At 44.7% G+C, this 72,089-nt stretch overlaps 1 protein-coding gene and 2 long non-coding RNA genes across 3 annotated transcripts in view; all 3 read left to right on the top strand.

Annotated features, from left to right (window-relative positions):
* The window catches only part of LOC309524125, a 6,680-nt gene extending 3,221 nt beyond the window's left edge, over nucleotides 1-3,459 (top strand). The window contains exon 3 of the long non-coding RNA XR_014215807.1: nucleotides 3,273-3,459. This is a non-coding gene — a long non-coding RNA (uncharacterized lncRNA). The remainder of the gene's footprint in view (nucleotides 1-3,272) is intronic.
* A 23,214-nt stretch (nucleotides 3,460-26,673) lies between these two features.
* Nucleotides 26,674-49,560, top strand: LOC309524102. The gene is made up of 4 exons (XR_014215790.1): nucleotides 26,674-26,778; nucleotides 29,951-30,122; nucleotides 47,530-47,751; nucleotides 48,521-49,560. It is a non-coding gene; the product is annotated as an uncharacterized lncRNA (long non-coding RNA).
* Nucleotides 49,561-57,013: 7,453 nt separating this feature from the next.
* LPAR4 (lysophosphatidic acid receptor 4) lies at nucleotides 57,014-68,369 on the top strand. Its single transcript, XM_082208474.1, has 2 exons — nucleotides 57,014-57,371; nucleotides 66,925-68,369. Exon 2 carries the CDS (start codon nucleotides 67,065-67,067, stop codon nucleotides 68,109-68,111), a length of 1,047 nt encoding a protein of 348 aa, XP_082064600.1. The 5' UTR covers nucleotides 57,014-57,371; nucleotides 66,925-67,064; the 3' UTR covers nucleotides 68,112-68,369.
* Nucleotides 68,370-72,089: the final 3,720 nt, after the last annotated feature.

Below are 72,089 nucleotides of genomic sequence, written 5' to 3'. Positions count from 1 at the left end.
TTTGCACTCACCTGAACCCTTGCAGGGAAAGGAGCAGGGGACAATGGGAAGGGGCGTGGTGACCAGGCTGTTTAAACCACACCCCTTTTCCAACAGAAGCGGCAAGGGGGGGTCAGTATCCAGCACCCCCTTCTCTGCTTCTCTTGAATTCTTTGACTTTATGGGGACAAGCACAATTACTGGAAAGAGATTGTTGGTAAGACATGGCTCAAAGTAAGGCAATGGGCTGGCACTGAAGCCAGTTAGGCTGCTTTACACTGACATAATGCACACTTTAGAGTGAGTTCCAACAACAGTTTCCCTATTCTCATGAAGAAAAGATGCCCAAAGAGTTCAAATGATGCTTCTCCATAACAGGGTTGCGCATTGTTGGTTACATTTTGACAGCAATAATATGAAGATTTACAAAACATAAGAAAAGATCCCTGCTTGATCAGACTAGAGACCGATCTGGTTCAGTGTTCTCTTTCAACAACGGCCACCTAGATGCCTCTGGGAAGCCCACAAGTTGGGCATGCGCACAATAGTGCTCATTTCAATGCAGCCACTACATATGACTCCTCCACAGTATGTTAAAATTGTTACTAAAATCACCCCCTTACTGTACCTAAAGCAAAGTTGTGGAGGTGCACTTGTAAGTTCTGTGGGAGCGATTCCATTATTAAAGGAATATGTGTTCCTGAGTATGTTTGCCTGACTGAAAGGTGTCCTGGAAGTCTGATTTAGGCCTCTTACTTGTCTGGATGGAGGACAGAGAAGGGTGAGTAAGCATGTGCAGAAATTAGCCTCCAATACACATTAAGATCTATGTTAGTAGTTCCACCCCCTTTTGCCTCGGCCCCACCCACTACTGTACAGGCATTTATTTTGTGTTTTTATCTCTTATTTATATGCTATGAACCACCCTGAGAACTACAGATGAATACAGGTACAGAAATTTGTTTGTTTGTTTGTTTGTTTGTTTGTTTGGTGGCTGTTTGAAGATTGCCTGAAAGGGAATGTGGACCTGGTTAAAAACCAAAATAATATCAGGAGCTGCAGTTAAAACAGAGGCAAATGTGGTCATTCGCTTGAGTGAAATAATCAAGAAACTTCAAATAATACCCCCTCCCTCTGACATATTTCCATCTGTGCGCTCTCTCTCTCTCTCATATGCACACACAAAGAGAGAGCGAGAGAGATGAAGGAAGGAAGGAAGGAAGGAAGGAAGGAAGGAAGGAAGGAAGGAAGGAAGGAAGGAAGGAAGGAACTACTCAGAAAGGTACCATCGAGCATATGAAAACTCTGAGTAACTTTCAGTTAATGGAGAAATAACATCTCCCAGGAAGCAAAAACTTCTTCGCTGCTCTTATCCAAAACTAGCCAAGCCTCCCAGCAGCTGTTCTTGCTGCATTTGCAGTTTGCACATCTGATTCACACTCCCAGAAGGCAAGATACACTATTGATTAAAGATTAAAACATGGTCTGGGGTTCTACTGGGCAAAAGATGCAGGGGGAAAGTAAAATGGCACAGTGCTGAAATGGTTTCAAAATTTCTGATTTTGGAGTGCATTATTTGACTTTCTGAAACTTGCAGCATTTCTTGGAGTGCTACATTAAAAGTATTCTCTTGGAAGTCTTCCTTTGTAACCTAAGAAAGCTGCCTGGATCAGGCCAGTGGCCCAAGTTCAGCATCCCATTCCCCCAGATGCCTGTGCAAAAACTGCAAGCAGAATCTGACCACAGCAGCCCTCGTGATTCTCAGGAACTGATATGCAGAAATATGCCGCCTCTGAACCTGGAGGTAGTATGTATCCATCACTTGACACATCGCTCATTTCACATGGCATCCACCTGGCTCCCCCCCCCCCCAAGAATGTGGGAGCCATAGTTTTCGTCATTGGGTTTGGTTCTTTTGTGACTGGATTCATAATGGGTTTTAGTCAAATACAATAAATGATTGATTGATTGATTGATTGATTGATTGACTGATGAAAAAGTGTTTTTTTCCTGAGATGCTAACTTTCTCTCTGCATGTCATTCCTTGAACAGCTTCCTGTGCAAAGATAAGGCTTGCTTTCATTGCTCTGTTCATTTGTGTATTGGACTAGTGTTGTGTGGAGGGAAATGTAACCACTGGGCCGAAAAATGTCCCCCTCCTGCCCCTTTGGGTTTCCGGTGTGGCCTTCACAGATATTGGCACAACTTGTGTGTGTGTGTGTTTTGGCTGCTGAGCTGTGCTCACCATTGTGAGGGCTGAGGGAGTGATGGTGATGCCTCCCCAGCTGCTGCCATTGTCCGTGGGTTGATTGTGATGTCACAAAAACATTTGGCTGCTGAGCGGGTATAAATGTGGGCCCAGGCGCAAGTCTCAGCAGTTGCCCTCCCCAGAGAGAAATGGGCAGATCGGTGGCACTCAGCCCAGGTGATCTGTCCCGTGGCAGCAAGCTGGCAAGCGGAAGGAGGCAATTGCCCGGTGCTGGGATGCTGTGGCCCTGGTGGTCTCCTGCCCCGTGGTGGCAAGCTGGCAAGCGGAAGGAGGCAATCACCCGGTGCTGGGATGCTGTGGAGCAAGGAGAAGGCAAGTACAAAGATCACTTGCTGGTGGGATCGCTACTTGAAGGTGACTCTCAGCTCTGAAGCTGGTTGATGTCTGGCAATGGACCTGATGAGGTTGCAGCTGGTGGATGGTTGTCGGAAGAATTTGCATTCAGGCTAGTGGATGTTGCGAGGCTACGCTGGCTGAGATGGTGCAAACTGGTTTGGAAGCCTTGTTTGTTAACAGGCAGCCAAACAGAGGAGGAATCTGGGGGGACGCTGTCGGGTGCTGGCCATCCCACTCACCTGTTTGCCTTTGCCTTACAGGGATGTCTGGAGCCGGTGGGTTTTCCCCAGGTCCAGTCTTAAAAGTCATCAAGAGAACCGCAGGACATCCCTATTTACATCGGAGAAGTTAACGTGAAATACTGGCAGTGAGGAATGGACAAGGCCGTGGCCATACTTGAGAGAAGGAGCCTTGAAGGGAGACTGCAGGCGGACATCTGCTGCATTGCAAGTGATGGGGCAGTGGGGAGAGAGAAGAAAATGAGGGAGGGAACATTAGGCCACATTAGGTGCACCACTGAACTGCTATGAAGTCACTTTAAACAGGCATGGCTTCCCCTCAGGGATTCTGGGAACTGTAGGTGGTTAAGGGGACGGAGACTTGTTACAGTGGTTAAGTATTAGGATTAGGATTAGGGGTAGGGGTGAGGGTAGGGTTCCCTTCTTGTAGCTCTAGTTAAGGGTTAGAGTTAGGGTTAGCGTCAGGGGCAGGGGTAGGGTTGGGGTTCCCTTGGCAGGGAACTCTGGGAATTGTAGCTCTAGTTAGGGGGCAGGGTTAGGGTTAGGGTTCCCTTTTTGCCAGGGAACTCTGGGAATTGTAGCTCTAGTTAGGGGGCAGGGTTAGGGTTCCCTTCTTGCCAGGGAACTCTGGGAATTGTAGCTCTAGTTAGGGGGCAGGGTTAGGGTTAGGGTTCCCTTTTTGCCAGGGAACTCTGGGAATTGTAGCACTAGTTAAGGCTTAAGGGTTAGCGTTAGAGTTAGGGTTATCGTCAGGGGTAGGGGTGGGGGTAGGGGTAGAGGTAGGGTTCCCTTCTTGGCAGGGAACGGGGTCCCCTAACAACTCTTGGCACCCTTTTCCAACTATACCTCCCAGAGTCTTTGGAGGTCTTTAAGCCATGAGTGTTTAAAGCAGCTTCATAGCGGATTAAATGGTGTGGATGTGGCCATGGCCTCCCCCACCCCACTGCCTCTTATTAATGAAGAATCGAAAGGATTTCCCAATTCAGATCTCTCGGAAACAGGAAACAGAAATGGAATGGACAAGGCTGTGGCCAAACTTGAGATAAGGAGCCTTGAAGGGAGACTGCAGGCGGACATCTGCTGCATTGCAAGTGATGGGGCAGTGGGGAGAGAGAAGAAAATGAGGGAGGGAACATTAGGCCACATTAGGTGCACCACTGAACTGCTATGAAGTCACTTTAAACAGGCATGGCTTCGCCTCAGGGATTCTGGGAACTGTAGGTGGTTAAGGGGACGGAGACTTGTTACGGTGGTTAAGTATTAGGATTAGGATTAGGGGTAGGGTGGGGTGGGGGTGGGGGTAGGGTTCCCTTCATGCCAGGGAACTCTGGGAATTGTAGCTCTAGTTAGGGGACAGGGTTAGGGTTCCCTTTTTGCCAGGGAACTCTGGGAATTGTAGCTCTAGTTAAGGCTTATGGGTTAGCGTTAGGGTTAGGGTTAGCGTCAGGGGTAGGGGTGGGGGTGGGGGTAGGGGTAGAGGTAGGGTTCCCTTCTTGGCAGGGAACGGGGCCCCCTAACAACTCTTGGCACCCTTTTCCAACTATAGCTCCCAGAGTCTTTGGGGGTGTTTAAGCCATGAGTGTTTAAAGCGGCTTCATAGCGCATTAAATGGTGTGGATGTGGCCATGGCCTCCCTCACCCCACTGCCTCTTATTAATGAAGAATCGAAAGGATTTCCCAATTCAAATCTCTCGGAAACAGGAAACAGAAAGAAGAAAGACTTTGTATCTCAAGCCATTTTGGAAGGTCTTAACTTGAAATGCCAATAAACGTATTTTTATTGTATCGTGTTGTATAGTGTTGTGATTAACATGGGAGGAGGGTGGTAAAATGCGTTTGTCTTTCTGCATGCGTTTATAGTAGGCATTTTGCACTCACCTGAACCCTTGCAGGGAAAGGGACAGGGCACAATGGGAAAGGGTAGGGCAACCGGGCTGCTTAAACCACACCCCTTTTCCAAGGGAAGCACCATGGGGGTGGACCGTCCGAGAGAGAACAACAGAACACAGAACAAAGAAGACGGAAGTGGCGCACAGTTCCTTCTGTTCCCTCTCTTCCAAAGAATGGAACGTCAACACACAGAGTATGTGATCCAGTAGTCACACACACTCTGCAGCACGGGAGAGAATGAAACTCTGGACATCCAGCACCCGCTTCTCTGCTTCTCTCGAACTCTTTGACTGTAACCCTGTCCAATCTTTTTTCAAAGAGGACATCTGCAAATTTAGAGGAGTGGGAAGGAGGAGCTGAAGTGTTGCAGGTGGAAAGGGACAACCAGAGGCCTACAAAAAAGAATTACAAGGAAAACAAGATTTGGACATTGAGAATTTGGACTGAAATTAAGAATGAAGAATGGAGTGATCTCTTCATGGGGAGATCGGAAGAAATATGGATTACAAATCTGACCAAGATAAAAGTTGGAGCTTTTGGGACATTTGGACTCAAAAGAAGCAAGAAACATGATTTGGGCTCCGCTTTTGAAAATGGAGGACTGGTTGGAAGTAACATGGAGTTTGCTGGGATAGAGCTCCTCCGAGACTTGATGACCAATATAAAGGGCTATCAACAAAACCGGCAGAGAGGGATTGAGAGAGATTTGAAGGCCTCGGACGTGAGGAATCCAGGCTAAGAACTGATATGATGGACATATTTTGGGGATTGAAACCGGGGAGGGGGGAGGGAGAGTTTTTGAATCCAAAGGGTGTACAATTTTATGTTGTTCTCTTATTTCTAAGTATGTTTAGTAATTACTATAAAAGTGGGAAATCTGTGGAAGGGAACTTGGGTCGACTTTAGGAAAAGACGTAAAAGATTAGTATTACGAATTAATTGAGGTTTAAGCTAAATCTGGTAAATAAGAACTTGCTGAGTTAACTATTGGAATTGGGATGTATGAGGGGGAGGTGCGGGGAAGTCAGGGGAAGTGGTTAAGAAAGTAAGATTCTGAAATTATGCATGTTTGCGTCTGTGTCTTTGTGTCTGTGTTGTGTTTTGTATAAAATTTGAAAACCCAATAATTTTTTTTTTTTAAAAAATCTTTTTTCAAAGAGGGCCAGATTTGATGAAGTGAAGGGCCGTGAGGGCCGCCAAAACAGCCCCTTTTTTAGGGTTTTACCCCAGGAAATAAACTGCCACAGGGGCCAGATTAAACTGACTGGTGGGCTGGATTAGGCCCCCAAAATGGACCTTGGACATGCCTGATAAGCGCACAAACAAGATGTAGCATGTGCACCATTTCATGTTTTACTGGAAAACTACAGGTCACTGTTAGCTGGTAGGCTTGGCCTTGGGGGGAAATCCCCCCCCCTTGAATCTGATTTAGGATTTCAGCACTGCCACTACAGAGTAACAGTGTCATCATAATTTCACCATGGCAACCAGCTCCTTCATTTCTACTTACTTGAAAGGCAGGTCATTGAGTATTTATTTTATTTATTTATTTTTGTATGAAATATTTATTAAGTTTTCCATAACTGAACACGTGGGCACTTTCTTTCCCTAGGAATTGCATCCCTAGCATTGCATCCTCCCCCCAGCCCCTCCCCAAAGCTTGCTGCACCCCAAGACGTTTTGCACTCACCTGAACCCTTGCAGGGAAAGGAGCAGGGGGCAATGGGAAGGGGCGTGGTGACCAGGCTGTTTAAACCACACCCCTTTTCCAACAGAAGCGGCAAGGGGGGGTCAGTATCCAGCACCCCCTTCTCTGCTTCTCTTGAATTCTTTGACTTTATGGGGACAAGCACAATTACTGGAAAGAGATTGTTGGTAAGACATGGCTCAAGGTAAGGCAATGGGCTGGCACTGAAGCCAGTTAAGCTGCTTTACACTGACATAATGCACACTTTAGAGTGAGTTCCAACAACAGTTTCCCTATTCTCATGAAGAAAAGATGCCCAAAGAGTTCAAATGATGCTTCTCCATAACAGGGTTGTGCATTGTTGGTTACATTTTGACAGCAATAATATGAAGATTTACAAAACATAAGAAAAGATCCCTGCTTGATCAGACTAGAGACCGATCTGGTTCAGTGTTCTGTTTCAACAACGGCCACCTAGATGCCTCAAGGTGCACTTGTAAGTTCTGTGGGAGCGATTCCATTATTAAAGGAATATGTGTTCCTGAGTATGTTTGCCTGACTGAACGGTGTCCTGGAAGTCTGATTTAGGCCTCTTACTTGTCTGGATGGAGGACAGAGAAGCGTGAGTAAGCATGTGCAGAAATTAGCCTCCAATACACATTAAGATCTATGTTAGTAGTTCCACCCCCTTTTGCCTCGGCCCCACCCACTACTGTACAGGCATTTATTTTGTGTTTTTATCTCTTATTTATATGCTATGAACCACCCTGAGAACTACAGATGAATACAGGTACAGAAATTTATTTGTTTGTTTGTTTGGTGGCTGTTTGAAGATTGCCTGAAAGGGAATGTGGCCCTGGTTAAAAACCAAAATAATATTAGGATCTGCAGTTAAAACAGAGGCAAATGTGGTCATTCGCTTGAGTGAAATAATCAAGAAACTTCAAACAATACCCCCTCCCTCTGACATATTTCCATCTGTGCACTCCCTCTCTCTCTCTCATATGCACACACAAAGAAAGAGAGAGCGAGAGAGATAGAAGGAAGGAAGGAAGGAAGGACGGACCTACTCAAAAAGGTACCATCAAGCATATGAAAGCATAGGTGCCGACTCCATGGAGCCTGAGGGGGCCCGAGCCCCCTCAAAAAATCGTTTGGGGGGGCTCTGCCCCCCAATAATCTCAGGCGCCCCTCCAGCAGAGCGCCGCTGCCGGTTTGGACCACACCATGTTTCAGTGAAGGGGAGGAGGAAGAGGAAAAAAAGAGCTTTAGAAGGAGATCGCTCTGCACTCCCCCCCCATCATCATCATCATCAAACCCCACGGCCATCCCCTTTTCTCCTCCTCCAGCCACTGTCTCTCCTCCCCTTCTGTTTCCATTCGAAACGTCAAAGAAGAAATTGCTAGGTGGAAAACACGCACCACCATCTGACCCGACCGTGCAGCCAATCAGGAAGCCGCTCGGCGTTTTTGTTTGTTTTAAACGGGGCTGCAGCTGAAGCCACTTCGCTTTCGGCCCGCTGCGCTGCCGGGGAACAGGCGCGCGTGGCGCAGAGGGAGCGGGCGGCTTCTTTTCGGCCCAAACCGGTCTCCGCCGGTGAAGGGCAGGGAAGGGAGGCGGGCCGAGAGCGGCCCTATCGGGGCAAGGCTGCGAGTAGCGGGCAGGCTGAACTGGAGAGCTCGCTTGCGCGTATCCGCTGCGCGCATTTCCGCGTTGAGGGCGGCGCTTGGAAGGGAGACGTTGCTGCTGTCAGGCGAGCGGCAGACGCGGCGCAACAGCCCCCCTTTCGCTTCCCCGGGTCGGATAAGAGTGAGATCTTCTCTTGGGGTGGGGGGCAGGGGTGCCAACTTGAATTAAACGTGGAGGGGGGGGAGAGCAGGAAAGTCCCGCTCCACATAACCGATCACAAGATGCAGTGCATGTACGCCATTTGAATGGCAATGCTCATCAACTTTGGGAGAGCCTCGCCACCTCAAATATGTTATGGGGACGCAACAGGACTTCGGCCCCTAGAAGTTGGCTCCTTTGGTGGTGGGTGTGGAGAGCAGGAGCTGCGGAGGCGCTTGCCAAGCTGGGCTTGTCTAGCTTTCCGTTGGAAGCCGGCCTCCCCAGCCGTGTTTTCGTCACGGGGCGTTGTCAGCTTCTGCCCGCAGAGCCCGGAGGACGTCAGCATCCCACTAGCCGAAACGGAAAGCAAGGGAAGCTGGCCACGCTTTTTTTCTGTTAAAAATAAACAAAAATAAAACGATTTTTAATTGGTGCTAAACTAGCAAGGAGCCTGAGAGAGATCTCTGGTCGCCTGAGGTTCAGCCTTCTTCACGGGAGACCTTACCTCGCCCGGGCTCCCCAAACCACACTGTCTCCTTGCACAGATCCGAAGGGGGACGCTGAAGGATCGCCAAGCCGTCTCGACTGCAATGTGAAGAAATCATTCCCCGCCTCCTCCCCACCTGCTCCCTCGCCAGCCAGCCAGCCAGCCGCGCGCCCTAGCCGGAGAGCCCCGGCCGTCCCCGTCGCGCAATCAGCTGGATCTCCCTTCAGCAGGCCGTGCTCACAACTCGGCCCAGGGACCCCCCAGCAGCGGATCTCCGGCCCAGCTGAAGAATCTGGCAACAAGCCCCCTCCTCCCCAATCGCTCCGCCGAAATACCCTCCAAAACCCCCCAGATAGGCCGCCGGCCGCCAACTCTCGTGGCGCCCTGAGCGAGGGTCTCTCCCCAACACCGCCACCTTGAACTGCGTTCTCCCGGCTACCCGAGCGAACCAGCGGCAGGACCCCGGTATGGGCCCCCCCAATATTTTTTTTAAGTCGGCGCCCCTGAGGAAAACCCAATCTTTACAGCTAAATCGGAGCATACAGCAATCTACGTTTTCTAAGGATTGCCCTTTGCTGCCATTCAACAGTAATCAAGTTTTTTATGGACAAAGCAGCAAGGCAAAACAAAACCAAAAAACCAAAACCACAAAGCCCAGACCTGTGCCTAGAAATGCGGAGCAAAGCTAAGTGTGTATGAGCCTTACTGTGGCCTCCCAGATGTTGCTGGACTACAGCTCCAGTAGCCCCAGGCCATTAGCAATGGTAGCTGAGGCTGATGAAAGCTGAGAATCTGGAGGACTACAGGTTCCCCATCCCTGGAATATATATCTGAAGTCTCCCACGGTAGACATAAGGACCATAAATGTGCTTTCACTTCCACAAAGCAGTTGAAAATTGAGTGTGTGCCCATAACCACACATTGTGGTTTTCCTGCAATGACCCTTGATCTTAAAATACACCTAGTCAACAGCAGTGCCTGACCAATCAGAAGTAAAGCCATGGCCAGTACTCCAGTGCTACAGAGCAGTGACCAGGGGATATTTTATATTTGAGCCCAAAGGGGACAGGCCTTGCGGAGGAAGGATCTAGCACTTGACACAGGGCAAGCACAGGGATGTATTACACAAAACTTGAAGCAATGGGGAAGACTCAGAGATTTCCTTTCCTCACCCTCAGGGGAGGGAGCAGAATCACAATCGTAATACCTACTTTCTTGCTTTATGGCTCTAGCAAGCCATTTGTAGCTTAATATACAAAACTGATGAAACTTACAGACCAATCTTAGGCATGTTTTCTCAGAAGTAACACATGCTCAGGGCTTGTCCACACTTTCCTTTGCCCTCCTGCTTTACCCCTGGGAAGACACTCCTCAATCAGTGCAAATAGCCATTTGGGTTTTCTCCAGGTTGATGCTTGCAAGCGGGGAAACCACTCAGCCCCTTGCTTTCTAGGTACAGGACAAACAGAAGTATGGATGAGCCCTCTGTTGGGGAACTTACTCCCAGCTAAGCGTGCAAAGGATTGCAGCCCCAAACAGTGCTGGACGTATAATTTTTGCTACAGGTGGCAAAAGTCTACACTGCCACTCCCCCTCTCCCTGGTTGTGAACTCCCCCTTTGTGAGCATTTCAGCCTCCAGTCTCCTGATTACCAAGACACCCCCTTCCCCAGTAATGGGCTTCCTTCCTAACGGGCACATGAAGACGTTTGCCTTCACCATGAGCCCCCCACCAACTTCAGGACAGGTGTTACTCCTTGCTGATCTGAACTGGATTCTCTTAAACATGGCCAAGCTGATGCGGCAGGAAAGAGGAAATGACACTGTAGGAAATGGGGCCAGGTAGTGATCCCCACTCCTGCAATTTTCTCAAGCTCTGTCTCCATAGCTCTGCTTCTTCCCCAAGCTCTGCCTCTTCAAGCTTGGTGCTAGAGCTGTTGGCATTAGTTAAATGCCCATCCACCCAGATGTTATATAGCAGCTGGAGGCTCTTCCTGGTCATGGCAGGTGATTCCATGCACTTCCCTCCTCCTCCTGGGTAACCTCATGATAGCTAGCTGGGCACCTTGGTGGCATCTCTGAAACTCTAGCCTGGCTTAGCATCTTCACAGCTATTGTGGTCCTGAGAGAGATAGGAGGGTTGTGTGTGAGAGCCCAAGAGGAGTCCAGGCAGCTGGTATGGGGACCTTCAGTTCTGGTGCAAAGATGTCTAGGTCTGATGACTTTTCAGGATCAGTGGGGATCTGTTGAAGGGACCTTCTGAAGAACCCTCAGGTTCAAAGTCTGGGCAGTACTGTATCCTGATGCAGAGTCAGGAGTCTTCAAGGGTTGGCCGTTGTCCTCCTGCAGGGGCGTGGGCCTTGGCAAGTGCCCAAGAAAACCTACCCCTGCTGTTAAATAATAAATAATCTGAAGGCACAGGGAGAGGAGATCATTTGGAAATCAGCTCACCAAGCTTGAAAAGCATGACAGAACAAGGAAGATGAAACACCAAGAGGGTAATATTTGTTATATCTCTGGGTGGATACAGTGAGGGGATGAGATGAAAAACAGATGCTGGGTGCAGCTGTGAAAAGCAAACACTGGTCAGGCCACGAGCAGAAAGAAGAGATGATAAAGTAATGCCATATGCTTTCTGTCTTCACAGGATTGTTTAAGGTGTTCCATCAAAGTGAAAATTATGGACAAGGCTATAGCATACTCTTGCTGGGGAAGAGGATGTAAAATAAACACAAACAGAAAAGAATTACACGTTAATTTAATAACTCCGCAACCACATAACCCAAATGGATCAAATTATGCATGAATGAATGCATCTGCTTATGTTGGATAGTTCAGTTTGCATCTGCTTATTATGAGAAAGAGATAAAGAGAAGAACTCATTTTATACTATTTGTCCTTTTCTGACTATAAGAGCTGAGCCTTGAAGACAGTATGCAAGCATAGGTTCCTTGCCCTACCCTCTACTCCGCAAACTCTTGATCCCAGGTTTTGGGTATGCATTTCTGAACACACTGTTCCTGGAGCCACCACTGGATGCCGAAAGACAGACATCTGTAGGTTGAATAGTAAGCCCACTGTGAATCCAAATATTAGCAGGGACAAACCTGCTAACTGAACCTGTCTGCAGAGCAACTCGTTTTCCTTGTCTCCCAGAGAAGTCTGCTATGCAGAGAACTGATTTTCTGGTCCATGTGATGTGTAGTGATTATAAAGCTAGGTCCCTCCTACTACCCTACCTGTCTGTTCAGTGCTGGTTAGCTGGCTGTTGTGGCAGCCCCAAAGCTCACCCAGAGCCATGCTGCAAGTTTATTTTCAAATGTATTGGCTTAAAAAGAAAAGCCACCAAACAGACATTTTAGATGAAAAGGGGTGACAAACTGGAGCATATCTAGAGGAAGATAATGAGAATGGCAGTGGAGTTTGGTAACCGAACCCTGTAAGGATTAACTGAACAAGCTGGGGTATGTTTAGCCTGAAAAAGAGTGGGGGGAGGGGAGATATGATAGTGACTGTCACTATCTAAAGAGATGTCATGGAGATGATGGAGACGAAGTTGTTCTCTGTTGCTCCAGGGGGAGAACTAGAACTGAATTTGTATAAATTGCGAACATGTTGTTGTTGTTTAGTCGTTTAGTCGTGTCCGACTCTTCGTGACCCCATGGACCAGAGCACGCCAGGCACTTCTGTCCTCCACTGCCTCCCGCAGTTTGATCAAACTCATGCTAGTAGCTTCAAGAACACCATCCAACCATCTCATTCTCTGTTGTCCCCTTCTCCTTGTGCCCTCCATCTTTCCCAACATCAGGGTCTTTTCCAGGGAGTCTTCTCTTCTCATGAGGTGGCCAAAGTATTGGAGCCTCAGCTTCACGATCTGTCCTTCCAGTGAGCGCTCAGGGCTGATTTCCTTCAGAATGGAGAGGTTTGATCTTCTTGCAGTCCATGGGACTCTCAAGAGTCTCCTCCAGCACCATAATTCAAAAGCATCAATTCTTCGGCGATCAGCCTTCTTTATGGTCCAGCTCTCACTTCCATACATCACTACTGGGAAAACCATGGCTTTTACTATACGGACCTTTGTTGGCAAGGTGATGTCTCTGCTTTTTAAGATGTTATCTAGGTTTGCCATCGCCTTTCTCCCAAGGAGCAGGCGTCTTTTAATTTCGTGACTGCTGTCACCATCTGCACTGATCATGGAGCCCAAGAAAGTAAAATCTCTCACTGCCTCCATTTCTTCCCCATCTATTTGCCAGGAGGTGATGGGCCCAGTGGCCATGATCTTCGTTTTTTTGATGTTGAGCTTCAGACCATATTTTGCGCTCTCCTCTTTCACCCTCATTAAAAGGTTCTTTAATTCCTCCTCACTTTCTGCCATCAAGGTTGTGTCATCTGCATATCTGAGGTTGTTGATGTTTCTTCCGGCAATCTTAATTCCGGCTTGGGATTCATCCAGCCCAGCCTTTCGCATGATGAATTCTGCATATAAGTTAAATAAGCAGGGAGACAATATACAGCCTTGCCGTACTCCTTTCCCAATTTGGAACCAATCAGTTGTTCCATATCCAGTTCTAACTGTAGCTTCTTGTCCCACATAGAGATTTCGCAGGAGGCAGATGAGGTGATCAGGCACTCCCATTTCTTTAAGAACTTGCCATAGTTTGCTGTGGTCAACACAGTCAAAGGCTTTTGCATAGTCAATGAAGCAGAAGTAGATGTCTTTCTGGAACTCTCTAGCTTTCTCCATAATCCAGCGCATGTTTGCAATTTGGTCTCTGGTTCCTCTGCCTCTTCTAAATCCAGCTTGCACTTCTGGGAGTTCTCGGTCCACATACTGCTTGAGCCTTCCTTGTATAATTTTAAGCATAACCTTGCTAGCATGTGAAATGAGTGAAATTGTGCGGTAGTTGGAGCATTCTTTGGCACCTCCCTTCTTTGGGATTGGGATGTAGACTGATCTTCTCCAATCCTCTGGCCACTGCTGAGTTTTCCAAACTTGCTGGCATATTGAGTGTAGCACCTTAATAGCATCATCTTTTAAAATTTTAAACAGTTCAGCTGGAATACCATCACTTCCACTGGCCTTGTTATTTGCAGTGCTTTCTAAGGCCCATTTGACTTCACTCTCCAGGATGTCTGGCTCAAGGTCAGCAACCACACTACCTGGGGTGTACGAGACATCCATATCTTTCTGGTATAATTCCTCTGTGTATTCTTGCCACCTCTTCTTGATGTCTTCTGCTTCAGTTAGATCTTTACCACTTTTGTCCTTTATTATGGTAATCTTTGTACGAAATGTTCCTTTCATATTTCCGATTTTCTTGAACAGATCTCTGGTTCTTCCCATTCTGTTGGTTTCCTCTATTTCTTTGCCTTGCTCGTTTAAGAAGGCCTTCTTGTCTCTTCTTGCTATTCTTTGGAAATCTGCATTCAATTTCCTGTATCTTTCACTATCTCCCTCGCATTTTGCTTGCCTTCTCTCCCCTGCTATTTGTAAGGCCTCGTTGGACAGCCACTTTGCTTTCTTGCATTTCTTTTTCATTGGGATGGTTTTAGTTGCTGCCTCCTGTATAATGTTGCGAGCCTCCATCCATAGTTCTTCAGGCACTCTGTCCAGCAAATCTAAATCCTTAAACCTGTTCCTCACTTCCACTGTGTATTCATAAGGGACTTGGTTTAGATTGTATCTTACCTGTCCAGTGGTTTTTCCTACTTTCTTCAGTTTAAGCTTGAATTTTGCTATAAGGAGCTGATGATCTGAGCCACAGTCAGCTCCAGGTCTTGTTTTTGCTGACTGTATAGAGCTTCTCCATCTTTGGCTGCAGAGAATATAATCAATCTGATTTCGATGTTGCCCATCTGGGGATGTCCATGTGTAGAGTCGTCTCTTGTGTTGTTGGAAAAGCGTGTTTGTGATGACCAGCTTGTTCTCTTGACAGAACTCTATTAGCCTTTGCCCTGCTTCGTTTTGATCTCCAAGGCCAAACTTGCCAGTTGTTCCTTTTATCTCTTGATTCCCTACTTTAGCATTCCAATCCCCTATAATGAGCAGAACATCCTTCTTTGGTGTCACTTCTATAAGGTCTTGTAAGTCTTCATAGAATTGGTCAATTTCAGTTTCTTCAGCACCAGTAGTTGGTGCATAAACTTGGATTACTGTGATGTTAAAAGGTCTGCCTTGGATTCGTATCGAGATCATTCTATCATTTGTGAGACTGCATCCCAGTACAGCTTTCGCCACTCTTTGTTGACTATGAGGGCCACTCCATTTCTCTTACGGGTTTCTTGCCCACAGTAGTAGATATGATAGTCATCCGAACTGAATTCGCCCATTCCCGTCCATTTTAGCTCACTGATGCCCAGGATGTCAATATTTATTCTTGCCATCTCATTTTTGACCACATCCAACTTACCCAGGTTCATGGTTCTTACATTCCAAGTTCCTATGCAATATTTTTCTTTACAGCATTGGACTTTCCTTTCGCTTCCATGCATATCCACAACTGAGCGTCCTTTCGGCTTTGGCCCAGCCGCTTCATCAGCTCTGGATCTACTTGTACTTGTCCTCCGCTCTTCCCCAGTAGCATGTTGGACACCTTCCGACCTGAGGGGCTCATCTTCCAGCGTCATAACTTTTATATGCCTGTTGTCTTTGTCCATGGAGTTTTCTTGGCAGGGATACTGGAGTGGCTTGCCGGTTCCTACTCCAGGTGGATCACGTTTGGTCAAAACTCTCCACTATGACCTGTTCATCTTGGGTGCCCTGCTCGGCGTAGTTCATAGCTTCTCTGAGTTCTTCAAGCCCCTTCACCACGGCAAGGCAGTGATCCATGAAGGGGTGCGAACATGTAGATTTTGGCTAATCCAGGGATGGAGCACCTCTAGCCTAGGGGGTGATTTTGGCCTTCCAAGCCCCTCTATCTGGCTCACAGGGCTCTCCCCACACCCTAACCACAGCCTCCCCAGCTCTACTTTACACCTCCCCAAGCAGTGGCATAGCGTGGGTTGTCAGCACCCGGGGCAAGGCCCCCTAACCCGTGGATTTGCGCCCCCTAACCCTAACCCTCAGATGTTGCGCCCGGTGCGGCCGGCCCCCCCTGCACCCCCCACACTACGCCACTGTCCCCAAGTGTTTATTTGCCTAGCTTGAACGCGTCCATGAAATCAACCTCTTGCTTGCCAGGATAGAGGATACAGAAGGGTGTTTGGAGATACTAGCATAATGTACAAAAGCTAGACAGCTAATGTACAGCCCCAGATTGCTCCAGGTTGGCCAGCACTCCCAGAGCGAATCCAGGATTGTCAAAATGTGGGGCAGTGTCAGGAGGGAAGGAAGAAGAAGAGGCAGGCAGGCAGGTAGGGCTTGCTTCTCCAGTGCTTCTCTACAGAAAATGTGCTGGGGACTGATCTCTCTGCCCATGCTGATGAGCTGATGTTTCAGAAAGGTGCTTGTTTCCACCTTTCTCTTGCCCTCACATTTTGTGAAGCAAAATATATCTTTCTGCTAACATCCCACAACTCTCTTTACCACAAACGTTCCAGTTTATTGCTTTATCCCATTTTTGTTGTGCTATAGTGCAACAGTGCCCCTCCTGACAACAATAATGTGGTAACATTGGGGGAGAATCACAGAACAACTAATAAAGCAGTATGATGTGTGGATGGCCCACCACTAAAGCACTATTACTGCATTAATGACACATTGCACAATACACTTGCAAAAACAAAGAAACAAACACCAGTCTAGAGGGGCCCCAATATTCCTCTGAACTTGCAGATTCCATTTAACTATCATGGTTCAAAGCCATGGACAAATCTGCAGTCCCTGTGGAACAGATTTATTTCCCCCTCTGAGCCAGCAGTACATGCAAACCTGTGCACAGAAACATTTTCCATCTAGTGAATTTCCATGCACCTATATTTGTGTGCATCCAGGGTAGGTCCAACATGTTGAGCAGTACAAAGAACAACCGTGCAGCTCTAAGTTCTGGTGAGTTCCTTTGCTCTCCTTTTAAAAAAACCCAAAAAGTAAAAGCTTAAGAAAGCCCATCTAGTCAAGTATCTTGTATCAAATAGCAGTCAGTCAGATGCTTCCAGGAAGTCCACAAACAGGGCATGAACACTAGAGCCCTCCCTTGCTAGTGTCTTCTAGCAACTGGTATTGTAGCAATATGCGGAATAAACCGCACTATCCAGGATTTGTGTGCATGTGTGTGCTTCAAAAGTATGGTATGTACACAGCCTTTTGATGGAAGTCTTGTTGAGCACATCGTGGGGTTCTTAAAGAAGAGTGGGAACTAGCGAAAGCTGCAGAATGCAGATCATCAGAGCAATACATTGTAAAATGGAAGCAAGGACACTTAAAAAATAAGGTAAGTACAACACACAAACTCTCTCTCTCTCTCTCTCTCTCTCTCTCTCTCTCTCTCACACACACACACACACACACCAATTAAAATTTCACCAAAGTTTTCTCTCCCCTTTGATAGTTTCTGAATTTCTTGGAAATATGTGGGAGGAATTTTCAGCATGACGTTAACTTAGATCTCTCATTTGCCATGAATTTGTCTACCAATGGTAAGCCGGTATTCCTCTTCATATCTTGCAGCAGTGAACCCCATAGATTACTTGCACACTTTGTAAAGTATACAGGTTTTTCCCCATTTTCTCAAGGTTTACATTCCAGGCCCCTGGGTGCAGAAGTAAAATTGCATAAAGTGGAGAGAACTCTCTAAAAAGCCTCTAAATGCCTACCCCCCCCCCCCGGTCTCCAGCCCTCTCTCCTGCTCTCTCTCCAGTCCAGACCAAAATGTCCAGAATTAAAGCTCTGGGGCCAGTTGAAGGCTGGAGGATATGCAGGAAAGCAGTTGCTGCTGCTGTGCTACCCCTCATGTCAGCTGTTAGGTGGGGAGGCTGAGCAGCCCAAACAAAGCTCTGCTGCACCTCAGTTCTCTTTGGGACTTCCTCCGCCCTCACTGACATCCTCTTTGGTCTCCAGGGAGGGTCTCTCCAGCTCTCTTCTGCCATTGCCTGATATGATTCTATTTATTTATTTCCTGGCACCATGCATACACACAGTCATGTGCTGGCAGAATTTATTTTATTTGGCTAAGTGACAAGAACCATACAACGCTTACAGTGACAAGCCGCCACTCAGCCCTGAAACTCACTGGGTGACCTTAGGCCAGTCACTGCATCTCAGCCTAACTTACCTCACAGAGTAGTTGTGGGGAATAATTGGGGGGAGGAGAGCTATGTACAGCACTTTGAGCTCCTTGGAGGAGAAGTGGGATATACACATACCACACTCACAACTTATGCACATTTAATTTATGTGATATCAACTTTATGCAGTTGATGGCTGGCTGGTTATTTCTATGCAGAGTCTTCCTGGCACAGAAAGAGCTTTTAAGTTCTTTGCCTTGCTTACTGGGCTCTGGGAAGCTCTAGCAAGATCTCAGATAGCTTCACAAGATGTCACGAGAGCCTTCCAATGCCCATGTGAAAGCCTCCCAGAGTTCTTTGCCTTGCAAGTAGAGGTAAGACCCATTCAGTGTGCGAGCTTGTGTAGGGGTGGTTCCAATGGGTCATTTTGACAACAGGCAACTCCCCATTTATGTGGGTGTTGTGTTCTGAGCATAGCTGTCAATGTTTCCCTTTTTTAAAGGGAAATTCCCTTATTCCAAATAGGATTCCTCGCAAGAAAAGGAAAAAGTTGACAGCTATGGTTCTGAGGCACCGCACATGTCAATGGGAAATGCATAAGCCCACCCTGTTCCACCCCCACCCTGCTTCCTTGCAGTGCAGAAAATGGCATGTATGTCAACAGTTGTGTTCCTGCCAATCACATACAAATGGGGAGTTCCCTGTACAGTCATACCTCAGGTTACAGATGCTTCAGGTTGCACGTTTTCGGGTTGTGTACTGCACCGAACCCAGAAGTACCAGAACGGTTTACTTCCAGGTTTCGGCACTTACACATGTGCAGAAGCACTAAATCATGCTTTGTGCATGTGCAGAAGTCCCGAATCGTGACCTGCGCGTGCGCAGACGTGGCGCTGCAGGTTGCAAATGCTGCGAGTTGCGAACGTGCCTCCCGCATGGAGCACGTTCGCAACCTAAGCGTCCACTGTATAAAGTATTTTGGCTTTACGCACTATCACCAGAATGTTACTCTTGCGTAAGGTGCAAGTGATCTATATTTTTTATTATAATAATAGTCTTCATCCAGATCACTCTGCCTCTTTGCAAATATGCCAAGGGGGATGGTGAAGCAGAGTGTTCAAGGGAAAACAAATAGAAGGATTAGTGCTTTGCCCCTTCAGACACTAGCACAACCGCAAGTTATTAAAGGGGAATGTATAAATCTATTACAAAGAATATGAAGCTCTTGCAGAAAAACGAAAACCCAGACATCCATCCTCCCAACCAACCAACCGCCCCCCCCCCCAATGATAACTTAAACTCGATTGTCACAGTGTTTCTGGAAACAATCCGGCATTTCACTCTGCCACAGATTGGAGACTTGTGGATGGCAGCCATTTGACCTATAAATGTTGGAGCCTTGACTTAGTGTGCACTTGTGTCTTGCTCATCAATCCTTTCCTCCAGGCTATAATGAAGTCTGGCAGCGACAGCTAACAGGTTTTGTTCTGTTGCTCAAGGAGGAGCTCAAGCAGATATGACAACACATCTGGATGCGCTCTGCTTCTAACAGCTCTCTGCGACACAGCACAGCATCCCGAGCAACCTTTGGCTAATGGCTCTGGAAGAGCGCATGGAGACGTCTGCAGATAATTTAATCGGAAATGACAAAGATCTTGAAATATGAGACAGCAGAGGTTAAGTAAAGCACCTTTCTAGGAGGGAGAACAAGGGATATTTCTGTAGCAGCATCAATCAGTTTAAAGGCCGTGACACCACCATGTAAAAACATATGCAGTGGTAAACACTGAGTCAGACCAAAGGCCCATCTCATTCAGCATATTGATTTGACAAGGGCTGGACAGGGGCTCAGCGGGGTATGAAGGCAAGGCTTTTGGGCAGACACCTAGAGCCCCATTCAGCAGGATGAGCAGGAGTCCTCCAAGCACAGCAATGCTGATTTATCACAGTTTGAAGCAAGTGACATAATACACATGGCCATAGGAGCCAAGGTCCCTTTGCCCTGCCCCATAAAACATGTGAGGGGGCTGCTCCCCACAGAGTTACTGAGCACTGCCACTCAAATGGAGTATGTGCACCGGTCATATGATCAGTTGTGCGGGGTGGGGCGTGCCTCGCTCCCCCAATGTTTTATTCAATTTGGTACCCCTGCACATTGTCATCTAAAGAGGACTCCCCCCCCAAAAAAAATCTGTTAAGTCCAGAGCAGGGCGGTCCAGCTTTTCATATCAATAGGGATGCAAGAGTACTTTGACATGGAACCTGTGGGACGCATACTGTCTTGGTGTATGTGTGTGTGGTGATGCCAAAATTTGACACACACCCCAGCCCTCTTAATGCCTTAATGCCTTCCTAACAACAACAACAACAACAACAACAACAACAACAACAACTCCCCATTTATTTATTTATTTATTTATAATTTATTTATACCCCACCCATCTGGCTGCGTTTCCCCAGCCACAGATATTAAAAACACAATACAGCATTAAACATTAAAAACTGCCCTAAACAGTGCTGCCTTCAGATGCCTTTTAAAAGTAAGAAGTGGCTTATTTCCCTGAAATCAGATGGGAGGGTGTTCCACAGGGCAGGCGCCACTACCAAGAAGGCCCTCTGCCTGGTTCCCTGTAACCAGATAAGTGAGGCAATGCCTTTGGAAAGGAGGTATGAGTCTGGCAGGGTCCAGAAGCTGGAGAAGTGCTAAATAGGCTTTGGAAAGGAGACAGGAGAACCCTGTCAAAGCCCTCACACTTCCTTCCTAAAGCCTAGCACCTTGCTTACCCGGTAGTGTGGTCACTGTGGGGAGGTGGGGGGGGTGTCACCAAGGGCTGTCCAAAAAGGCCAGAGTGCTGCATGTTGGACCACCCTGGTCCAGATTCTAAAATCACCTGACTGCACCTGGGGGAGTCTGATCCAGTAGGGCAGAGCTTTCCAAACTGTGTGTCATGATACGTTAGTGAGTTGGCTGCAGTGTGTAGGTGTGTCGCACGAACGCTCCCTGTGCTCCTCCTGGGGCTGGAAACAAGTTAGTTTAACCTCCAGTTTGCTAGTAAAACTGAATTATCATGTCGTGAAATGATGCATATCTAAAAAGTGTGCCACCAACAGGGAAGGTTTGGAAAGCTCTGCATTAGGGTCATTGGGGCACTGCTTCAGCAAGCTCAGTCTGCTCTCAGCCAGCTTCCCTGTCTGTCTTCTTTCTTGGGGCCAGACTAGAGAGTGGCACTGCCTGTCATGTCAGCTTCCTCTTCTTTAGTCTCAGTGTTGAATTTGTAGAACTCAGCAGAGAGGACAGGGAAAAAGCTAGAATTAGCTGACTCTTCCTGTTATTGGTGCTGACACCAGCAACCATTGGTCATTCTGCCTTCCACCCTACCACTCCCGATAGGCATCAGCTGTCGCAGACTGCACCACAGCAGATGCCATCAGAAAACAGATAAGCTAATAAATTCATGGCCAATTTTTCATCCCCAATATCAGGCGACTCATGTTCTATTCTTTTACTTGTATCCATTAAAAAAAAAAAAGATTTCATTTATGTGTAAAAGTTCTGTCTCACCTTTCAGTGTCAAGTGATCTCAGGGCAGATTGCAACAAGAAATGCACAAAACAATAAGAAAGCCTGAAAACAGCATTCTCATACCCTCCAACATTTCTCCAATGAAAATAGGGACATCCCATTCCATAACGATAATTTTACTATTTATACCCCACACATCTTGCTGGGTTGCCCCAGGCACTCTGCCAGCTTCCAACATATATAAAAACATAATAAAACATTAAACATTTTTAAAAATTCCCTATACAGGATTGCCTTCAGACGGCTCAGGGGTCAGATAACTCCATACCCTAAAGTATTTTTCCAATGAAAATAGGGACATCCTAAGGAAATTGGGAAATGGGACATTGGTGGCGCTGTGGATTAAACCACTGAGCCTAGGGCTTGCTGATCAGAAGGTTGGCGGTTCGAATCCCTGTGACGGGGTGAGAGCCCATTGCTCGGTCCCTGCTCCTACCAACCTAGCAGTTTGAAAGCACATCAAAGTGCAAGTAGATAAATAGGTACCGCTCCAGCGGAAAGGTAAAGGACGTTTCCGTGCGCTGCTCTGGTTCACCAGAAGTGGCTTAGTCGTGCTGGCCACATGACCCAGACGCTGTACGCCGGCTCCCTCAGCCAATAAAGCGAGATGAGCGCTGCAACCCCAGAGTCAGTCAGGACTGGACCTAATGGTCAGGGGTCCCTTTACCTTTACCCTTAAGGAAATTGGGACATTCCAGGATCAAATGGAGTATAGCATCTAGATCAAGGGAAGTAATAGTGCCACTGTATTCTGCTCTGGTCAGACCACACCTGGAGTACTGTGTCCAGTTCTGGGCACCACAATTCAAGAAGGACACTGACAAACTGGAACGTGTCCAGAGGAGGGCAACCAAAATGGTCAAAGGCTTGGAAACGATGCCTTATGAGGAACGGCTAAGGGAGCTGGGCATGTTTAGCCTGGAGAAGAGGAGGTTAAGGGGTGATATGATAGCCATGTTCAAATATATAAAAGGATGTCACATAGAGGAGGGAGAAAGGTTGTTTTCTGCTGCTCCAGAGAAGCGGACACGGAGCAATGGATCCAAACTACAAGAAAGAAGATTCCACCTAAACATTAGGAAGAACTTCCTGACAGTAAGAGCTGTTCGACAGTGGAATTTGCTGCCAAGGAGTGTGGTGGAGTCTCCTACTTTGGAGGTCTTTAAGCAGAGGCTTGACAACCATATGTCAGGAGTGCTCTGATGGTGTTTCCTGCTTGGCAGGGGGTTGGACTCGATGGCCCTTGTGGTCTCTTCCAACTGTATGATTCTATGATTCTATGATTCTATGAAATCAGAAACCAGGATGGCTTCTCTAAATTAGGGACATCCCTGGTAAACAGGAACACAAGAACTTAATTCGTACTGGTGGTCCATTCTTAACCTGAAATTGTTCTTAACCTGAGGTACCACTTTAGCTAATGGGGCCTCCCGCTGCTGGCACACCACCACTGCACAGTTTCTGTTCTCATCCTGAAGCAAAGTTCTTAACCCGAGGTACTATTTCTGGGTTAGCGGAGTCTGTAACCTGAAGCGTCTGTAACCTGAAGCATCTGTAACCTGAAGCGTCTGTAACCCGAGGTACCACTGTATCAATTCAAACCTACAACAGCATTCTTCTAACAGCAGGCCGTGTCTCTAGATAACTAAATCCACCCCCACCCCCCAAAAAAGCTGGCGGAAGAGCAGATTTTTCCATTGCTTCTAAGTTTTCTCCAATGTAATCAGTTTTATCTAAGAAACATTAACATGATATTTACTAGAGACTTGGTGAATAACTTTAACATCTCAAGCAGGCATGGCTGGAATGCTGAACAGGAACAACATTTTGTTGTGGGGGCACCTTACAATAAATGACATCACAACTATTCATGAATGTGGCCTAATATTAGACATATGACCTTCAAGAAAGAAGAAGGAGGAGGAGGTTTTCTGATTTTCTCATTGTGCAATCATGTATGCTTCCTCTTTGTTGGGGCAAATAAAGAAATGTAGCCAGACTGGCAGGGCCCCTAACCATTGTTTGGCATAATATTTTTATTTCAGGCTGGATGCTGTTTTTAGTAATCCAGAATTTCTTACAGAACAGATGACAATATGTGTAACATTGAATGTCCTCTTCTGTATTGCCTTTAAAAATGGTTCAGAAACTGCAGCTGGTATAGAATTCAGAGGCCAAGGTGCTCATTATTGTTAGGCACTGGGCAAAAACTTTCCTTTTTAATCTGGCCTTTGGCTGTTAACTACCTTTGGCCTTTTTACATGGGTGGGATGTTTTAACATAGGTTTCATTTTAATGCTGGTTTTAATGTATGTAATTATGTGTGTGTGTGTTTGTTTTTCAAATATTGTAAGTCACTTTGAGTTGCCATGGCAAAAAAATGTGACTACTACATTTTAGTAATAGTAATAGTAATAGTAATGACAACAACAACAACAACAACAACAACATTTTATTTTTGTATCCCGCCCTTCTGACTGGGTTGCCCCAGCCACTCTGGCATAGTAAAACATTAAACCTTAAAGAGCTTCCCTATACAGGGCTGCCTTCAAATGTCTCCTGAAGGTAATATAGCTACTCATCTCCTTGCTATCTGATGGGAGGGCATTGCACAGGGTGGGCACCACTACTGAGAAGGCCCTGTACCTGGTTTCCTGTAGTTTCACTTATTGCAGTGAGGGAACCGCCCAAAGGCCTTCAGTGCTGGATCTGTGTCCGGGCTGGGTGACGATGTATTTCTAATCCTCTTCCTAGAATTATAGAGCTGGAAGGGAACCCAAGGGCCATCATGTCCAAAACCCTGCAATGCAGGAATCCTGTCCATAGCCATCCCTAGTTGGGCTTGAAGTACCAACCTTCTGGTTAACAGCAGGAGGCATTGACCCATTGCACCACAGAGGGTCCCAGACACATCACCTATTCCCTCTCACATGATTGTAACTGCATGTGGGTAGAGAACAGGTGTGTATGTTCTGTATGGATGGATGAATCCGTCAATTTCAGCTGCAGTCTGTTTCTCATTCCTCCAGTCTTAAATTCAATTCTCCACATTTCCATATAAGTTTGCATTAAAAAAAAAAATCCTCCTGAAAATTAAGCAGAATTTTAGTGCAAATTTCTCCTAATATATGCATTGTTGCATGCAACATTGCTTTGCAAACTTGCATCATTGCTTTGCAAACATGCATATGCTAGGCAATTTCCCTTAATTTGATTAATTTCCCATAATTTCCATTTTTTATATGCTGCTTTCACTAATATATTGCTATGCACACTTTACCCTTGTATATGCATTTTTGTGGACATTATTTGATTGGAGAACCGTATTGCAAAACTTGGAAAAGTGCAAATTTCAAAGGGTGGCAGTGTTTCACCTTGTATATTGTTTTGGAACTTGTTGATTGGGTGAGTTCACCTTGAAAGGCAAACTGAATTGAGTTTCTAATCCATCTCTAACACTGTTCAGGGGCTATGCTGCCTCGTTCACATTCCTGACAGCCCATCGCTGGAGCTGTCCATATATTTGAGCCAAACTTATGCAGCAGGAACCTACTCTACCTTTGTTGACTCCCCACACAATTAGAATCCTGAGCATGTATAACCTTCACCATTAAAGCACAATGCTTTCTTTCATTTTCTTTCTTTCTTTCTTTCTTTCTTTCTTTCTTTCTTTCTTTCTTTCTTTCTTTCTTTCTTTCTTTCCAGGCTCCCTATGCCCTTACAATACTATACCTGTACTGTACCAACATTGCCGTTCCTCCAACTTCCCCCTTGCATTTTTACAGTGATCACATGCTACTGATACAGTGTGAGTTGGTTAACACCAAAGAATCACTATGGGGAAATCCCATTGCCCATCCCACCCATGTAATCTCATGCCTGCCCCTTTGCAATGGTCTGTGTAAGCCTTCACTGTTAACTATCTAGACTTTGCTTTCAGTGGAATTTGGGAGGTATATTGTTTATCACAGTAGGCTCAGTTCCACAGGAATTCCCCTAAACTGGTCAGATTGACATGGTCAAAGTAGAAATGAAGTTTTTCACATCTTCAGCCCTCGTGCTTCTTCTTAGAGGTTGCTAGGAATCACATGTGGAGAGTGCTGTGGAACTCAGTTTCTACTTGTGGGGAAAGGCTGTAGCTTTGGACTGGCTGTCCAAACTGAAGCAGGATCTCTCTGGAGCATCCTAAATCAAAGCAGGGACCTTCAAAGTGATTCTGGGCAGCAACCAATCAGTCATGTTAGGTGTTATGTACTGAAGTTCTCACCCTGGGCCAGCAGGGGGATACTGTAGATAGTTATGCAAATAAGGGATCGAAAGTGACGTTTAGTGATTAGATAGTTTTATAAAATTGTTACTTGTGGCCTCCAAATATTGGACTTCAGCATCTGTCAGCTCCAGCCAGCTTGGCCAGTGATCAAGGATGATGGGAAATGTTGTTCAGCCACATCTGGAAAGTTCCCTCAGCTCTGACTAAACTGAAGAATTAAACTTTAAAAAACAAAAACTAAAAAAAACCTACTGATGGAGATCACAGATGCTCAAAAAGTATAGGGGCTTGTTTATTTATTTTCATTGTTACCTTTGTTTCAAGTAAATAAGCAGTTTATCTGTTACTTGAAGAAGATGGGAAAACCTGTATTTTGGAGCAAATAATCAAGAGCAGCTTTAAAGGATCAAGGATGGAGTGTAAGAACTATGCCTTTTCTTTTTCACTTCTTTGCATCTAAAATGACAAACTACCAGACAATAAACTTATCTGGAAGTTTATTAATGGAAGTAAATGAAACAAGAAAAACAAAACTCTTATCTTTCAAAGTTTTGGGACAAAGAGAGAGAAATAAATAAATAAATAAATAAATAAATAAATAAATAAATAAAATAAATAAATAAATGTACATTCTCTTGAATTGCTTTGGTATCAAAGCATTCTGAGTACTCAAAGTCTTTGGAGTGAGCATGAGGTTTTGTTATCTTCATATGCAACACTTTACAAATAACATGACAGAACTGATCACAGTTCCCCTGACGGTTATGAAAACAGTATAATTGAATGAAGTTTTCTTAGGCTGGCAAGCCCACTTATGTAAGAGATGCTGAAGACATTGGCTGCAGTGCTTTTAAAAAGAAGCACATGTCAGAGAGTGCACAAACAACAGGGAATGGCCATGCGCTCTTGAGCTAATAGGTTCCATGTGCTTATCATTAGGCTACGGGAGAGTTGGAAGGGACAAAGCTGACCAACTAGAAGACCATGATTGCAATCCTGTGCATGTCTACTCAGGAGCAATTCCTAGAGGTCAATGGGGCTTTATTACAGGTAAGACCTATGCTCATCTACCCCTAGAAGGAAGTCCCATCTAAGCCACTGAACAGGGTCACTGTGCAGTGGAGACTGGCTCATTGGGGGAAATGGCGTGTTTGCCCCATCAAGCTCAGTCTGCCCTCAGCCAGCCCCTACCTGTCTATCCTCTACTTATGGTCAGTCCAGGGGGTGGCCCTGGCTGTCAGCCTCTTCCTTAAGCTCATTGATGCCTTTGAAGAACTTGGGAAAGGAGACAGGAGCAAAATGAGATTGAGTTGGCTCTGCCTGATATTGGCTCTGTCTCTGTTGACCTCCTTGGTTTCTGCTCTGAAAGTCCTAATGGGCAACAGCCTCCACAAGCCATATTCACATACTCCTCATTGGATTATTTTGGGGTGTTCCCCCCAATAAATAGATATGCCTTTGGGAAAGTTTGGGAATCGCTCAAACAGTCTTATGCCATCTTCTTGTTTCTTGGTGACTCATTTGGTTCCAGTTCTGTTGACACTTTCACCTGACTTTGCTGTTAGAAAGAGTGCTATAAACCATAAGGATTACTGCTATTGGTCACGCCAATAGTAATAATCAGACCAAATGGCACACTAGTCCAGCATCCTGTTTGCTACAGTAGTCAAACAGATAGATGCCTTTGTGAAGTCCACAAGTAGGGCACAAAGGCAATAGCCTTACTCTTTCTGTGGCCCCCCAGCAACTGGCAATTCAGAGGAACTAGCAATTCAGAGGGAAATGGTTCCATTCTGGTCTCTGGTCCAAAAGATTGTTATGGATCACAAGCCAGGCAGGAGGTATGCAAGCGTAGCCTATATATATAGGGTCCCAGCCACACACAAACATGAATGCAATTATATTGGATAGCAGAAAATATTTTGCGGAATTGCTGGAGCTGAGCAGCTCACTCTTTAAAACAGAAAACAGCCCCCCAGAGGTTTTCATATAGATGAAACTCTTCCAGGAATGCAGCTGCATGTTTGGCTACCCACTTCTAACTAAACATTTGTGTTTCCACTCTCCTACAAGAGGATTCTTAGGGATATTGTGAAGATATACATCCCTGCGTTTAAAGAGATAATTTATGGCCCCTCAACAGCTGCAACAGATTTGGACTGTCCAAGGGTAGTAAATCTAGAAATATTTAGAACAAGATGCAAAATATTGCTTCTGTCAACTAAGGCCTTTTCCCTGATAATAGCTTTGGTTTAGTTAATAAAATAAAATAAAAAACACCAGAAGATAAAATGGAGCAACTTTCCTACCACCTCAGACACTCCTGCATAATTTTTACATTACAGCTACTTCACATGGTTAATTAGTCAGTCTTTGGTTTGCTTCACATTAAAATCAGCCAACAGGTAAGCAGAATTATTCCATTTTGTCCTTGATAGGAACTGTTTGAAAACCAGAAACACAGGAAACACCCTAAGGCCCAAACATAACCATGTGAGTAGAAATTTGTGAATGCACCATGTTGGTTTAGTTACTCAACTTCAGCCTCTGGTTGATCTGGAAACAAACACTGCAATGCTGTACATGCCGATTCAGAAATAAGTCTCAAAAATTCACGAATAATTTTTCATTACTTGTGAAACACATGCATACCTCTTGAGGCTCATTGAATAGCTTAGAGCAGTAAATTATGGTTTGCTGTAGGTCTTGGTAGTCATCTTTCTGAGCTGAGGTCTATTGCATTTTGTAGGGTTCTTTTCTCTTTGAGGAAGATTGAATGGGATTGCAGCATGACATTTCCATGGAGCTGAGGAGGATGAAATGGAATAGTTGGTGTCTAGAGTGCAGGTAGCAGAAAACTCAGGATGAATATGACCAAGCACAGGTTAGTGCCCATTTTAGGGCCTACTCTGTGATGGTGGCAAAAATAAGCAGCTTATTTCTCCACCACCATTGTATTTGTCAGTGTTGGCAACAAGATCAAATAAGTGCTCTACATCACCGTTTCTCAACCATGGGTGATATGACCCACTGCCCCCCCCCGATATTCTAAGGGGGCCACAGGTGAAAATTGTGTTAATGGGGGGCCATGGCACGAGACTAGGGAACGCTGCCTCAAACAAAATGGTAACTGTCAGCAACCAGCTATTATTGCTATGCACCAGATTTGGCTGAATTCTGAATCTTGAATGGAATGAGGCCAAATAATGTCAACCTGGGATTTAGCCATGTCAGGTTGAGGCAGCCCTGGATTGGGCTGGGTCCACCTGGAAATATCTGACATTGTCAAAGTGGAGACAGAAGGAGACATTCAGGTATCCTGTGTATATCCCTTTTCCCTCCTCAACCACATGCTAATCAGAGTTGTAAATGCACATCTCCCCTCCCCCCTCCAAATAACACATTTAATTGTGCAAGGTTCCCAGATTGGTTCAGAGCCCAGATCAGAGTCGGGTTAGCACCAAATTATCCTGGATCAGGTCAGAAAGAGCCATGAACTGGTTCAGGGGGCTTGTGCTTTCCTCTAATAGTTACTGAGGGGAATTATGGACTGCCTAAGTTACACTCACACACTTATGAACGACTGCAAATGGAGTAATGGGGGGGGGGAATCCCATTCCTACCCATTCATTCATGAACATGATACCACTTATTTAGTTCAATTTTCCTGTTGTTATGAAACAAATGAAGCTCATTGAAGGATCTGAACAGCCTAGAGTTGTGCCTTGCTGTAGTTCTCAGTAGGTATCTTCCTGACCTGAAGCCTACTGCACTGCATTGTTGTGTTTTTTCTTCTTCTATTGGGGCATCAGCCAAGTCCAAAGGGATGAATAAAGGAAAGAACAGATGAATTAAGGAATGAATGATTGGTCCAATGAGCCCTAAGAAATGGCTTGTTTTGTGGCTTGTGGTCTTTGCCAATCTGCTTGTGTTCCACAGCAGGGAATGGATGGTTCCCCTCTCCAGGCATTTTGTGACAGCAAGCATGCTTTTCAATAGTCTTGGGAGATATCAAATATTACTTTTTGTGTTTTAAAATTAGCAACAGATGACATGGTGCTATGTTTGTTCCAGTGTTTACATTGAGTTTTACTCTCCAGTTTTTGTTTTTGTGTTTAAAAGAATGATAGTGAAAATATCTGAGCTATTCTAGTTGTAAACATATTGTATACCCATTTTTGTTATCATTATCAGACTGTCAACGATCCTTGTTTTCCAACAGGCTTCCAATTCTGCAAGGCACACCAAGTTAACCATCTGCTAAATTTATGTGAATTCAGGGACTTATAGTTACAATAAGTAATACTAATGGGAATCTAATGAATGGATTGTGTGAGTATCTGCAACATCAGAGGATGCATGGTCAGTTTAATTCTGACCATATTTACCAAGGAGTAAGTTAATTTTATCTAGTGGCGTAGCGTGGGGGGTGCAGGGGGGCTGGCCGCACCGGGCGCAACGTCTGGGGGTTAGGGTTAGGGGGCGCAAATCCACGGGTTAGGGGGTGCAAATTACTTGCCTTGCCCCAGGTGCTGACAACCCACGCTACGCCACTGCTTTTATCTCTACTTAAATAATTCTGCTTGAGGGTGACTCCACACTAGGGATGGATGAATCTGTCAGTCTCTTGTTTTTCCAGTCTCAGATTTTGTCCGCCCTATTTCTATATGTTGTTGTTGTTGTTGTTGTCATCCCCATGAAAATGTGTGCACCTAATTCATGTGCATTTCTCCAAAGGCATGCATTTTTGCCTCGTATATGCATGTTTGCAAGTTATTTTCCCTCTAACGATGCATTTATAGATGTTATTTTCATTAATGCAGGTTTTTGCTTGTATGCAATATTTACTAATATACATATTTTTGTACACTTTTTTTGACAGGACAACTGCACTGTAAAATTTGGAGAGGTGCAGATTTTAAGGACAGGCGGTGTTTTATTTTGTCTGTTGGTTTGGGAAGTGCAGATCTGATAAGTGTTGCCTAGCCCCCTCATCTATTTTGTAAGATTTCAACAGGACACCAAAAGCAAGCCAAGACATTTGGCCGCCTCTTGGCAAGGGACAAGATGGTGCTCACCCCATTCCACTTATAGAAGCAGACCAGTTGAATTGTACTTCTAACACTGGTGATAGAATAGTATTTTCCACTGTAAAATACAGGCTTGCTTAGGATGCACAGGGCAGGCCAGTCTGCATACATAGCTGAGTCCTTCCGTAGAGTGGGACTCAGAAGAAAGATTGTCTGTCACCATTGTCCCAAACACTGTCCAGCAACTACTAGCTCATCTTGCCTATTAGTAGAGCTGGCCCTGAGGTACGTATACTTCTCAGACTTATATTTGCAACCTTCAGGCTAGAAATGTCCTCTTTTTCTTCCTTCTCTGAAAGTGGATTCTCATCGGGCTAAATAAGCTGGGATGTTTCTGCACTTTTATATAAGATCTCAGAACATGCTCACAGGCCTGTCTTACCCATTGAGGCTAGTGGTGCGGGGCACCGGGGTGCCAAGTTCTGGAGGGCGCCAGGTGAGAGTCTGGGGAACACCGAACAAGTGCACTGAGTGAGCAAGGGTGCGTATGCAGCTCCGCCTAGTGTTGGCTCGGGTTTTTTCCTTTTTAGCCTGCAGGTGCTGAATTCTGTGGGGCGCCAGAAGGCTAAAAGGGAAAAACCCGAACCGACGCTTGGCAGGAGCAGCGCACACACCCTCGCTCACTCGGCACAGGCCAGCTCACTCAGTGTGCTGCCTACCATGGCCACCGTGGCACAAAGCAGCCAGCTGAGCCAGGAGGAGCCACATCCAGCCTCCCCCTCTTTCCCGTCGGAGGAGTCGCCCTCCAGCCTCTGCCCACCTCCTCCAGCCCCCCAAAAAGGTCACCTCTGGGAAAGGGGGTGGGGCACTGGAGGGGCACTCTTTGCACCACGGCACCAGATATGCTTAAGACGGCCCTGTCTGCTCATTTAAGCCTTGGTGTGGGGATCTGGGTGGGGGAAGGCAGGAAATGTGCATGTTTTGGGTTTGTGTGCAAGAGAGATCTTCCTGCCCTGTTGGCATTTCTCATGGAGTGATTCAGACGTGTAGCCCTGTACACACATTTCCTTAGGAGTAAGTGTCACTTAAAGCGACTTACTTCTAAGTATTTATGCAAAGAATTTCACTTCCAATTAAAGAAAGGTAGGCTTGTCCAATTTTTAATTTTTTAAAAGCTCAAACCAAACCCTTCTGATCTATTACAAATGTTGTTGACTTGCAGCTCTTCTGTGGGGTGGGTTGGGGAGATATCTTAAATGCTGTCAGTTGTAAAATGTCCTGCCTAGTTCTCACTGGGCTAATGGGGGCCTGTTGACATTGGGTATTTATACAGATGTGTGGCCAAATAGGACTCAGTGGAGTCTCAGTTCTGAATATAGCAACCTCCACCTGGAAATCCCTGTGCACCCAAAATAAACTCTATTCAGGAAGAACCTCCCATGTGTATTTCAGAAGGAAAGAACCATAGAAGCTACATCACCGGCTGCAAAGCAGCCCTCATTAGTGTGGCATGGCAGAAGAGGATTCATGTTGTCACTTTTTAGGTTGCTGTTTAGTTACTCAGCCTTTAGTATCCTTGGAAAAATACTTTGTAGTACTGAGCTGAAATTTCTCAGAAAAGAGTTTACTGTCAAATTTCTGAACAACTTCTTTTTCAAACCCTTCCTAAGCTGCCTTTTGTTTTGGAGGCAGGGCAGGGAATAAATCAGATTTATTTATTTATTTATTTATTAAAAAAAACTGTTGAAGAATTTCAGTCCTCTGGGGGAATATTTCTCTCAGAGGAGTGGCCCTCCTCCTTTAAAGGGGGTTTTGGAGTTTGGGGAAACTGTCCAGGGAAGGGATTGGGGCACACTGTGAGGAGACCAGGAAGTGATGGGAGAGGTGTAACTGGCAAAGGGTTTAGTTAGGTGCAAAAGAAGGATGTGCTGGCCTGGTATGGGGGGCAAGGCAGTCGGCAAAAGGGCTGGTCAACAGAGGGTGGGTGGGCAGGTGGGGCTGGCAAGTGAAGCAAGCAGGGTCATCACCCCCTAGTAATTAAAACAGACATGCAAAGCATCTCACCATAGTAGGAAAGACTGAGACCAGGTGACCAGATCTGCTGTCCAGCTGCTAAATGTTGGCAGGCAATACCAAGACCTCCCTGGTCTCCCCTCTTTCAGTTCTTTATCTTTAGGCAGGATTTGGACCAGGCCAACTTTCAAATACAGGACTCCTTCAAATAGAGGACTGGCCTCCGACAGTCCTTTGAATTGGAGGGATGTCCTTTGTAAAATAGAGCACGTGGCCACCCTGGCCCCAAGTCTAGTCCTGTACTGTTTTTAACACTTGATTGGGAGCCGCCCAGAGTAGCTGGGGAAACTCAGCCAGATGGGCGGGGTATAAATAATGTTGTTGTTATGATATTTCAAGTTCAAAAGGATCAGGTATTGGCTGGTGTGTGGCTAAGTCTTTGGTGGAAGAGCTGCTGCTTGTAAGATCCAGCAACGGTGTGTTGGATGGACCATTATATTTCAACCTTCTCTAAAGGAACTTGCTATGCTCACCTGTAGTCTGTAAAACCTAAGTAAAAACCTAAGTAGAAAGGAGTGAGGTTGACCTTCAAATTGGGTGCCTTCTCCATTGATCTGTTAAACATAGTAAGCCTCTGAATACCAGTTGCTGGGAATCGCAAGTATGGAAAGTGCTGTGGCTGCTGTGAGGGTAGGATGCTGGACTAGGTGGGACTTGGACCTGATCCAGCAGGACCCTTCCCGTGTTCTTAGAATATTAGACCAATTCATGGAGGGTAAGGCTATCAATATCTTTTGGTTACAATATCTGTTGGTTCCAATACCTCCATTGTGGGAGGTAATATGCCTCTGAATGCCAGTTGAATCACAAGTGATGAGAGTGCTCAGGTCATGTTTTTAGGTTTCCCACAGGCATCTGCTTGGCCACTGTGAAAACAGGATGGTGGGTTAGATGGCTCATTGGCTTCATTCGGCATGGCTCTTCTGACATTCCTATAACCCATGCTGCCACAATTTCCTGATATAACAGTTTGGCTTTTGTGTGGCCAACACCTTTTCTTATTGGAGCAGACTGCTACATGTCCTAGCAAAGGCCTCAATTTGGCCAGAGCTCTCTTATTTAGCATACAAAGGATACTGGTTCCTCCAGCCTCATTGATGCACAGGCCTCCTGTTTATCTTGCTTTCTCTGTTCCTCTGTAGGTCTTGGATACTTCCCAGGTCTTTTTTGGATGAATGAGATGGCAGGCAGCATGCGTTTCCCCCAAGGTTCTGGATGAGTCTGTAGTGGTTTAGTAATTTGACAGTAAGATCTTTTCCTCCCTCTGCCCTTGCTGCTAATTTCACCTCATTGTATGCGAAGCTCTCTGCCAACCGTCTGCAGCTGTAATTTTGATATTTTACTAGAGAAAACACTTAACATTCTTTGGTGTAGGGTTTATGGAAAATCCTTGTCTTGGGTTATAAACAGCCCTAATGTTTCCCAGCTGTTGTTCTTCCATATCTCCAAACTCCCAGTGTTGACTACTCACTAGTGTATATTCACCTCCAGGGAAGCCTTGGGCAGCACACACCATCAGTCAGGAATCTAGGCAAGAACTTTGATTCATTCTCTCTGTCTCTCCCTGAAACAACAGCAAAGAACAGCAATAGGAAACTCCTGATTCCATCTGGATACAACTAAGTTCAGTGCCACCCAGCGACTAAGCTGTAAAATGACACTACTCTCTCACACACACCAAACACAACTGGTGGATAAGCAAAGGCACAGGAAGACCAATATGTGCTTTTCCCCTTAGTATAAAAGGGGTTCAAAAATTTATGTGTGGGTGCAGCCAGACGTGAAATCATTTTAGCTGTAAGCTCACTTTGCAAATGAGCTCACCATATTTTGGTCAGATGTTCTGGTGTTCTTCTCCAGACAGAGAGCTCCTGTTGGCTGCATTAGCTGGCTCTGCACAGCACTGATTGGCTGAGAACCAACAAGGTCACTAACCCCACTTCCCTCTCCTCTCCAAAACAGTTTCTCAACACACACACAAAAACTGGTTCTGAATTTTATTTTATTTTTTAAGAGAGAGGGCATTAATGTAGATAATAATGCTTGAAAGCTTTTGAAAGACAGACACCACACTTGATGAATATAGAGAGGAGTGTTGTAGGCTATTAAATGCATGGTCAAACTACTGGCTGGTAATCTGTCTAACAGATTGCAAAAGTGGAAATTGCAAAAAACTGAGTTTGGGCAAAGGAGAAAAAAATTACAGAATTGCCCCAGTTTGTATATATGCCTGTGTGCACCCTCTGTCTACATTAAACATTTAAGCCAGTTTCAGACTTGTCTAATTTATGGTTGAAATTGAGGAGTGCTACCAGGGCAGGAATTTGGGGGAGTCATCCAGAGCCCCACTCAGCAAAAGAGTAGACTTACCAAGTAATACTTATTACCACCCAAATAACTCCCATTGTAAAGCCATTCTGTACAGAGTTAAAATTACACAACTGCACCTCTGCTCTAACTAAGGATGACGTCACACATTAGGTAGGTGGATATATACTGTACCCATCTCATCCCACACTTCTACCCAGAGACTCTTGTGACGGGTGAATTCATGCTGCTTCTCCATAGATAAAGGATTTTAAGTACAGGATCTCAGATTCCCTGGTCAGGAACCATGACATCACTGGAACTTTATACAACAGCCTTGTGTTAACAGGAGTCATTGCGGTAGTTTCCACAGGGGAAAAGTTATGTGCATGTGTGGGTCCAAACCAAACAATTCGAAAGGGAAAAGGAGACTAAGAAACCCTCTATTGCTTCTTCTCTATAATGTCGCAATCACCCTTATCATAAACTGTAAAGGAAATCCAGGAAGACAGAGTCACCAACAGGAACAAGGTAGAGTTAACATCTCCCTGCCCAGGAACACAGCAGCGGGTTAAACAAGGCAATAATTTCTTAATTACCAAAGAGGAAACATCAATAAACACTGGCAACCAGCAGCTGGAAAACCTATGCCCAGGAAAACAAATATAACCACGGGTTTTGATTGTGAACATTCACAGCAGAGGTTACTTATTTTGGCAGGCACAGATTTAAGCCTTACAACTAGCAACTCTTTTAGCTGGTGCCTAAGCAGAACCATGTGTCCCCTTGAAAACAAGGAGAAATTTAAACCCAACCCCACTTGTGGAAAAGAGGGGGGTAAGGGAGCTGGGGCTAACAGCTGAGGCTAAGGGCAGAACTTGACACTTCATAGAAGCACATGTAAGGAAAGCCATGGGAAAAACAGGTCTGGTGAGGGGGCAGTTTTTGTGGAGAAATGGCAGAAGTGCTTCAATCAGGGAGAGAGGGGCCACATGTGGCCCTCCAAAACTTTTTATCTGGCCATCAGGATTCTTCCCCTGACCACATTCCCTTCCCAGCCATGCGTCCTCTCCCTAAGCCATAACATTCCCCAGCCCTGCAATGCATCCCCTTTGAGGGTAGCTGGAATGTGGCCTTTGTTGTACAGTTACTGACTCACATTTGCATGCATGAAAGAGTTGATCTGAGTTCACGCTGCAAGTGTGGCTGCAAGTGTGGCTCAGCAGCTTTTGCTCTCCACTTCTCAGTTTTCTCTCTTTATGCTTACTGGAAGAAGTGAAAAAGGAGCCATGTGCCCTGGCTCCCAACTCAGCAAATGCCGCAAGTAAACTGAGTCTCCCTAAAATGAGCTGTTAAAGCCTGCATCTTTGCCAACTTGCAAATTGCACTATCCTTTTTGTAAGAAAACCAAGTACTTTCCTTTTTTGAGTTGTTTGTAACCTTTCTCATCTTTATTTTATTCCCATCCAATGGAGACTTATTTGGTGTAACTCTGTGAGTAAAATATTCACCTATCTACAAAGCTAAGTGTCTGTGATTTATTCTAGCCAAGGTGTTTTTGTGGGGAATGTTTGCTTAAAGGTGGATGAGGCCAGATGTAAAATCTAACCAGGTTTTAATGTGTGTGGAGCAATCACCATGGTACTTAGCTCTGTTACTAGAGAGTAGAATCTCTCTTCCAAACCCTTTCCCCAACAGTCTTGAATTCTAATAATGGCTCTTGCTTGCCTGGAAGGAGGATAGGGAGGGGTGTGTGAGCATGCATAGAAACTGTACTACTGTACAAAGGTAAACTTTACACTCATTGCTCCATCAACTTTTTTGTCTGGCTCTGCCTGCCACTTGTATGTAGCCTCATGAAGCTTACCCATAAGGGCAGGAAAAAGCCTCCCCCCAAGTGCTTTAATACTTACTCCATTTATCATCTCTTTACTCCAAACTGCCTCCCTCAATATGGTTTGCCTCCACAAAAACAGTAGGTGTGTGTGTGTTACTCTTGGAAACATGCTTTAATGTGAAATCCTTATGTTCAGATACAGGAGCATGGCCGACCCCCACCACAGCTTTTCAACAGATGTCAATAATTTCTATTTTTATACTTTTCTTCCTCTTGATGTGTCCTCTTTATAGTGGATCTCTGTACTCTATAATGGAAAGAAATAGAAAAGTTAATTTAAAATACTGAAAATACATTTGAAATAATATTCACCTGTAAAGATCCCAAAGTACATATCCTCTTCTATTTGTACCCAGTGTAGTCTTTTTTGTATTTTGTTGGAAGGTTTGATTGTGTTCATCTATTTTTATTCTGTTTTCTTCTGTGTAAGAAATGTAATAAGATTAAAATGATAAAAAGGTAATACCTGAATTTTCTGAAGGTCAATCTGCAAATTGTAATGCTCACTTATTTGTTATCACACAAGGTCTGAGGCAACTGAGAGATGACCAGGAGAGGTGAGAAACTTGAGAAAGGGAAAATCAGAAACTGAAATTAACAGATTCATCCAGCCACATTCTCTGCCATCACCTACAATTTTGACAGAGATGGGGAGGGAAGCAGCGGGTTAAGGGAAGGGGTTGCTTAACTCCTTTCACGCCTTTTTCTCCGCTCCTAAGTCCTCTGTTTCCCCAATCTGAAACAGGGCTTCAAACAGGGGTACAGGTAAAGGTAAAGGGACCCCTGACAATTAAGTCCAGTCGCAAATGACTCAGGGGTTGCGGCGCTCATCTCGCTTTACAGGCCGAGGGAGCCGGCGTTTGTCTGCTCCGCAGACAGTTTTCCCGGGTCACGTGGCCAGCATGACTAAGCTGCTTCTGGAGCAACAGAACACCGACACCAGAGCAGCGCACGGAAACACCATTTACCTTCCCACCGGAGTGGTACCTATTAATCTACTTGCACTTTTTGGTGTGGTTTTGAACTACATGCTTTTTCAAACCTTTGGGTGTGGGGAAGCTTCTAGGGGGTATTTCGGCATGGAGGAATGGAGACTGCTGTTGCAATTGGTTTGGAAGTCCTTCTGTGTGCTCATGAGGATGGCGTGAGAAGTGGATTGGCAACAGGCTCTCCATGAATAATTGAAAAAGGAGCAAGAGCACCAAAGGAGATGTTTCTGTATGGAGGAGGAGGAAAGGAGGGGGGGGGGAGGATAGCTGGCTAATATTGCAGTCCAATTCCTTAGTCACATGTTTGTTCCAGAAAACATTCACTTGGATCAAATAACATTTTTAGGAGGGTTTTCTTGTTCTTTTCCAATTGTGTTACTTCTCTCAGAACTCTTTCACACAAAAAACCCACTGCTTTAAATCCTGCTGTTGTCACCAAAAACACAGCATCTACTCATAAAGGGGCAGTAGTGTGGCTTAAACTCTTCAATGTGCTAATCACTTATTTGAATATAAGCCCTGGAACCCCATTGCAAGCAAAATTGAAAACTTGGAAAAGGAGTTTAAGGGAAAAGGAACCTAAACTATGCACCAAAATTCTGTCTTGAGAAAAACTTCATTCCAAAGCCTGTCTTTAGATGTCAGTTTGCAAAAATGTGCTTGATTTGCATAATTTATTCTGCTTGTCCTACTTAGGGGGAGTGGCAAGGAGTTGAAGTGCAGTCTCTGACCACTTCCCCCCAATGGTTTCAAAGAAGAGTAATACAGTCTTTGAAAATGGCAATTCTACTTCTGATTACAGTGTTTCTGACTTAACAAAACAATGTATTTATGGGAAATAAAAGGTCACATAATAATAAAAATGTATCAGAGGATTTAAATAATATACATGCTTTGCAATCTTCCTCTGAGTAGCACTAGAGCACCCAAATATAATTTAGGGGGCAATAAATATTTGGAACATTAAAATGTTACCTACATTGACTGCTATAGGCACATACTGGACTCGTAAACTACAACTAATCCAGAATGCAGTAGCTAGACTGGTGACTGGGAGTGGCCCCCAGAACCATATAACACTGGTCTTAAAGGATCTACATTGGCTCCCAGTACATTTCTGAACACAATTAAATGTGTTGGTGCTGACCCTTAAAGCCCTAAACAGCCTCGGCCCTGAAGGAGCATCTTCACCCGCATTGTTCAACCCAGACACGGAGGTCCAGCTCTGGGGTGGTGGTGCTTCTGACAGTTCCCTTATCGTGAGAAGTAAAGTTACAGGGAACCAGGCAGAAGGCCTTCTTGGAAGTGAAAAGCCTAGCATTTCCATGCTCTGGCACTTTTCACAGTGTCCTGTTGTGCCAGAAGTGGTTTTGTCATGCTGGTCACATGTCCCGCAAAGCTGTCTGTAAACAAACACTGGCTCCCTCACCCTGAAGCAAGGTGAGTCCTGCACCACATGGTCAAGTTTGACTGGACTTAACCATCCTGGGGGTCCTTTACCTTTACCTTCATAAATTATCATTATCATCATCAACAACAACAACAACATCTTCAATTTGGAACAGTTTTACTTGTTTTCTCATTGGAATGGCTTTATTATAACTGGATATTCTATTGCTGTAATCTGCCCTGGGACCTTATGGTGAAAGGCAGGTAAGAAATCTTATAAATAAATAAGCAAGCAAGCAAGCAAGCAAGCTGCCATATAAAGAATCAATCCATTTAGTTCAGCATTATCTATACTGACTCACACTGGATCTTCAGCCCAACCCTATGTTTGGTGATTTGGAAGCACTTAGCACAGGACTTGCAAATCAACTTCGCATAGCGCTTCCCAACCACCTGCAAACCAGCTAGTTCCTGGGCACTTGGGGAGCACAGCACACCTTGAAAGGGGCCATCACCCGACATCATTCTGATGTGCATTGTCCAGCTAACCTGTCAAAGTTGGCCTATGGGGGTGAGGTGAGAGAAGGAATGGGTCCGCTGGGCCAAAAAAGGTTCCTAACCTCAGGATTACAGGGAAGAGCTTCCAGTCAGGTAGGCTACCTTCCAAGCAGTATGTTAGTTGCAATATCTCTTAGCTTCTTTTATTTAAAGAAAGCACTGTGCAAATCAGTTTACAACTGGCACTCAAATGTGAATAAGCTGTGAAGTTCCCAATTTGCAATTGTGTCTTTCTAACTGTAGTCCTGGCATTTTCGCTTTCCCCTCCTTGTGTAATGACCTAATGCATGATGAATGGATTATTGGATGAGTAGTGAATCTCCCAGAAAATAGTTTCAACCTTAGATGGCAAATAAGAAACAGAAAACTCAGGCCAAACAATTTGATTTATCTGATGGGGCCAAGTGTCAGCACCTCATATCCTTGAGCAGCTTCCTGTCGTATGACTCTGTTAAGGTTCCTCGTGGATTAAAAGGAGACTCCAGCTATATTAGGAATTGAAAGTAAAGATTGATGCTAAAGATGTTCCAAAACACAATGAATTGCAATAAATCTTCTTGGCTAGCATTTTGTAGCACATTTTCTCCTTTTTACATGATTTCTGAGCCTGTTTCCAAGGTCCTTGTCCTCATATCAAAGTGGACAGTTACAACCACCAAATAAAGTTCTGTGGGGAGTGGGTAACCATTTGTGTGCTGAAACCTGTCCTCACATTTGCCCCCTCCACAAAAATTCATTCCACTGCAAGAGCAGAATCTGTTTTTCTGCCTCATTTATTTATTTAGATATATATGCACTACTTAATTGCAATGGTCTACAAATTGCTGCAGAAATGTGGGGAACTGATTTTAAGCTCAGAAAAAACGAGGAATGGACGTGGCAGAAATTGGCAGTTACTCCCATCCTTTTTTCCAAGGGATGATCCTTGCAATAGATTGTGTTGCTAAACTAAAGTAGTATTTACATATAATAGTGTGGGACACAGAGGTAGAAATGCAAATAAGAAAAAAAAATTGAAAAGGTTTTTGGGGGAGGATCCTAGAACTACTTAGTATTCTACGGGGGAAAGAGGCAGTATTTATCAAATAAATACACATTCTAAACTGATCAATGTTTGTAAATAAGATTTCATAAATTCCAAGTCTTGCTCAGAAATAAAAGAGGTGGTTTTGAATAGGCTTGGACATTCTGTAGCCTGTAATGTTTTCTATGGAACAAGTTACTGGCTTAGGTTTTTCCATTGTTTCGTTTCCTATTAATTGTTCAGCTGCTTGGTGTAATTATCTAATAACCTTCAGGAATCTGGCATCACGATTACAGAGTTTGTTCCAATTTCACCTTGTAATTGGCTACTTAATTCAAAGTAAGGGGCATGCCAGTTCATGAAATTCAAGATACTGTCATATTGTAGTCAAATCTGTTTTTGGTTTCTTTCCCCCCCAATTTTTTTCTTTTCACTTTCTTACATTTCCACCCCCCCCCCTCTTTTTTGTACTTTTTTACTCCTCTTTGGAGGCACTGGAACCTTCAGAATTATGACTCTTTTCATAATTATACTGGCTTCATTCTCTTCCTAGAAACTGTAGCCCTGTGGATAGGTGCAGCCAGTAAGTAGCGAAGGCAAGTATTTGAGCAGTCAGGACTGGTTCCAACATTGTTGGCCTTTACAGCATACATTGCCCTATAGATGCACTCATGAAAGTAGTAGTAGAATAAGCTGCAAGGGTGTTGTTGTTGTTGTTGTTTAGTCATTTAGTCATGTCCGACTCTTTGTGGGTGACCCCATGGACCAGAGCACGCCAGGCACTCCTGTCTTCCACTGCCTCCCGCAGTTTGGTCAGACTCATGTTTGTAGCTTCGAGAACACTGTCCAGCCATCTCGTCCTCTGTCGTCCCCTTCTCCTTGTGCCCTCCATCTTTCCCAACATCAGGGTCTTTTCCAGGGAGTCTTCTCTTCTCATGAGGTGGCCAAAGTATTGGAGCCTCAGCTTCACGATCTGTTCTTCCAGTGAGCACTAATTTCCTTAAGAATGGATGCGTTTGATCTTCTTGCAGTCCATGGGACTCTCAAGAGTCTCCTCCAGCACCATAATTCAAAAGCATCATTTATTCGGCGATCAGCCTTCTTGATGGTCCAGCTCTCACTTCCATACATCACTACTGGGAAAACCATGGCTTTAACTGTACGGACCTTCTGCAAGGGTGTATGCAGATGTAAATGAGCCACTCAGTTCCATACACAGCAAGACAACTTTGTGGGGAAGGCAGCAAGGTCAGCAGTGGAACAAGCTGATCGGGCACCTGGGGCGACGCTCGAGCCCTGTGTCTGGGGGCGGGGCCAGCCACCCACGGGGGCACCATGAGGCCTCCGGAGTCTGCCTGCCTCCTCCCACTCAGCCACCCTACAGCTGAGGGGGAGGTGGTGGGAGGACCGTTTGGGGCCAGTATGGAGCCTGCAGGCACTTAAGCCCCCACATCACTCCCAGGAGAGATGCGTGGCTTGGGTGTGCTGCAGGCCCACAGTGAGTGCCGCCCACAATTTTGTCACACCTCCCCCCAGTGGGGACACCCGGGGCAGACTGCACCTACCGCACCCCGCTTGCTACGCTCCTGAGCAAGGTGCCTTCAGTTTCTGGATGCCAGACATCAGAAATAGAAAGTTTAAAACACTGAAAGAAGCCTATCTGAAAACAAAACAATCACTGCAGCAAAGGCCGTTTTGATTTATTTCTTCAGTTTTTTAGCATGTTTCTCAGATTTCTGATAATGCACACAGAGTTTTTTGGTGACAAAGCAATAAAATGCCAAGATGCTGGATGGAAAAATGCTGAAATTAGCAGCAGCAGCAGTGACCCAGTCGAGTGAGTAGATGCAATTCTTTGTCCATGCAATATGTGTTGCTGTCTCATCTCCTTAGCTTTCTGAACAGAAGGGTTAGATGACCCCAGCAGGCAGGACAGAATCCAGAAACAGTTGCAAAAGGTGGTGGGACAGAGCTTTGTCCTGAACCTCCTGGCCATTGGTGGGTACATGATGGCCAAATATCAGTCCCCGCTCATGCTCTGATTCATCCCTCAACATGTTTCAGAACACATAATTATCCTGTTTACATTAAAAGGTGGAACAAACTAGCTACAGCGGATGCTTTAAAAAACAACACATTTTTTGTTGCTGAAAGTATGCAAGAGAGGTTTCTGTTGTGAAACTTACTCTCCCCCACCCCGTGAAATTTCTTTGCTTCCCTGCCTCCACACACTTAAACCTGAAATAGTGTTCCTGAACTGGATGGTTATGCTTGCATGTACTAATGCCCCAGGCTTCCCAGTTTATTGTGGTTTATTTGAAGGAGCAGCATGCTGAGTCATGCTGCCCATTCGCCCCTGCTTAGCTCCTCCCTTGGGATGAGCAAGTTAAACAGACCAGGAAACCTTGGCTTCCCATTATGTCTGAGCTGGAGATTTCAGCTTGTGAGGGAGCACCAGATCTAGGAACACAGGAAGTTGTTATATACCAAGTCATCTACGTCAGAATTGTTGATACTGACTCTCCAGGGTTTTAGGCAGGGGAAATTCCCAGCTCCAGCTGAAGATGCTGGGTATTGAATCTGGGACCTTTTCCATGCAAAACAAGTCCTGTACTGTTCAGCTATGGCCCTTTCCAACTACGGATCCCTAATTTGGGCATAATCACATTATGTGAAGAGAAAAGTGGGAGTAATCATAATGAACCATTATAAAACAGGTAAGCCCAGCTTACCATTATATGCAAACTCAGCCATTGTGTAGTACCTGCAAGTTAGCTAGAAATATAGGACTGTATACAACATTCTGTCTGCTAGCAAAAGGGAGAGTTTTAAATGATGTATTTACAGAGGAATCCAGTGCAACAATTGTGCTTGTGGAAAGTCGTTGAGCAACAAATTGTGCTCTCTATTGTGCAGCAAAGGTACCAACAACCTGCTTATGCATTCTTTTAAGCAACAACATTGTCCTGGCTCAAAACATTTCACTAGCAGAACGAGTACACAGCTAAGTGGCTCTAACTTAGCACTACATTGGATGCAACCCATAGATATTAGCCTGAGTACGGACATTGTTATGAGGTGGCTCAGACCCCCTGTTTTTTTGTGCTGGACCCCAGATCTCCTGCCCCCTCCCTTTTAAGACCTTTTTTTAAAAATTGCATATAGGGTGACTAAGCTCACTGCAAACTATAGTCCTGTTTAGATCCCAGTCTCTGATTATCTTAATTTGCCCAGAGACAGCTATACTTATAAATTAGCACATACGGGTCTTATGCAAATGTGGGTATGGGGCAGTGCCCCATATACTCCTGCGCTCCTGAGAAATAATTACATGTAGAATGAAGCAAGGGTATGGGGAAGATTCCTTCTCCTCTGAAATGGTGCCCCTGAAAATGAAGACCAAATCATCTGTGAATCGTGCCTGCATTAAATTGAATTGTGAAGCAAGGATCCAGTTGCATTTTCAACAATGGGCAATCTCTCTCAAAATCTCTCTTGTCCTATGTGCTGGGTAACCATCTGAAATCAATACACCTTGAGATTATTCACGGAGCTTATAAGAGACAACAGAGATTGGCCCATATAATACATGATGCAGGGCAATCATATTCATTGCCAGAGAAGAATTTGTGTCCACTTGTGGGAAGTGCAGCACACAATGTCTACTTTGTTGATGAATACCATTCTATTATATCTTGTATTATAAACAAAGATTTCTGGAATCTGCCAATACAATATTACTCTTGAGGATGGAGAGCCCTTGGGGAGCCACTGTGATCCTCATTATTAGACAGCCATCGTTCATATTATGGGGGTCATGTTCCCTGCTTTGGATTAGCAATTACTCTCTGGAACATATGGCCAATTACTTTGTCTAGCATCTTTTAGCTTACAGTGGTACCTCGGGTTAAGAACTTAATTCGTTCTGGAGGTCCGTTCTTAACCTGAAACTGTTCTTAACCTGAAGCACCACTTTAGCTAATGGGGCCTCCTGCTGCCACTGCACCACCTCTGCACGATTTCTGTTCTCATCCTGAAGTAAAGTTCCTAACCCAAGGTACTATTTCTGGGTTAGTGGAGTCTGTAACCTGAAGCATCTGTAACCTGAGGTACCACTGTACAGTACTCATGTTCTGTTGCTCTCACTACTTCCTGGGGCGGGGGCAGCGGGGGATTATTTCAACTAAGAAGATACCTTGTCACAAAAGACTTTTTGAGTCCTTGCTCCTTGTTTCCCAAATGTGTTTATTTATCTTTGTCTTATTTACCATAGAACTGCATTCTACCAAGCATCAATTTTAACCTCATTCACTTCATTCTGCATGCCACACTAGTGAGGTCTCCCCCACTCCTTCTTCCACTACACCAGGGTCAGAAAAACAAGTTTTTGTTTCCCAGAATTGTGTGCTTTGTTTTTTAATTGCCACCTATATTATTGTAGCCTTTTCATATGCTAGAGTAATTTCTTGAAAAGGTCAACCTGTAGACCCATTTTGCATTTTCATATATAGTTAACATGTTCTATATCATGTTAAGATAATTTCCCTAAGTTTCATTATCTAGCAACAATTTTTCAAAGTGGTATTTTATAATTGCATAAAACAACTAGAAAAGTGACATGCAAGATGTATCAGAATTTCTCTATTTTTTTTCTGGAGTTCCATTAAGAGACATTTCCAAGAAAATAAAGAATAAGTTAGTGATCCTTTATTGCATTGATAGTTTTGCTTTTCCATTTGTTGAACTGGCAAAAAAAAAAAAAATCAGGAAGGAAGAAGAAGAAGAAGAGGAGTTTGGATTTGATATCCCACTTTATCACTACCCTAGGGAGTCTCAAAGCGGCTCACAATCTCTTTTTCCCCTTCCTCCCCCACAACAAACACTCTGTGAGGTGAGTGGAGCTGAGAGACTTCAAAGAAGTGTGACTAGCCCAAGGTCACCCTGCAGCTGCATGTGGAGGAGCAGAGACGCAAACCCGGTTCCCCAGATTACGAGACTACAGCTCTTAACCACTTCACCACACTGGTTCTCTCAGTGGAAGGAACAAAATCAGATGAGCTTAGTACAATAAAAACTTGGTTGAGCACTTTCCATTGGTCACAACCAGAGCTTTTTTTCAGCTGAAACTCGCTGGAACTCTGTTCCAGCACCTCTCAAGTGGGCGCCATTGCCATTATAAGAGAACAAGGGAGGCGTTCATGGTGAGTTCCAGCCCCTCTTTTTCTACAAAAAATAGCCCTGGTCACAACACACTTTTTTTTCCACCTCAGCAAAGGAAAAGTGAAATTTAAATGTTTTATATCTATTCTCTTATTTGAGGTTCTTAGTATTTTTTAAAAATAACAAAATTGTAACTGAAATGTGTTTAACATGCAACATTTCTTGTGACCAATGTAATGCCACAATGGTGCAACTCACATAGCATAAATTGGTTGTCCTAAACCTCTTTTTGGGACTGTTGTATTTTCTTCCCTGATAATGTAATAATTATTAGGGGAGCAATCCTATGCACAAGAAACTGGCATAAAGCAAGCCAGTGTAAATTAAGAGTCAGGTTACACCAGATCCAAACTCTGTTCAGAAGTGAGGCTACTGCTGCTGCTCTGCCTTAGCCTGACAGGGGGGAAACAAGCCTTAAATAGATGTTCTGCGCTAGGTTGCCAGGTTACATGAGTGAGCTCATGACCTGCCTCTCTGGCCCTAACCCTGCGAGATCTCCAGAATACCCTCAGAAAACCATCCAGGAGGAGCAAGTTATGCCAGCATATCTTTGGCTAAGCCAGGCTCTTAACGGGCCAGTTCTGGATTGTGGCGATGCACGTGTGCACAGTCGCACACATATTGCACAAGTGCAAAATGGTTGTTGCCTGTATTCACCCATTCCTACCCACACAGCTGTAGATTGCTATCCTTCAAAAAGACCCCACCATGGAGCTCATCCTTTCACCCCAATTTTTTTTATTAGTTTTCCAATTTTATAATAAACACAAAAGAAAAACATTACAATATTAAATAGACAAACAAACAAACATATATCCTAACTGTTAAAATCCCAGTTTAAATATCATTGTTAAGTGACTTCCTCAAATCCCCCCTAATGTTTCCATAATAGCAGTTTTCCAATATCCACTTTCAAATAAAATTAACTTATTCCATTAACATCTTTCTTTTGTTTCATATTGTTCTCAATCCATAATGTTATACAATTCAACCTATTTTACTCCTAGGCCAATTTGGTATCATGGAGCTCATCCTGTTTGGCCTCAGGGAAAAGTCTAAGTTATTTCTTGTCATAGCCCCCCAACTTTCCTTCCAGGCTTTGGAAATATAACACAAGAGAGGGGACTACGGTTGCCTTTTCCTTCCACCCCAAGCCAGCTCCCATTTGCTCGTGTTTCCCTGCCTTAAAAGGAACAGAATGCCATCCAGGATGTTATCTCATTTAGCAGGATATATTAGTAAGCTCAGCAAAAATAAGTAGACACTGGCTTGCTTTGAAATCTCTTCTGAATTGTGTGTGTCTTTTGTAAACAGGCTTCCTTCTCCTCTGCAAAGAACAATGGACAACATTTGAGCATCTCCTAGGTGAATGGAGGACAATGTGTACACAAGCATGTCACAACAGAACCAGTGCCGAGTGTTAGGATCAAGCTACTAGCTTACTTGCCAAGGTTAACAGCAACTCTCAAGCACAGCTTTGCAGGAAAATACCTACTCTGTTTATCCAAAGAATGGGGCCTCTTTATCATAACCATGGTATGCGCTACACAGACTTGTTCAAGGATGATTTCTGAAAAGCATGTTATCTTTTTTATATTAAAAAAACCCACTGCATGGGAAAGGATATCACTGCACGTTACAATGCAAACACGTGCGATAGAACTCTTGGTTATATCTCTTGTTCATTTAAAATTATTCCTGAAATTTTATTTTGAATAATTAGACATGCATGAAAAAGCCTACAACATGTAAGTATATTTATCATATTAAAAACTATTACACACACACACACACACACACACCTTAGTATCTTTGTATCTGACATTGCTTGTGCATTCTGAGAAATGAAAGTTTTGTTCTATTTTTGAAATAAGTGGCTAAAATCAATTTTGGAAGCTCCAGCCCACTATGCTTGATTCAAAAAGCAACATAACTGTACTACTACTACTACTATTTATTAAATTTGTATGCTGTATCCAAACATAGTCTTATGAACCATCGTGCAAAATTTGGTTAGTGGTATCTGGAGAGGTATCCAAATAAAGAGCAAAAAGTCAAATTTCCAAAATTTCCACATATATTTCCAAAATATATTTCAAAAATATATAGTACTTTGTGTTCCTTCAGTTTTATACACATACATTTTATGAGAAATCTGCAACAAATCACTTTAAACAAATAAATATTTAAAATCTTTTCTATAACCGATATAGATATCATTTGTATTAATGATGTATTGTCTTAGCAGCTATAATGTGTCAATCTCAAATCAAATCTTTTCCTCATATTACCATTCTTTTTTCAGTCTTCTGTCTCTAGGGCTAACCCAAGACATTTTGGCACCGGAGGTGAACTACAAAGTGGGACCTCCTTACCTGAAGGGGAAAGTGAAGACCTACATGGGGATCTTCTGCCCCTGTGGATCTTGTTGACTGAAGTAGTCGCCTCACCTTGCCTCAAGGGTGGCCGGCCCTGACCGTCTCCTCTAAGTGTATTAGCTCTGTAAGTTTTGCCATCTTCACAGCAAGCAGCAGTTTGACCTTTCTCTGCTGTCGCCCTCACACTCATTCTTTTCACCAAATGTCTTAGGGCCATGGGTCCACATCCATTTGTCATAGAAACACAGCATCTAAGGTCTGGAGCTCAGGGGGTTCAGAGGGTTGCAGCAAAGGAGAGAACCTTTTTGGTGGTACCCCCCACAATCTGTGGAATGCTTTCTTCAGTGAAGTCCCCCTGGCAGCAACATTAACTTATTTCTGATCACAGACACTTGACAGCTTGTGACAAGCTTCATGAGTCATGCACAGCTTTTGGGCCCAGATCCAGGAAGAAAGACTTTGACAGAAGAGAAGGAGGAATGAGAAGGGGAGGCCAGAACACTGAAGCAAAGTAAGGCAGACAGAGGTTCTCTCCCAAACCTGGCAGGCTTCAGTGCAATTGTTGTCCCCGCTGCCCACCCCTGCTATGGGGGAAGAGAGCATTGTTGGAGTCTGAGAAGGGAGGTGATCTGCTGCTTGGGGTGACTGAACAGGATTTGTAGGGAGAGACAGGGTTAGGGTTAAATAGCTCTCTCCCAAGACAAGACAATGCCTTCAACAAAGGGAAGAGACACCCTTTGCTCTCAATGTAGAATATTTTCAGGTGAGATGTTCCCACAAGGCTTGGGATTCTCATGAGTGAAGCTTGGTGGTATGCAAGGGAATTTGCTAGAACAACTTTGCAGCTCTGCTGCAGTCTTGTCCCTGATCCCAGACCCTCCAAGTGTTCCATATTTTCCAGGGACAGTTCCGGAATTGCAGAAGCTGTCCCAGTTTCTTATTTGATCCCAGAATGTCTCACCTTTCCTTAGGACAACACTAATTTCATAGGAGAAATGTTGGAAAGTAACATTGGCCTGAGGAGAGCATTCCATTAAAGACCTGTTCCTATGTTGCCACCCTCTGCTCCTCCCTTTGAGTGAACACACGAAGAACATCATCAATGATGGTCTGGGCTGGTTCATGTGAGGAGAGGTGATCCTTGAATTATTGGGGTCCTGAGCCACAAATAGCTCTATAGGCTTTATATTATGCCTTCTTGGCTCTTGATTTTCATGTAAGTTGCTTAGAGACTTTCCTGGATCAAATCTGAAACTGGGATGGGTTCTCTAAATCAGGGACATCCCTGGAAAATAGGGACACTTGGAGGGTCTGTAAGCTGCAGTCATTCTGCTGCCAGGGTGCCAGTTGTGAATAGGTGCCCCTCATCACTGCCCACTTCTGACACTTAGGGCAGAGGTAAGCAACGTAATGCCTTGCAGATTTTGTTGGACTGGAGCTTATGGTAGTTAACAGCTGAGCAATATCTGTAGCGGCAGGCTCCTGCGGCTGGGTCCCCCCCCCCTATTTAATGGGCAATTCAAATGGTGTGCCTTCATAGCATCTTGTGATCAATTATGTTGGGCTGCGCTTACCTGGGTCTCCCCAATATTTTATTCAAGTTGGCAACCCTTGTAGGGCAGTGTGTTAGCTACCCCAACCTAGACTGTAGCATTGGCAGGGGAGAGTGGCAAGTACCAGTATCTGATTTGAGGTCACCTGATGTAGTCAACTTGTTGAAGCTAAGCAGGTCCAGGTTTGCTCAGTTCCTGGGTGTACATCACCTTGAGTTCCATGATGGATGATGAAGGGTAACATATAAAAGTACCAAATCAGCTAATAAATAGGGGTTAGTTCAGTATTTGTTATGACCCGTCCTTTCATCTCACTGGTTCCAGGGCAGGATACCATCTTTGCCAATTCCAATACGAACTGACCTGATAACACCTCCCAGACTAATGTGAGATTCAGGAAGCTGCTTGCTAACCACTGGGGTTTTTCACTTCTCCGAATGTGGCAATGCAGTTCTTGGCTTTAAAAAAAGTATTAAAACACTTTCAAAATTGAATTAAAATACATTTTAAAAATTCAGATGTTAAGAGAAAATACCTTGTTAAATACATATTTCCATGCAAATTTTTGTGCAGATTTTTTTTTTAAAAAAAATCACTGATCAGCCTGGAAATGGCTTATGAGTGAAAGCATGCAAAAATGGCACTGATTGGAAATAAATAGTTCTATTCATTCCTGATAATCAAAATGGAAAAGGCAAAGCACTTCTCCTGTTTAGTGCTGCTTAGATTGCTGGCTTGAACCAAGTGCGTGGGATCCTAGTCTAAGCACTTTTTCTGTATTGCTATTTCGCAGGCTGTTTCTTCCACGCAACTACGTGCTTGCTCTTATCATTGGTTTGCTTGATCTGCAGCATCACAGAGTACAGCTTGGAACATAGATTGAATGCTAGCTTTGAAGCAAAAATCTTCATTCTCCTTTGCCAGGCTTTTGAATGTACAAGACTACAAGGTTGTTCTGACCTAAGCCAGGCGCAACCCAAGATATTTTGCTGCCTGAGATAAATGACCAGATGGTGCCTTTGCTGGTGGCAAGGAATAGGAGAGTTACTGAATGCCAAGATCCAAATTTGGGGGAAGTACTCTTTGGTGAGAGAATCCCAGCAGAGATTTGAAATCACAAATTATGCAGCAAAGTACAGTGGTACGTCGGGTTACAGACGCTTCAGGTTACAGACGCTTCAGGTTACAGACTCTGCTAACCCAGAAACAGTACCTCGGTTTAAGAACTTTAATTCAGGACAAGAACAGAAATCGTGCTGCAGTGGCGCAGTGGCAGCGGGAGGCCCCATTAGGTAAAGTGGTACCTCAGGTTAAGAACAGTTTCAGGTTAAGAACGGACCTCCAGAAAAAATTAAGTTTTTAACCTGAGGTACCACTGTAAAAATGTTGGGGACGCGGGTGGCGCTGTGGGTTAAACCACAGAGTCTAGGTCTTGCTGATCAGAAGGTCGGTAGTTCGAATCTCCGCAATGGGGTGAATTCCCGTTTCTCGGTCCCTGCTCCTGCCAACCTAGCAGTTCAAAAGCACATCAAAGTGTAAGTAGATAAATAGGTACCACTCTGGCAGGAAGGTAAATGGCATTTCCGTGTGCTACTCTGGTTTGCCAGAAGCGGCTTAGTTATGCTGGCCACATGACCCAGAAGCTATACACCGGCTCCCTCGGCCAATAAAGCAAGATGAGCGCTGCAACCCAGAGTCGGCCATGACTGGACCTAATGGTCAGAAGTCCCTTTACCTTTACCACTGTAAAGGAAATACGGTGGTACCTCAGGTTAATTACTTAATTTGTTCTGGAGGTCCGTTCTTAACCTGGGTTAGCAGAGTCTGTAACCTGAAGCGTCTGTAACCCAAGGTACCACTGTATAGGATGTTAGGCCTTTAAAATATGCCCTTGTGGGTTTCACAACTTCTGTCTTCCCTTAGGATAGAAAGAGACCACATGAATATAATTTATTTAAAAAAAAATATTCTAAACAATTAAATTCATTAGCAGGATTGATTTAAAACTTGTATTTAAAATTTTGAAATAAGGAATATTTAAGGATTTATTAAAAATTGGAATTCCAAAGGAGATGCAGGGGGTGGGGAATTATAACATAAGGACCCACAAAAGGGTGTGTGTGTGTCAAACAATACATGTATTGTTTTCTGATTGATGCTTGATTATGATCTTCCAAAGCGACTACTCTATTCCCAACCTAAGAACGGAAAGTGAAATACTGGTGGACAACAAGAAATTTAAAGATGCTCTCAAGGCGCATCTTTTAAAAAATGTAGTATAAGCACTGATAACTTGGAAACAATTGGAGGAAGGCACATTTGGCAAGCCCTCACTGTGATCAACTCCCGCCCAGAAACTTATGTCTCCACTGTGGAAGGACATGTGGATCCAGAACTGGCCTCCACAGTCACTTACGGACTCACTGTTAAAAGCATGTTCATGAAAGACAATCTTACTCAGCTACAAGTGATCGCCAAAGAAGCAGCAGCCTGTAAAATAAAAAAGTGCTATTTTTGCTGCTGTATTATGTGTGAAACAGAATGCCATCTTCTTTTTCTTATCAGTACAACAGCAGTAACCTAAAGGCTAATTCTGCTGATAGTCAGCCAGCCAAGATGGTGGTGATGTGCATAGCAACCAGTCACAACGGCATTATCCTTGCTGTGGTGTCCTGATTGGCTGTGTAGTTCTGAGGGAGTTTTCTCCTGTACGTTTGTTGTTGAATATCTTCCTGCTATGAACAAGGCCTTCAAAAAAAGGCAAAAACCCTGTTTATTTCTTCTCATATTATATACTGTGTTTACTCATTTTCTCATTAAAGTATTATCAGTTTCTCTCGCCACCCACACTCTCATCTGTGGTATTCAAGTCAGTCTGATAGGTCCATTACCTTATTTGGTGGGTTGCATTGCGGCCGGACCCCTGGCCCTGCATGACCCGGCCGAGGGCTAGAGACTGTCCCACTCCCTGCCATTGCCTCCCTACGCCGTTGGTGCTGGGTGGGGCTCCACTCAAGGAGTGGGCCTCGCCAATGATTCAGCACCAACAGGGGCATGTCCACAGGGAATTTAAACTCCAGTGTGGCGGGGAGGCCATCCTCTCATGCCCTTCGCCGGATCTCCCACCCACCTCGCCCTCTTTTTCTGCTTTGATGAGTTATGACCTTGCTATGGACTAATCATCAGTCGCCATATTGTTGGGACCAGGCAGGAATTTTTCCACTTGGCAAATTGGCACCGTCCATTTGGTTTTCGCCTACATTGTAGCAATCATCACAACTTTTGTGAGGTTAGGCATTGGGTAAGCTTTTATTTGGATGGAGGGGAGGTTGTAGCCTTCGCCTGCCCCTCCTCAGTAAGGGTATCCTGTTAAAGGGACCCGGGGGTGTGGATTCTGTCCGATGCCTGGATATGGGCTAGGGCCATGCCACTACCCCAACGGGGACCCCTCGGGATGCTCCTATTTGATGGAAGTCTTAGGGCTCCCCCTATTGGTGGCTTAGCCATAGTTGGACTCCCAGCAGCTGGGAGGGCGTTGAGATATAGTCTGGCTTTACCCAGTGCCTAAGCCAAACCGCTCATATCTGTAACCAATAAAGTGGCCTATTTGAACCCATAAACCCAAAATTTGCTTGTTCGTCTGTTTTATTTATCCATTAGGGGACTGCGGGTCACGGGGCCTTGGCACACAACACTTCGTACTGGGCACAGTAACTTAGCAAGAAAAGCTTTCTCGGTGTTTTATCTCCATGCCAGCAAACAGGGGCTATTCTGTATGTTAAAGACAGGGCAGAGTCAGGTGTCATTTGTTTTTTATATAAAAAAGTGACTAGCCTTAAGATCCAGTGTGGCAAGATGGTTAAAGTATCCTTGTCCTACATGATGTTCTCCATATGTTTTGAACTCCAACTCCCATCACTCCCAGCCAGCATGGGAGCTGTAATCCAAAACATCTGGAAGGTACCAGATTGGGAAAACTGGCTGAATGTCAGACTAAAACTGGGGAAACCTAGATTCCCTAGTCCTGAATGGGGTAACTGTGCCCCTGAAGGACCAGGTGCGCAGCCTGGGAGTCATTTTGGACTCACACCGGTCCATGGAGGCGCAGGTTAACTCTGTGTCCAGGGCCGCTGTCTACCAGCTCCACCTGGTACGCAGGCTGAGACCCTACCTGCCCGTGGACTGTCTCGCCAGAGTGGTGCATGCTCTAGTTATCTCCCACTTGGACTACTGCAACGCGCTCTACGTGGGGCTACCTTTGAAGGTGACCCGGAAACTGCAATTAATCCAGAATGCGGCAGCTAGACTGGTGACTGGGAGTGGCTGCTGGGACCACATAACACCGGTTCTGAGAGATCTGCATTGGCTCCCAGTACGTTTCCGAGCACGATTCAAAGTATTGGTGCTGACCTTTAAAGCCCTAAACGGCATCGGTCCTGTATACCTGAAGGAGTGTCTCCACCCCCATCGTTCAGCCCGGACACTGAGATCCAGCGCTGAGGGCCTTCTGGCGGTTCCCTCATTGCGAGAAGTGAGGCTACAGGGAACCAAACAGAGGGCCTTCTCGGTAGTGGCGCCCGCCCTGTGTAATGCCCTCCCATCAGATGTCAAAGAGATAAACAACTACCTGACATTCAGAAGACATCTGTTCAGGGAAGTTTTTAATATTTAATGCTGTATTGTTTTTAACACTTTATTGGGAGCCGCCCAGAGTGGCTGGGGAAACTCAGCCAGATGGGCGGGGTATAAATAAATTATTATTATTATTATTATTATTATTATTATTAAGTGAATGGGCTGCTCCCCCACCAACCTCACTGTGCCCTCAGCTAGAGCCCACCTGTCTGGCTCTCATACTTGCAACAACTCGAAGGAATAGTGCTGCCTGTTGGCTTTCTCCTTCGCATTCTTTCATTATTCCCTAGCAGAGCTCAGCAGGGGGGAGAATGGGGAGAAAGCTAGAATTATTTCCCCTGCTGGTTATTGGCTCTGGCTCTCTGGCTCCATCTACTGTCAGTCTCCTTGCTTTCTGACCTAGCAGACCCAACAGGCACCAGCCGCTACTCACAGGCAAAAGAAGAAGCTGGAAATGATCTCACCAACATGCCACATTTTAGGTATTTTCAGAACCCACTTGAGATATGCAACTCCCTTCAAGCAGTCTGGAGTGGTATATCCAATACTTCTGCATAGGTGGATTCAGCCTCCTGGGTGTGAACGCAGCTGGTTCACTCAGCCATCTAAAAGGGAAATGGGTCTGGAGAGGTTAAATGCCATGCAGCTCAAATTATTGTCCCTAGCTGTGGCAGTCACAGCAAAGTCGCCATTCATAACTTGCCAGAAAACGTACGCCTCCCCATGCTCATGATGCCATGTGAACAGGGCTATGTTCTTGAGCCATGTATTCAAAATCTCACCAAACCTCCACTATAAATTGGAAAGCTCAGGAGAACTTCTTTGCAGGCTATCAATGAATGATTAATAGAGTTTATAGAAAACGATGTTCATTTACGGGATTGAGACACAGGGGACGAGCCAGTCTATGTGGGGTTGTGTTTTTCCCTTCTTTCTTTCTTTCTTTTTACAAGTGAGCTAATGCTGCTGTTAGATTCAGGAAACTGCTTGAGTCCACTGGATAGGAGCCACTGGGCTGCAGCTAGGCACTGCATGGCAAGGGCACACAGAGCCTGTAGAAGAGAAACAGAAAGGGCTGTTTGTTTGCTTGTGTGGTGCTCCTGCTCCCCCCCCCTCCTGCCCCCACAGTGGAAGGAACTGAGTAATCTTCAGTGGGTTGTTTACATTCTGGGGTGAGGGGTGACAGCTGTAGGGAGAAGAAAAGCGTTCCTTTTCCTATTAAAATTTGACCCCATTGGCTAAAATTCACCCCTTCTGGATAATGGAAGTTTCAGTTGATTAAACCACAGATTCAGCTGATTATAGCACACAGCCCTCGTTTTTTCATTCATTCTCCGTAGTCTGTGGGTTGACCCATTTGCAAAGGGTTGGGAATGACAAAAGGTGTATAAGTGCACAGTAGCCAGACAGAAAGAAAGTTTTCTTTGCCTTTCATAATACTAGAACCTGGTATTATCCAATGAATCTCCTACAGTGGAAAGATCCAGGACAGACAAAAGGAAGTATCCCCCCCCAGCACATAGTTAAGCTATGTAACTTGCTGTGACTTCAGAATATTAGAAGAGCTTTCCTGAATCAGACCAAAGGCCCATCTAGTCCAGCTATCATGTTATCTTCCAGTGGTCAAGAGAAATCCGAAAGCAGGACTTGAGCGCCCGCCACAGCACTCTTTCCTACTCGCAATTCCCCACTGGGATTCAGAACGACCATGGTTAGTTGCCACTGATAGGCTTAACCTCCATTAATTTGCCCAAACCTGCTGAATCCGTCTAATCCTCTTCTAAACGCAGAATTACAATATCTAACTGCATGGCTCTTTCATTCTGCTCTTATCTAAGTTTCCTACAACCCGTTCCTTCCACATTCGCATAATCAAACTCGATGCGACTCTTTTGTTATTCAAGTCTCAAGCAAGGACTCCCCTGCCAGCAGCCCCTCTCTCCGACTGCATCGCCCACCACCCTTTCGCACAGGAAGCGACCCCTCCTCCATTGTCAAAATCGGACCTTTTGAAACTCAGCTCGTCCTTGCCTGGGAAAGCAGAACCCCCTCCTTTCTCTGACCAAAAAAGCTTTCCGAAAGAGAGAGCTCCCACCCGCTTGCAGCCATTGGCCACCTCATGGGAACCCAAAGGACGGGGCGGAGTTCTGGGCTGCTTAGAATTGCTCGCCATCCAATCAGAAATGCCTTCTATTGGGAGATTGTTCCCCCCGCCCTCCCCCTGCTGCTCCGCGCGCACGACGCTCACAACTCCGGCTCAGGGATTGGAAGCGGGGCGCAAAAGCCCATCTCCAAAGAGCGAGGTTTCGCCGCCCGCCGCCAGCCCTTTAAACAAAGGCTTGGAGGGTTTGCTCAGCGAGCGCCTCTGCCTGCTTCTCTGTTTTTGAGGATAATCTGTGCGTTTTTGGAAGGCGCAAATAGTTTTGTTTTGGGGATCCAGCTCCAAAGTGTCACCGAAACAACATGGAACAGATCTGTGTATTGCAACGCCGGGCGGCAGGAAGCGTCTAACTCGGACCTACAGCCTGACTGGATCTGGAAGTAGTCAGTGGCGGTGATCACCCCACCTTGGGAAGGTGGTCTTTGCTGTGTAAGTTGACTTTTCCGTTTGTTTCTTTGAATTCATTGTTAATTTCGCCTTTTAAAAAAACGTGACCAGATTTCTAGTACGTCGCCTAGAGAGGTGAAGAAGCGCCTATAAAGAACAGACGAATAAAATCTCTGCTCACCACCACTGTCCTTTTCCTATGATTTCAAACATTTCCTAGTGAGGCCTGATCCGGTGTGTGTCACACAGCGTGATCCTAGGCATATCTACTCAGAAGTAAGTTCTGTTGAGTTCAGTGGGGTGTGCAACAAGGTACGATAAGTGCGGCGTCAGACGATCATTTTCAGCCACACCTTTCTGGCGATAAGCCCCTCTGATCTCGGCGGTACTTACTTCTGAGTAGACATGCCAAGGGTTCTGATCTAAGGCTCCTGAAACCGATAAGACGACTTATTTATTTCGGCAGGGGTCGCGGTGGGTGTAATCTTTCTGCTTTCATGTCTGAGACTTTTAAGCAACAGTTTTTATAAGAGGCCCACGAATCTTCTCACCTTGATGTAGCAATACAAAACTTCCTTTCTTTTGAGAGTGCTTTTAGTTCCAAAGTTTCTGCAAATCTGTGTTTGCTCGCAATAAAAAGATACCACAGTGCACATTTTCTGATTGTGATCACTGAATGGGGCTTCAGTCATCACACCACACCCCCATAGCCTCCTTCTCTTTAAATCCCATTAAATATTCTTTTTCTGTTTTTAAAAAATGGAAGTTTGGTATTACCCCCCACACCTGTTGACTGCTTTACATTTCTGCATTTTTAGTGTAAGTTGGAACAAACACATACATTTACATAGTGCTTTGGCCATCTTCTCTGCAGCTAAAGTGCTAAATCCTTTTAGAAAAGCACAGATTTTAGTTTTAACTCCATGGGTCAACATTAAACAGTAGTTTGGGGTGTCTACATTTTTACATTTTACATTTCAGCACTCAAAAGACATTCCTGTTATTGTAAAACCTATCTTGTTTTAAATCCTATCTTTATTTCTGTGTAAAGTATGATTAAACAGGCAATAGATCTGGACACTTGATTTTTCTTTCATCTGTGTGATTCCACTTAGGTGCATGATAACAGCTGCTATCCAGTGAGTTGTTGTCATTCCAATGGTCAGATAAAATCAGAGTATCATAAAGCACAACTGAAGCAAAAACAAGAGAAATAAAATGTAATAAATGTTTTGAAATTTAATGGCTCCTTTATTCCCTAGTAAATTGTTTAGGACTGCTTAACTTAGGATCCAGCCAGAGTTCTGCCCATTTCTTCATTCATTTCTGGGATTTGTATCTTTCCATGTTTGTATTATGAGTGGATTACAGTATTTTATTGTATTACACTGATAATACGAATATTGATAGATACAAACCCCAGAAATGAATGAATGAATGAATGAATGAATGGCTGGATTGTGAGTAAATGTAGTATACAGTAATTATGTATGAAGCCTGAAACTACAGAGCTACAGTTCTCAGCACCCTTAACAAACTACAGTTCCCAGGATTCTTTGGGGAAAACCATGTGCTTTAAATGTATGGTGTGGGTTCAACCCAAGTGCAAGACTACCTCCATCAGTTCACTGTTAAGCAACGAGGTGCCAAGTATATTAGCAGCAGGTTATATCCAACCAAGTTCTGCTCAGAACGGACCCATTGAAATTAACTGGCCTAAGCTAGTCAGGTCTACTAATTTCAATTTGTCCAACATAGAATACAACCCAGAATCCCAAATCTGTCCTGAGTGCCTGATACAAGGAACAAAGATGTGTCCCATCTTGAACTGCTGTGTAGTCTCAAAGCACCTCATCACGTGCACAAAGCCTTGATAAATCAAACCAAAGGTTCATCAGGCCCAGAAGTCATATGGTCACAGAAGCCAACCAGATGTTGATCAGACACCCACAAGGAGGTCGTGTTGAGAGCAATAGCTCTCTCCCCACTGTTGACCCACAGTACCTGGTATTCGGAAGCATGGATCTTAAAGGCTATATTTAACCACTGTGACTAGTGGTCATTGATAGCCTCATTGCCAGGCTCCCTTTCCCAAAACACAACAACATGCACACAGGTTTCCATCTGTTTTTGGGTGCTGTTGGGTGATGAATTTGAATTAAGATGGCAGACTGAACCTTTCCAAACAGCACTGATTTTTTGGTTTTGAATTCCTGAGCGACACCAACTTGTCATCTATAATGCTGTCAAACTACTGAGCATCAGAAGGGTTATTTCTGCTCAAAGTATGTTGTGTTTAATATAAATAATTTCTCATTGTATATAAATACAATGGATGGTGGAACTAGAAGGATGGGGAAGTTCAGAGTTCAAAATCTGCTCAGGATATCCTCATGTCTGGGTATTCTTCATTGCTTTTCTCCTTAGTGAACTGCAGGGAATAAAGCAGGAAGCTAACTGGATTGCTCTGGATTGATTTCAGAGCTTACAGAAATAGCCAAAAACGAGCAAGAAACCCAGATTGATTTCAGAGAATATCTTGGTTTCCTCTTCTGCTTCTAAAGCAGACCTCTTTCCTAGGGGAAGGGCCATAGTGCAGTGGTAGATCTTTTGCATGCAGAGGGTCCGAAGTTTAACCCCAGGCATCTCCAGGTAGTTCTGGGTATGTCCTTTGACTGAAGCCTTAGAGATCAGCTGTCATTCTGTCTATAGAATACTGAGCTAGATGGACTTGGTACAAGGTAGCTTTCCTGTGTTCCTAGTTTTAAGTTACTTGGTAGACTCAATTGCTTGCCTTTCAGGTGGAGGAATCAAATGCTTTTTCTCTTCCTTTTCCATTGCAATGGTCATATTGTATTGAATTTCTATGAACATTCAGTTTTGCTAGTGAGTAGTTGAGCAAGGGGAAATGGTGGAAGATGGATAAGGTTACTTGGCTGTTGTAACTGTCTTTAATTCAGAAGGGTTTAAGGACATAGAATTGACTATCTGGATGGTTACCAATTCCAGATTACCTTAATCTTCAACACACAGAATTCATAGGATAGCTGTGAGTGGCATTAATATTAGACTGTTTGCTTTGGAATTGTTGGCCTTAATGAATGGTTTTGAGAACTATGATGCAGCTTGTAATGGGCAGACCAGACATGAATTTTATCTTGTATTCTAGTGCTGCATAGTTATTTTCTCCCCTAGCTATCTGGAAATGAGTGGGTGGGGGTGGGGCGATAGAAGCAAGCTGCATCAGAATTGTGGGAAGAAGAGAGATACTTGTTCCCTGATTACTGCTGCCTCCACTTGCCTCTCTGTAAGTTCCTTGGGGCAGAGGTCTGCTGTTCTTGTATTCTGTAAAGCACCATGTATCGTACATTGATGATGTGTGTGTGTGTTTATATAGTGTGTTTTATATAGTGTGTGTGTGTAGGGGGGAAGGTTTGGGAAATCGTCAGCCATCTGAAGGATTCATGAGGTATCAGTGTCAATAATGAATTGCATTTTGTTTACCAACTATGTTAAATCGTATTTTAAAAATATACACATTTTCTATGTGCGTAACAATGCAAATGGCATAATTACCGTAGCAAAGAAAAGAGTCCTTAGTTTAAAGAAATCCCTTTAAAACACAAGAAAAGCCCTGCTGGATCAGACCAAAGAATCATCTAGTACTCCTGCATTATGTTCTCGCAGGAGCCAGCCAGTTAGAAATGGTATAATACTGCTTTAAATGTATAGTGCAGATGTGACCTCTGACTCCCCTTCTGGTGTCACTCAACTACTTGAGTTTGGTATTTGAAGGAGTGATTGGACATTTGGAAATCTCCTGTTTGTGTCTCTGTCCTATCTGAAACTGGGGGTGGGAGATGTGGGCTAGGAGAGTTATGTTTGATTTGGTAGGTCACAAACTCTGCATTTCCAGCTTACCAAATCTGCAGATTTTCCTTGGCAAAAGTTTTCCAATCACTCATTGGAAATAAAAACAAGTGCAGGTAATTCCTTAACAAGTGCAGGTAATTCCTTAACAAATGGAATAATGGGCCTTTTTCATCAGTGCTCTTGTGGGTAAAAGAGTCCAGATGAGAGTTGTGTGTGGCAGATCTAAGGATGATTTGTCAGCAAGTCCTTTGAGAGCCAGCTTTTGAATGTAATATTTATTTCCTTTCAAATGCACAGACTGCAGAAACCAAAAAGGTAAGAGCTGTAGGGCAGCTGGGGTTTGTTTTATATAACTAATGCACATATTTATTCAACTGGACATATGCAAATTTATGTTTTGAGTCTGCATAAATGCAAGTACTCATAAAGCTGAGCCCAAATTTAGATGCATAACCAGAAAGATTGGGAATTCCCCCTTTTTTAATGAAGCTGTTAAAAAGAAAGAAATAGGCTTATGCATAAAAAGATTTCTTTTTCTTGTATTAAAAATTGCAAGTTCCTGCATTGATCCATTGGGTGAATATACACACACACAAAAGCAACAGTACTTTTAAAAGGATTGACTGAAAGGTCACAAGGAAATGAGTGAGCATCTTGAGATCATCAGAACACAAGTTTGATTACCGTATTTTTTGCACCATAACACTCACTTTTTTCCTCCTGGAAAGTAAGGGGAAATGTCTGTGCGTGTTATGGAGGGAATGCCTACGGGTGGCATGCCTACGGATTTTCCTCCTCTAAAAACTATGTGCGTGTTATGGTCGGGTGCGTGTTATAGAGCGAAAAATACGGCAATCTAAAAAAATGTGATTTATTTTTTTATCCCAATAAGCTATATTCCTCACTGTTGCAGTGTTGCTTTATGGATTTTTGGAGAAATAAAGGCCCCATATGCAGCATGTATGATAACACAGTTACATTAAACGGTAGGTGCAAAGAACTGCAGTTTTTTAAGGGTGAAGAAAGTGGTTAGAGGAGACCCCTATTCCCACTACAGAGCTACAGTTTCCAGAGTAGTTTTACCACCCTCCTAAAAAAATGCTTATGGGTGCTCTCATTTTCCTATTCATATTGAAATAAGGCCAAACTTAGATTCACAAAATGTTTAGGGGTATGCGTCCCCCTGTGTCCCCCCAGAGAAAAGCACTGAGTTTAACAGTCAATCCCTCTTCCTAGGGAACTCTGTGAATTGCAACTCTTTGAGGTGAAGACAACTCTCAGCACCCTTAAGAAATATAGGTCCCAGGATTTGGTGGGGTGCGGAGGAGCCACGGCTGTTTAAAGGGATATAATAGTGCTTTAAATGTATACAGCAGATGGGACCATGGTCAACAATGGGGGGTCTTATGATAGAAGGGAACTTGGGTTATATTGAGAGATACATTGCAAGATAGCTTAGTTGGTAGAGCACGAGACTCTTAATCTCAGGGTTGTGGGTCCAAGCCCTACGTTGGGTGAAAGATTCCTGCATTGTAGGGAGGGACTAGATGATCCCTGTAGTCCCTTCCAATTGTGTGATCCTATGAATTATCTGATCACTCGGCTTATTGGCTAAGATGATTCCCTGAGGTCACCCAGTAAGCTTCATGGCTGGCTTGAGCTGGAACCCAGTTCTTTCCAGGTCTTCTCCAATACTGTAATACTATACCATATTGCTGTTAATATCATCATTCCTGTATAGTGCTATCACCTCTCCACTGACATGAACAATGAATATTTTAGAGGTCTGTGGAGCTCATCACCTATAACACCTGACAATTGGCCATTCTGACAAGGACTGATGGGAGTTGTAGTCCAAAACATTTGATAGCCAAAGGTTGGAGGATGCAGATCAGGCATAGGCAAACTCGGCCCTCCAGATGTTTTGGGACTACAACTCCCATCATCCCTGACCACTGGTCCTGTTAGCTTGGGATGATGGGAGTTGTAGTCCCAAAACATCTGGAGGGCCGAGTTTGCCTATGCCTGATGCAGATGTACACTGTGCATATCATACATACCATTACAGTAATGTGCACTCTGTACGGTTGGCTGGTGTTCTTGATGCAGGAATGGGAAACCTGTGTCTTACCAACATATCTGACCATTGGGGCTGCTGCAACTTTCCGAAGGGTCACCAGTTCCCCAACCCTTAATGACAATGAGGCCGAAGTGAGGAGCAGCTTCATAGTTTACAACCCGTACTCATGCAGCACAATGCTGTGTGTTTTTACACAGAGGTATGTCCCTCTGAGTCCATTGGATTGTATCCCAACTCTAGCCCTATTTAGAGTAAATCCATTGAAATTAAGGGGCATGCCTAATTGAAGTCTGGGTAGGACTTAGTTAAGATTTCCTTCCAAATCAGCATGTTTAAGATTGTAGCAATCTTAAACAAACTGATTAGGAAATAAATTCCATTGGATTTAGTGTGACTTACTTCTGAGTAAACACATAGAGGACCAAACTGCATACTGTTATTTTATCAGATTTAGCTTGTTTTTGAATTTTAAAGAGGGGGAAGGACGTTAAGTGCAAGATAAGTACAGTGGTACCTTGGTTTTCGGATGTCTCAAAAGTCGAATGTTTCGGCTTTTAAATGCCAAAAACCTGGAAGTAACTGCTTCGTTTTTTGAATGCTTTTTGGAAGCTGAACATGCCATGTGGCTTTCGTATTGAGTTTTCCAGACATAAATGCTTCCCGAAATGCCTGCTTCAGTTTTCAAATGTTTTGGAAGTCGAATGGTCTTCCAGAACGGATTGCGTTCAAAAACCAAGGTTTCACTGTATTTGTTATTTCCTGGCTCCACATATAAGTTTAATACAGATTGTACCTTGAAAACTTGTTGGATCTGAATTACAGAAGCAAAATAAGCTATTGGGCAGAGTGAGATGCAGTGGATGCTGTGAGACAGGGAACAGCAGCAAGGTGTCAGAGTGCAAGTGTGTGCCTTTCCTTTTATATGCCTCCTACCTCAGAACTGAGGGACGTGGGTGGCACTGTGGGTTAAACCACAGAGCCTAGGACTTGCCGATCAGAAGGTCGGCGGTTCGAATCCCCGCGACGGGGTGAGCTCCCGTTGCATGGTCCCTGCTCCTGCCAACCTAGCAGTTCGAAAGCACGACAAAGTGCAAGTAGGTATTTATCTACTTTATGGATTCATCTACTTTATATTAATATGTACTGCTCCGGCGGGAAGGTAAACGGCGTTTGCGTGCGCTGCTCTGGTTCGCCAGAAGCGGCTTAGCCATGCTGGCCACATGACCCGGAAGCTGGACGCCGGCTCCCTCGGCCAATAAAGCGAGATGAGTGCCGCAACCCCAGAGTCGGTCACGACTGGACCTAATGGTCAGGGGTCCCTTTACCTTTACCTTACCTCAGAACTGAAGCAAAACGGTGTGAATTTTTCCAGAGAACTCTTGAAATTGCCTAAGATTTGCTATTTCTGAAGCCATACGAAAAGAGGAGGAATTTGTCATTTGATGTGGTTCCAGGCTCCTGACTAATGGTTCCTTTTGTCAAAAGCATCCTGGGTCAGATGTTAGATCACTTATTACAACAGGACACAAGCCACTGGAATGTCTTCTGTTTCTCCCACTGCAGATGTTTGCCTCCTGTAGCCATTCTGCAGGGCTCCAAACCACTTCTGCCAGTGTTGCCTTTTGCGTGCTTTATCTGCATGTGACTTACCTGCCCACTCCAGGGACAAAGATCAAGCTCTGCATCCTTGGATACTTTCGTTTGCCAAAACTGAAGTTTCCATGAGTCCCCTGCTTTCTTTAAGCTGACTCCTTTCAGCGTAATATTCCCAGCACTGTCAGACAGTGTCAGACAGCACGACATGGAGATGACTTTGAGGTTTGACCTGCAAAACATGCTCTTTCTGGCTCGCTGTGGTCCTTCCCCAAATAGAACCAAGTACAGTGGTACCCCGCAAGACGAACGCCTCGCGAGACGAAAAACTCGCAAAACGAAAGGTTTTTTCATTTTCGAGTTGCCTCGCAAGACGAATTTCCCTATGGGCTTGCTTCGCAAAACGAAGCTTGCCCCGGGGACAGCGGGTCTTCTCTTTTGAAGCAAGGGGCGGCGGGGAGATCGCTTCTCCCCACCGCCCCTTGCTTCAAAAGAGGTCCGGGGGCAGCGGGAAGCGCTTCCCGCTGCCCCCGGACCTCTTTTAAGTAAGGGGCTGCGGGGAGATCGCTTCTCCCGGTGCTCCGAAGCGGGGCGGGGGGGGGCGGGAACACCTTCCCCCACCGCCCCGCTTCGGAACGGTGCTCCAAAGCGGCGCGGGGGGCGGGAACACCTTCTGAAGGCTGGCGGGGGGCAAAAGTCTTTGTCCCCCCTGCCTGCCTTCCCAGGGGCTTTTAAATCGCCCCGGACAGCGGAGAAGTCCTCCGCTGTCCCGGGGCGATTTTAAAATGCCGCCCGCCAGCATTTTAAGATTGCCCGGACAGCGGAGAAGTCCTTCGCTGTCCCAGGGTTTTTTAAAATGCTGGGGGTGGGAAAAAAGCCCTTGTCCCCCCCCCCCCAGCCTTCAGAAGAGGTCCGGGGACAGTCTGTCCCCGGACCTGGTCTGAAGGCGGTTTCCCTAGGAACGCATTAATTGATTTTCAATGCATTCCTATGGGAAACCGTGCATCGCAAGACGAAAAAACCGCAAGACGAAGAGACTTGCGGAACAAATTAATTTCGTCTTGCGAGGCACCACTGTACTATGTCGGACACCAAATATAATAGAACCTAGAAATGTTCTTTGAAATGACAACTGCTTTAGAAGGCAAAGAACACACAGGTGAAACAGGAAATACCTGGGGTTTTTTTAAATGCACACATGCTATACAGCACAAGGGCCATATTCCCTTCAGGGCAGCTTCCCAGGAGTCAGCCGTGGGCAAGGCCAGAGGGATAAGTGACTGGAGCAACAAATGCAAATTTCATCTTTGTACAATAGGCTAACTCACATTCCCCTCTCCATCCTCTGTGCAGGCAAGCAAGAGGCATTATCAGAGTTCAAGGATACATTCCAGCCAAGAGCATGTGAAAAACAACATTGAAGGACTGGGTGATTAGGAGTGGTTTGTTGAGGTGATGTGGTTGGAAGACTTCTGAGGGCCAGAGAAAGAGACCAGAAATGTTGATTAGCTTCCCTGCCCAAGGTTCCTGTCTCCTGGAATACAGCATCATTCCCCACACTGTTGTTCTCCAGCTATCGCTGGGCTACAACACCTGTTGGCCCCAGTCAGCATGTATGCTTGAATCCAACTCATACACGGAGGAAACCCATTGAAATCAATAGACATGACAAATGTAAGTCCATGGATTTCATTGGGTCTATTCTGAGTATTACTTAGTTGGATTCAGTCCAGAAAGTCTGGCCCCCATCTGCACAATATCATGCCACTTTAAACAACCATATCTTTGTCACAAAGAATCCTGGGAGGTGTTGTTTGCTAAGGGTGCTGTGAGTTGTGAGGAGACCTCTATTCCCCTCACAAAATCAGATCCCATAGTGGTTTAGCAGTCAATCCCTCTTACCAGGGAACTCTTTGAGGAGGAGAAGAGTCTCCTTAGCACCTGTAACTAACTTCCCACAATTATTTGGGGGATGTTTTATATAAATTGGGAGGTACTAAGACTAAGTATTTGAGAACTGATTGCTTTTTCCTTTCTGGTTTCCCCCAGGAGAATGGCACCCATCACACCTGTGTGGCAACAAGCATTCAGTCAATATCACTGGAATATGCTCCTTAAGGCGAGCAGGGCTTCCTGACTTTCATTGCATGGATTCCACTTAATTTGGCTTTGCAAAGTGCAGAGCTGTAATGGGGAATCACAGCAACAACCACACATGCATGACGGATGATTCCTTCAAGTACAACCTCTATGGAGCTGTCTACAGCATGGTGTTCATCCTTGGCTTGATCACCAACTGTGCTTCCTTGTTCGTATTCTGCTGCCGCATCAATATGCGATCTGAGACCACCATTTTCATGACCAACCTGGTGGTCTCTGACTTACTCTTCGTCTTCACTCTTCCATTCAAGATCTTCTACAACTTCAACAGGCACTGGCCCTTTGGAGACCTTTTGTGCAGGATCTCAGGGACAGCCTTCCTGACCAACATCTACGGGAGTATGCTGTTCCTCACATGCATCAGTGTTGACCGCTTCCTCGCCATCGTATACCCGTTCCGATCTCGCACCATTAGGACAAGGAAGAATACAGCGATCGTGTGCATGGGTGTGTGGATTCTCGTCCTCAGCGGAGGGATCTCAGCATCCTTGTTCTCCACCACCAACACTTACAACACTAGTACAACGTGTTTTGAAGGCTTTTCCAAAAGCATATGGAAGACCTACTTGTCCAAAATTACAATATTTATTGAAGTGGTTGGCTTTCTTATTCCCTTGCTGCTCAACCTCATTTGTTCATCACTGGTCCTGAGGACCCTCCGGAAACCTGCCACGCTTTCCCAGATTGGCACCAACAAAGAGAAAGTGCTGAAGATGATTGTAGTACATTTGGCCATCTTCCTGGTGTGTTTTGTGCCTTACAACTCCATCCTTTTCTTGTATGCCCTTGTGCGTTCTCAGGCCATAGCAAATTGTTTCTTGGAGAGATTTGCGAGGACATTCTATCCAATCACGCTGTGCATCGCCACTCTGAACTGCTGCTTTGACCCTTTCATCTACTACTTCACATCAGAGTCTTTCCAGAAATCTTTCTACATAACCCCCCACCTCAAAACTGACTCTCTTTTCAAAACTGAAACTCCCTTAACAAAGATTGCCCTACCGGTGATGCAGGATGAGATGAGCGACCAAGCCATTACAAAGGGGGGAGAGTTGACATCAGAATCAAATTTCTGAGTCTGAGATTTTTGCACTGACAGGAGGCTGAGAATTGGACTTCAGGGGAAACTCTACATAACTCACTGTCTGGGAGAAGGGAATGGGGATGAGAGTTGAGAACCACAGGGAAGTGTTTTACATATGTGTGTATGTACGCAGCCAGTTGGGTGCTCATTCTGCCTTCGGAAACCTTATCATCATATATTAACTCAAATAACACTGTCCTTTTGTATGATTTGCTTTTGAAGCTATGAAATAATAAAATATTTCACTTTGCCTTGGGGTTGTTTTTTTAAAACTACAGCTGATTATTGTTATTTGGGGTTCATGCACAATTTCCAACATTTGGCATTCTAGTAATACATTTTTCTATGTATTTCTTGCCTTCCAAGGAGTCTTGCTTTGAATCTGCACTAATTTTGCCTCTAGTGAAAGGGCTCTGAAGCATCCTCTGGTGGCATCAAAGGGCAGCATGAAATATATGGGGGAAGGTGTTCTTTCAGGTTCTCCCAGCAATGCCAGTTGGTTGGAGGAACTGGTCATTACTCCGCATCGGAATGGTTTAGGAAAGGACCCAAATAGGTTTTTTGGTGGTTTGCAAGTATTAAACACAAGTACACAAGCATTAAAATTGAAGGTACATCTGTATATTATTACCTCCACATTAATCAATATGCTACTATCCTGCCCTTTTTTCAGTCTGGAGCACAATTTCATGAAGAGCAACAATAAAAGACAACCATATACCAGTAAAAGACATAATTAAACCAGATAATCAAATAACATACCATAAGCAGCAACAACAGTATCTGCTACTCAAAAAATAATTATAGCAGGATAAGTGAGCTTATGGTGCATTTGAATCGGGGTCTTCTTGCACTGCAGGTGCAAGAATATGCAGATATCCCCAGGATGGGCATGTCCCAACAGCAATTCTTCCCTCTGCTCACATTACTCAAATTCTTACAATTATCTCTTTGTTTGTTTTACTCAAACCTGAACATTTCACATTCGACCTACAGAGGTTAAATCTGAGGGTGCTTGGGAGGAATGTGAGAACATATACCTGTGATTTTTGAAACCTTACCCCTCTCACTCTCTCTGACTGAGTTTGGTTGGGGACATACTGGTCATAAAGTTTTAAATCCCAAAAGTAAATTATTGTGAAATAATTTTGCAATTTAATATACTTTTCTATTTTTCTAGAAAAAGAGGTGCCGGAACTCACCATGAACACCTCCCTCGTTCTCTTAGGATGGCAATGGCACTCACCTGAGAGGTGCTAGTGCCAAGGTCTGGTGAGTTCCAGCTGAAAAAAAGCCCTGAATAACAGTACTAAATTTTGGATGAATTGTGCCTAGTTTCTTCTTCTTTTCTAAGGCGGTAAGGTCAAAGGGAAGGAGCTAGACAAAGAATGATCCAAGAAGTCCTCAATGGCAGAACAGGCGGGTGATAACTAGCGGTATGTTACAACTGCCTAGTTTACAAGAGGAAAGGCCCAAGAAGATACTTTGCACGGAGTTAGGTCAAGGACCCATTTGTCTTTGGTGCTGCCCCTTCTAGAAAGCCAATGCTTCTCCAGAGCCCAGGCTGAGAACTGACTCAGCCCTGCTCCATAGAGCAGTGGGGGTGGGGAACCTGTGGCTTTCCAAATGTTCTTGGACTCCAGCTCCCATGAGCCCCAGCCTGTATGGCGAATAGTTAGGGATGGTGTGAATTCCTAGTCCAATGACACCTGGATGGCTGGATTCCTGTCTTAAAGGATACCGGCAACTTACACAGGAGCTATGTTCCGGGGCTTTGTATGTGTAAGTGGAATTGCACAAAATGGAGAACACCCTCTAAATAGCCTTTAAACACCCTTTCTGATGTGCTCTCTCCAAATGAGACCAAAAATATTGTATCACAAAAATATCCATGACTAGAGTTGAAACTCTAAGACTGGCAGGATGTGCAGCAAAGCGGCGGCGGCGGCAGCTGCTATGCTACCCTGCAAATCAGCTGTTAGGCGGAGAGGCTGAGCAGCCTAAAGAAAGCTCCACTGTGCCTTAGGTCTCTTCAGGGCTTCCTCTACCCTTTCTGATGTCCTCTTTGGGCTCCAGGGAGGGCCTCCTTGTGAGCCCCAAGGACTCTCCAGCTCTCCTGACATTTCTGGATTTGAAATGAATTATTTAATTATCTCCCAGCACCACACATGTACACAGTCAAAACTGAGTCGACTATGCGTAAGTGGGGGAGGGATGCCCGCATACAGGAAGCAGGGCTGGAGCAGATCTCTGCCTGGGACAACAGAGAACCAAAAACAAAAATTTTAACTGGAGGTATCTGAGACTGTATTTGGGGAAATTTGTACATGGAAAGCATGTGTTCTCATCACTGAGCTATGCCTGTCACCTCAAAGGCAGGGAGCTGGGACTCTGGGTGCACATATGATTCCTGTTGTCATTACAGTCTTTGAAGTTACAAAGGAATCCTTGCCGGGAGCAAAGAGCTCTGTGTTCGCACCGAAGTGTGCTACCCTGCCTTGCCTGCACAGCTGGTTTAGTAAGCAGTATAATAATGCAGTTGTTGTTAAATGTTGTGTTTACTTCGTTGCAAACCAACCTGAAAATTATTATAGGGCAGCACGGTAATACTTTTAATTAAAATATGCAAATGAACAACATATAAAGCATACTACCACAGAATTTTATTTTATTTTAAATAGCATGCATTTCATTTTATCCACACCACTGTTTGCCCGGCTGCTTTTCCCTGGGAAAAAGAGACCCTTTCCCACAGCTGGAAAAGCTGTGCATGTTATGTGGATGTGTTCATATGATGATGCATCTATAGCCATGCTTATGCTTTAAATAGGTTCTAAGTCACTTGGAGAGCTTTTGTGTCACAAGTGAGGGACAAGTTCATTCATTAATAATGACCATAGTAGTAGTAGTAGTAGTAGTAGTAGTAGTAGTAGTAGTAGTAAGGCAACTTCCCCCACCCCATCCAGCTGATTGGAATTGTAACCTAAAACAGCTGAAGGGTGTCAGGTTGGAGGAGGACGACAAAACCCTACTGCCTCTCAGGCTACATTTGCACCATACATTTAGAGCATTCTTGTGGCCCTTTAAACAATCATGGCTTCCCCCAAAGGATTCTGGTAGTTCCTAGAAACTCTCAGCACCCTTAACAAACTACAGCTCCCAGAATTCTTTGGGGGAGCCATGCCTGTTTAAAGCAGTATTGTAGTGCTTTAAATGTTTGCTGTGAATGTCACCTCAGCACATTTTAAACTCTCATTCCTAGAACTGAACAAGTTCAGCAGCCTGGAAGCAGGAGTCAATTGCTCCCATTCTCAATTGCCTTGAAAGTGTTTGGCAGCAGTGAAGCCTATAGATTTACTGTAGGGAGGAAAAGTTTGAGAATTATCCCTGGTGGTTTTATCACAGGCAAAACCTAAATGGAAACTGCAGTTCAACCCTGAATGGGAGGAAACAAAAAGACCTAGGATTTCACCCAGCTAAGTCTTCCTCAGGGTAGACAAGTTTAAATCAGTGGGTCTACTTAATTGCAGTGGGTCTGCTCTGAGTAGGGCTTGGTTGGATGCATCCCTGATGCCACCGCTCTCTGTGTATAAATCCCACTGTTAAATAGCCTTTCCACACACACCCCTCTCTTCTTTTCATGCATATGTGATTCTTGAGTTACATGCCAAAGCTTGAGCTCTTCTGGTGCCAAAATCCTGTTCTGAGTTAATGAAAGTAGCAAAGCTGCTCTAAATGTACAGAAAAAGCAGAGCGCCTAGTAGGCCAAAGTTGAAAGTAAAGAAGAGGGAGGGAGGGACAGAGGGGTGTCTGCATTGCACATGATTCCAGAGAGTTTCATGTTCTCCTAGCAGACACCTTGACAGGTTTGGGGGTGTTTTTTGTGTGTGTTTTTTAAAGGGGTGTGTTTCTTTCATGCCCTTGGAACAAACCACAGTCTAGTCTTCTTAATGGAAAGTTGAAAGTAAGG

This window comes from Podarcis vaucheri, assembly GCF_965113315.1.
Source record: "Podarcis vaucheri genome assembly, chromosome: Z".
Taxonomy (NCBI): Eukaryota; Metazoa; Chordata; class Lepidosauria; order Squamata; family Lacertidae; genus Podarcis; species Podarcis vaucheri.
Note: the sequence above shows the minus strand (reverse complement) of the source record. Positions and strands in the feature narration are given on the sequence as shown.

Excerpts from the sequence above, each read along its gene's own strand:
- LPAR4 (XM_082208474.1), top strand. The coding sequence starts at position 67,065 with ATGGGGAATCACAGCAACAACCACACATGCATGACGGATGATTCCTTC.